This window comes from Quercus robur, chromosome 10, assembly GCF_932294415.1.
Source record: "Quercus robur chromosome 10, dhQueRobu3.1, whole genome shotgun sequence".
In the NCBI taxonomy this organism is placed as follows: domain Eukaryota; kingdom Viridiplantae; phylum Streptophyta; class Magnoliopsida; order Fagales; family Fagaceae; genus Quercus; species Quercus robur.
The window spans coordinates 18,466,139-18,524,327 of record NC_065543.1 but is presented as its reverse complement, the minus strand read 5'-3'; the positions used below and the strand labels follow the sequence as shown (position 1 = coordinate 18,524,327).

General features: G+C 33.9%; 3 protein-coding genes across 3 annotated transcripts; 2 read left to right on the top strand and 1 right to left on the bottom strand.

The window, feature by feature from the left end:
- Positions 1-3,586: 3,586 nt before the first annotated feature.
- On the top strand, positions 3,587-19,712 carry LOC126702235 (beta-galactosidase 10). The gene is made up of 19 exons (XM_050400896.1): positions 3,587-3,941; positions 4,528-4,623; positions 4,735-4,847; positions 5,211-5,277; positions 5,442-5,534; positions 7,460-7,603; positions 9,608-9,696; positions 9,895-10,000; positions 10,208-10,295; positions 10,415-10,533; positions 11,311-11,475; positions 12,044-12,252; positions 13,398-13,507; positions 14,385-14,494; positions 15,057-15,164; positions 17,557-17,667; positions 17,846-18,057; positions 18,728-19,055; positions 19,416-19,712. Exons 1-19 carry the CDS (start codon positions 3,768-3,770, stop codon positions 19,524-19,526), a joined length of 2,553 nt encoding a protein of 850 aa, XP_050256853.1. The 5' UTR covers positions 3,587-3,767; the 3' UTR covers positions 19,527-19,712.
- A 2,639-nt stretch (positions 19,713-22,351) lies between these two features.
- On the top strand, positions 22,352-24,835 carry LOC126703151 (pentatricopeptide repeat-containing protein At1g06143-like). Its single transcript, XM_050402079.1, has one exon. The coding sequence runs from the start codon at positions 22,972-22,974 to the stop codon at positions 24,709-24,711; it is 1,740 nt and encodes a 579-aa protein (XP_050258036.1). The 5' UTR covers positions 22,352-22,971; the 3' UTR covers positions 24,712-24,835.
- A 6,939-nt stretch (positions 24,836-31,774) lies between these two features.
- Positions 31,775-33,070, bottom strand: LOC126703918 (uncharacterized mitochondrial protein AtMg00810-like). Its single transcript, XM_050402971.1, has 2 exons — positions 32,902-33,070; positions 31,775-32,379 (listed from the first exon to the last, which is right to left on the bottom strand). Exons 1-2 carry the CDS (start codon positions 33,068-33,070, stop codon positions 31,775-31,777), a joined length of 774 nt encoding a protein of 257 aa, XP_050258928.1.
- Between the last annotated feature and the right edge of the window lie 25,119 nt (positions 33,071-58,189).

Genomic DNA, 58,189 nt, shown 5'->3' with positions numbered 1-58,189 from the left:
TATATAAAATCAAATTATTTTATTTAATATATAAAATACAAAAATCAAGTGATCTAGTACCTATTATAGTATGGTATTATCACCGACTAGAGATTTGCGGGACCCAACAATTTAGACAAATTGGGAATCATTGTCCGACTTATGTCGGTAGACTCGGTCCCCATGTTTCCGCGTTACACTGTTCTAGTTTCTATAACACTATTTTTATTGAACAAAATTAAATTTACTATATAAATATAAGTAAGTGAATCTTTTCCTATATTTTGGTCTAATTGTTTAATCAAATTGATTAATCAGCTCAAACTGATTTCACGTGATTGGCAGTCTTTTTCAAAATCTGAGCTCTATCTTCACCTGATTTATGTTTTGGTCAACTGTTCTTCACTGATTGAGTAGAAATTTTATGATGATTACTTGATTACCCAACATTGACCATGCTTCATAATATACACATTGACCAATGATGGCTTTTGAAAGGCAAATCAAGCTTGTAATTGAAAAGCACAACATCTTGGGTCTTCTTCTCCTGTGCCATATGAAATCTTTGGCTTCTTTTGTTTAGGTTCTTTTATAAATTATGTATATATTATATTGAGAATGACATATTAACAAATAATTCAAAATAAAAAAAATCCAGAATAGAGTCAAGAGTTTGAAAATTAATATAGCTTGAAAATTATTTTTTACTTTTGACTAAAATTTGACGCAAGTATTAAACATTTGAAAAAAAAAAGTTGTCAAGATTTTTGTACCTCAAATGATATTTTATAGTATTTTTAAATATCTAGTGATCAAAGCTCCCTCCCATTTATTTATTTATTTAAGTTTGAAAGTTATTATCAGGTAAGTTGGAGGGTTGAAAGCAAGGAAGAAATATCCTGTCATATTATTGCAAACAGCTATCATACAGTCATATGGCTTGACTCTTGAGTGCAATGGCAGGAACTGGTCCCTATCACCTTTGGCTTTTCAAATCATAAAAAAAGTACAGAAGTTTCCAACCTAATTAATTAGTAATTACAACCAAAAAAAGTTCATGAAGGAAAGAAAAAGAAAATTCAAGCCTGGATATTCACCTTGTGTCCTAGACAAACAAACAAACCTGGATCATCATTAATTTTTTTGTTCTTATTGCAAAATGTAGTGTTTTAGGCTTTTAGCACTGCTTAGCAATTGGCCAAGTTTTGGCACATAGGCAACTTTGTAAATGGTCCTTTGGCAAGAAATGGTATAAATAGAAACAAAACAAAATGCAAATCGCCTATCAAAGCTGCATCATTTTCTCTTAGTAGTATTACTTTACCTTCAATACGCATTCAAGAGTATTGTAATACCATCCCATCTCTTCTTATGAATAAATTCCACTCATCAAACTTAAATAAGTTGTATGGACCATTAAGATTTGCTTTGTTTTTTTGTTTTTTTTTTAAGTTTCCCGAATCCAACGTCCAAACTAGTTTAGAAAAGATGAGATTGATTCTAAGTGTTTTATTTATTTATTTATTGAAATTAGATTTTAGCAAAAATGTATTTAATGTAAGCAATATGCTGATGCAAGATGTAATTTATTTTGAATGCACAAATTACTTCTAGTAACTTAGAAAAGGGTAGCTTTATAAATAAACAATGATTAAATACTTAGCATCATTTTTATCCAAAATGCCCAAGTTTAGTTAATAGCTCCTATTATTACCAAAATAAGATAAAATAAAAATTCTAGCTCATAAAAATAATAGGATTGTGTTAAAGTAGAGTTTGATACGATTAATTCTTAGGTATTCTCAGAATATGAAGAATGATGCTTCTTCCTCTCACATTCATGGTGGAGTCCACTCATTAAATTCATGGTGGGGTCCACCATGAATGTGAGAAGAGGGAGCACCATTTATCCATGCTCTAGGAGTACCTAAGAATTTTTCATGCGATACTCATTAATCCTAAGAGGTAATACAATCAGTTGAGGATCCCATCTTCTGAAACAGAGGTCATTAGTATTTCCATCTTCAGTAAGTATAAAATTTACTTATAAAAAGCATTTTGTATGCACCACCCATTTTTTTTAGAACACATTTTTTTGTTTTATTTATTTATTTATTATTTTTGAGAAGTATGATAGAATTTCACAACTTATAACATTTTCTCCATAATGATTACTCTTTATAATTAAGCCAAGATACCAATCCAGTGGAATGAATCTTAAAATTAAAAATGCACTATGACATAATACATTTTTAAAAATGCACTATGAAAAATAATGTTTGGTATTATGCTAAAACTTGTATTGAAAAATAATTACATTGAATCTAATTGTGTTTGGTTATGTCATTGGAGAATGTATTTTTATATTAAATAATATTTTATTTATGAAAATATTATGCAATTAATAACTTAAAAATAAATATCTGTACCACAAATATAAAAAATAATGTTGTTCCGAAGTCCAAATATATGTCTAATATAAATATTGAAAAGAATGTGACATCCTAGAATATCTTTCTGATTCATTTGTCAACTAATATGATCTAATTTCCTCAAAAAAAAAAAAAAAAACTAATATGATCTAATAATAATGTTAATGTTTGATTGTAATGCATATCAAATGAAGAAATATGGCCAACAACCTTAGTTTAGTAATATTATCTACTCTCTTTTATATGGAGTATATAAAAGAATCACAAGTGTCTCTTGAAAACTCCAAAACGATAAATTCCATTATTTCTATTTTCTGATACAGTTATGACTTTATTATTATAAAATCTGTAGTTCCAATTTTTTTTTTTTTTTTTAAGAGTAGTGTTATATATGAAAGTCGTAATATTTTTTCACATCAGAAAAGTTAATAAGTTTTTATTAATTTTCTTCTATATCCTTACTAATATATTTTTTTTCTATTACTAACACTTTCCTACCTTAACAATTGTAAAATATTTTCTAAATATTATCATGGCTTTGGAGTTATTATTTAAAAACAAAACAATAAGTTTAGAGGCACAATAGAACAGTCAACAAATTTCATAACTATTTGTCGGTGATGGGTTTATATATATAAGAATTAAAAATAACCTCTCAACTTAGCAAGTTTGAAATTTGTTAAAATAACGATTTGTGTAGGTAGCATTCTTCAAAACAAAAACAAAAACGAAAAAATGGTCAATAATCTAACATTACAGCTTATTCCTCTTACTTTACCACAACTCTTTTACGTGAATGATTGTGAACAGTGAAGAAAAAATAATAGATTCATGTAAAGGTAACAGACAATAACATTAGGTAGTCGTGAGAAATGATAAGATAATTATGAGAAAGAATTTAGTAAAAGAAAATATAAGGATTATAACTATTATCACAACTTTAATTATAATTTACCCACATGGCAAGTTGTGAACTGTAGAGTAAAAGTAGTGGATATGCATCTACATCTTCACTATTTACAGCCCGCAATATTAATAAATTTCAGCAAAATTGTGACAAGGATTGTGATTCTAGCGTTTACTCTTTAGTTGAAGTTGGTGTTAATAAAATAACTAATAATTGGTTGGACAGAGTGTTAGGCAATTATCTGTCTAGGAGTACCTCTGATGACCTCAACAGCACACAACATTGCCCCCAAGCCATAAATAAACATGCCGTGTCTGTTCTGTTTCTTCCCTCCCCCAATGGCCAATGGCGAATAGACACTGTAGCTTCTAGTCACTTACATTGATAAGCTTCACCTTAAAAGATTAAGGAAGGAAGGAACTCACAACTCACAACTACTCCACTGCAAAATGAAGCTGTCCTATTGCTTCATTGTGATCCACTCAATATTCTTGTTCTTGTGCTTCACATTCACACTCTCATTGGCTGAAAATGTCACCTATGACTCTCACTCTCTCATCATCAAAGGCCAGCACAAGCTCCTCATCTCCGCTGCCATTCACTACCCTCGCAGCGTTCCCGCGGTTAGTGGGTTGTTGTTGTTTTTTTCTTTCTACATTGTTTATTCATTTTTGTATAATGGGTAATGCTCCGTTTGTCTGCTCAGAAACCATGGGAAAATATAGGATTTGTGTGTGTATAGATTATAAGTTAGTGTTTGTGAACAAAAGGAACTCAGTTTTAATCCAAACAAAGTGTAGAATGACTCGTCTGAGAAGGAGTTAATCTTTCACATTTCCAGAGCAACCAAACGTGATGATTGTTCTTTCTCCGTAATGCTCTGATTTTACAGTTTCTTGGTTTTCATGAATCATATTTGCTTATTTGTTTGATTTTTTATGTATTCTTCTTTGGTTACTGATAATTTTTGGAAAGAGAATCTGTGTTTGCTTGTTTAATTTATTATTCTCTCCATATGGTTTCAATAGAACCTATGTGGTTTTTAATTTTTTGCTGTATTGATTCTCTCTTTGAAATGGCATTCTGGATTGCAAATTGTTTGGCTATCTGATTGTTTTCTATGGTTTTTTTTTGGGATTTCCTTTTTTTTGGGGGGTGGGTTTTTGTGATGGAGATTGATTCTATTTGTATTAATCTGGTATATGGTAGATGTGGCCGGGTTTGGTTCAAACAGCGAAGGAGGGAGGGGCCGATGTGATTGAAACGTATGTATTTTGGAATGGTCATGAACTTTCTCCAAACAATGTGAGTAGGATAAAAGATGTGTAGTAATTAATAACAGATGCATTCTCTGTATTTATCTAATTATGTTAACATTGGTTTGTCTCTTCTTCTATTTGAATTGGGAAATCCTAGTATTATTTTGGGGGGCGATACGATCTGGTCAAGTTTGTGAAGATTGTTCAGCAGGCGGGTTTATATTTGATTCTTCGAATTGGTCCATTTGTTGCAGCAGAATGGAACTTTGGGTACGTTATTCTCATTGTTGAATGTAATATTGTTTCCTCATTGCAATACTACTTTGGATATGCAAGAATGTCTTGGCCCAAATGATATACATTAAGTTCTAGATTTTATTGATTCTCTTTCAGTTCACATGTAATTTCATATTCATGTAATTTTTTAGGGGAACTTTGTATAAATGAGGTTCCTCTATTTTTTATAAAGCTTCACTTATAAATAATGAAATATTTGTCTGCAGAAAAATGAAATCATTTTAAATAGGCTGTCAATGTTTAAAACTATGGAGAGTTGCACTTATTAATGTTCACACACTCTTTCAAACTTCAATTATTGCTTGGAAATTCCTAAATTACAGTTCCATGATACAGTGGCATACCTGTTTGGCTGCATTATGTGCCAGGCACTGTTTTCCGGACAGACAACGAGCCTTTTAAGGTATAATAATTTGGACTCTCAAAGACTAATGGCTTAAACTCTAAGAACATTTTAAAAGTATCATTCAATAAGATTATATTTTAAGTTCTTGCAATGCGAATGTTTAACATATGAAATGATATTCATTCCCTTTCTAACTGATTTGGCTACTTTGTGGGGTTTAGTATTACATGCAGAAGTTCACAACATTCATAGTGAACCTAATGAAACAAGAGAAGCTTTTTGCATCACAAGGAGGTCCCATCATTTTGGCCCAGGCAAGTCTGACTTATAATCTGAAAGTAGCAAGTAGCTTGATAAGAGTGCTGAATTTTTGAACTTTGCCTTATCCTCTCTCAAAACTCATGTCAATATTTAGTTAGAATGTTGAAAGTTCTGGACCTTGTGGCTCTTGAGCCTCAACTATTTCAAATTATTATTCTTTGAGGCTACACTGGATTTTGTGCTATGTTAAATTTGCAAGTAGTTGTACAAAGCTCACAATTCTATCTTGGTTGTAGCACAAGAAGATGATGCTTGCTTCACCGCTAGTGGTGGTATTAGTAGGCACACTACTTCCTATGAACTCTAGTTGTTTGGAGTTATCAATATCAACTTTTAGTAATCACAAGATTTTAAGAAGTTTTATAAGGGATGATTATTTATTTATTTATTTATATACATATTTCAATAGGATCACATAAATGACATAACAGAGCAATATGTATCATTTTTTTTTCATTCATGGATACTCATTTATTTTGTATCCTGCCATATGTCGGCAAGTTGGCATATCTGTATCAGATACTTATTAGATATAGTACAGCATCTCTTTAAAGCATCCATGCTTCCTAACCTGAAACTGTATGAAACATTAATTTCCCTGGCCATCATTAGTTGGTCTAAGACTTGGACAATCAAGGTCTTAAAGAACTTTGATCATGAAATTAGATAGAATAGGAAATATTTTAAGAGCGTACTAAACCTGAATGTATGATTTCATAATCTAGTAATTTTTGTGGGCTTGAAATATGATTTAGGGAAAGTTTTTCCAGTTGTTTGATTAGTTCTTCTCACTCATTTGTTCATCGTATTGTGTGATTGATCTAAGACTTGGACAGTCAAGATCTAGAACTTCGATTTTGAAATTAGATAGAATGGGAAATATTTTAAGAGCGTACTAAACCTGCATGTATGATTTCATAATCTAATTATTTTTGTGGGCTTGAAATATGATTTAGGGAAAGTTTTTCCAGTTGTTTGATTAGTTCTTCTCACTCATTTGTTCATATTATTGTGTGATTGAAACTGACTATCACATTCATTGTATAAAAAAGTTAGTCTTTTGTTTGCATATTCATAGATTGGGATGCTTATTTTACTTGAATATAATATAAGTTTACTTACTAAAAGGATATTGATGTTTGAGAGCAAACACTTATCTTGTCTCTTAAAAGTTGAAGGCATACATGAGAAATTTCTTTTTAGAGAAAGATTACCATATTTCTATTTGAATTTCAAATTACTATTTCTATGAGAAAAATCCAAAACTCTGTGTTAATTACTATGTCTTTCCTTTATCTATTATATTATACCATTTTATCTTACTCGGTTAGACTCTTCAACTGTGTTATCTCCTTTGAGCTAGGCATGGCTAGGATAGTAGTAAGTTTATACTCCTCTATGACATAGGAAAAATCACAACAATTTCATTTACAAAATTAGGAACAAGAAAAATAAAAGTTTGAAAATCTATGAGTTAGCATCGAGCGAAAGAAAATTGCCAGTTTTCAGCACCTAGGGTTTGCTATAGTTAGCACCAAACTGTTGGGGCAATTTCAATAGAAATTTCATTCATCTAAGTAATCCTCTTCAACAGGAGTACAATACTTTGCATATATAATAACTAACATAGACACCCTAATTCCAACAAAAGAAATCCCAGTTATTGAATTACAAATGTTAGCTTGACTCTAATAAAAAAAGTACTAATAACCTAATTAACTACTAGGACCTAAAATAAAATACTATTGGCCAATAAAAAGTTATAATTGGCTCCAAAATCAAATAAGATTAAATTAAAATAAAATTCTCATTGCGGTTGCATCACTTTACTTTGATGTGCTTTTCCTTCTTGTCTTATTTTTTTTTCTTTACATATATTGAGATTGCAGTAATCATTTCTTTTTTTCTTTTCTTGCAGATTGAAAATGAATATGGATACTATGAAAGCGGTTATGGAGATGCGGGGAAGCGATATGCCATGTGGGCTGCTAGCATGGCTGTTTCTCAAAATATAGGTGTCCCTTGGATTATGTGCCAGCAATTTGATGCTCCTGATACTGTGGTAAGAGCGTATTTTCTAACTGAAGTAGAACTTATGTGCATTTACTAAATGTCTTTAATGCAATGCAGATCTTAATATCAAGAAATATAGTTATTTGGGACATGTAATCATGTGCCTGCACATGTGTAAATGAGTGGTATTAATCATTTTTATTGTCCTTAGTATGAGTTACTTTGATTTGGTACATTTGGTTTACGACATGTTTTACCTTGTGTACTTTAGTTTGCTTTAATGGAATATATTCTTATATTAGATTAATATAAGAATGAACATTGTTTTTACATTGTGATTTATACTTTTGTGTGTTATAATCTTTCATTTAAGATTTGAAGTACATTTGTTTCTCAAACTATTCACACTGAACATATTTTTGTCCTTGTAGTTTCTATTTCTTTAACTCCCGGCAAAAACAATTAATAACCATTTTTCTCACAATAAATACTCCATAATGTCAACTGTTTAGATTTGATGACTGCCTCATTTCTTATCCTCTTCTTTTCATTCACTGATCCCATCCTCTACTATTATATGTTGTGTGAGTGTGTATCATGTAACTCTTGTTAGGTTTTTAGTGTTCATTCCATGACATGTAATAAATTTCAATTTATTGGTGTATAATTCATTCATTGTAAAAGTGAATTGATTCTGAGTCAGAAGCTGCTCAGAGATGACAAAATTTTGATATGCTCAAAATGAAATGTTGATAATCTTTTGTCCAGCATATCATTTTCACCATAATGAATTTCACTTGTTTTATTGGGAACTAGACATCAGAGGCTGCAAAATGGATGCAAATTTGACCTTATTTGGATTTGAAACGAGTGAGATTTCGCCAGTTAAGTTGATACAAGAATGTGGAATTTGAGAATTTTGACTACCATTTGATCAACTCTCAATCAATCGAAATTAGGATTTTGACAGCCATTCAATTGACTCTTGATCAATCAAAAATCTGTGTCTCGGTTTTGCTTACATGTTTTAATTGAAGTTGGAGTATTGCTTTTAACCCTACTTGCAAAAACTATAAACGGACTTATAAAGCACAACTTTCATAAGGTTTGTGGAAGCAGAAATAGAGTACCACTCAGAGAGAAACTCAGAGACCCCATCTCTGTAAACTTGCAAGTACAGAAAGCCGTAATGTTATCAGGTGTGTATCCATATGTTGCGATACAAAGATCTTGAAACCACAACCTAGCGAAGTTCACTGCGGTCTCAAATCTTTCAGGTGGTGCCTTGGAGTTGGTCAGATATTCTGGTTGTGAACACAGATGGGTTGTTCGTGAACAGATTTATGTAGAAGTTCAGATGTTCCAAAGCTGTTGAGGGTTGCAACAGTGAGTTCATCTACTGGGATTGTAGAGTTTTAGGTAACAAAAGTTTTGTTCTAGATCGTAAACTCCTTTTATAGTGTATTTCCTTTTTTGGGGTGTGTCACCCTCATAGTTGTTTTTCCTTTTGGAGAAGTTCTCCATCAGTTTTCCACTTTGTCACCATATCGTGTGTCTCATGCTTTTATTGCTTTTATTTTGCTTTATGATTTGGTGAATTGCTGTTTTGTGGTTCTTAATCTCGATATTGTTGATCACATAATTGGTTTGATTCGAAATTAATTGATGAATTCGCTGCATAATCAATTTGGAATCTAAACCGTTCTTTCATCTCTCTCTCTCTCTCTCTGTTTCTGTGTGTGTGTATGAGTTTGTGACACACGTGTCCATACAAACACATTTCGTCTGTGTTACACGTGTCTTCTTGCTGATATGTTTAACGAATTGTTATATCATACATTCAGTTCATTCTTGCTATAGTAATTATTCAACTTTGAAAAGTTACAGGAACACTCTATGCTTACAAATATTTGTCTAGCATGGTAATTCTATGATTTTTCATATACTCAACATCGGGCTGTCCTTTCCCTTCTTTCATAAAATAGATCTGTAACATTAGGACAAATGAGAATATTAACATTCAACACAAAAATGGCCTTTTTTTCTTTTGCAGATTGATACTTGTAACTCCTTCTACTGTGATCAATTCAAACCTCTTTCTCCCAAGAAGCCCAAAATTTGGACTGAAAATTGGCCTGGCTGGTAATTTTTCATTTCACCTTTTATCTCTGCATTCTTCTCCTCTTTTGAAGTTTGCATTGGAAAGTTTACTTCACTTATCTTATCAGTTGACTTTTATCCTCAAAGTCACTCAAAGGACAATTGAATGCTCCCAGTCTAGCTTTTGTGAATCATCTTTTATGTCTTTAATTAGTTGGAGCGAGTCTTTTGCCTTTTCAGGTTTAAAACATTTGGAGAGGGAGATCCTCATAGGCCACCGGAAGATGTTGCCTATTCTGTTGCCCGTTTTTTCCAGAAAGGTGGCAGCGTCCAAAATTACTACATGGTATGTTCATTACTTATCAATTCATCATGATTTGTTTTCTACATTTAGTGTGATGTTGTTATTGATTAAGTGTTTTATTTGGTGATTCACTCCTAGTACCATGTTAAAACTCCAAATTATTAATTTTATAATAATTGATATTATGATATCATCATCATCATCATCATCATCATAATCTAATTATAATTATTGCTATTTTCTTGCTAGTATCATGGTGGAACAAATTTTGGTCGCACTGCGGGTGGACCATTCATCACCACAAGTTATGACTATGATGCACCAATTGATGAATATGGTATGCAATTGACATTTCTTGTTCTTAACCTTTATATCTCTAATATGAAAATATTGGCAATTCACTATAAAAAATATGCAGAGTAATATTAATTTGAAGGTTTTTTGTATGGCCTATAGGATTGCCTCGGTTTCCAAAATGGGGACACCTTAAAGATCTTCACAGAGCTATAAAGCTTTGTGAGCATGCATTGCTCAATAGTGAGCCAATTCATATATCACTAGGTCCTTCCCAAGAGGTAATTTCCTCATTTTAGCCTTTGACATTTAATCAGTGCTATATAGTTAAATGATTAATTTTACTAGTTTCTTGGCAAATCAAAAGTTTTACATTGAGTTCATATAATTCATCTTGCTGACTTCAGACTTGCAAGAATACACGTACGAATTGGAAATAGTATATTTTGTTAACTGAAGCATGCCTCAATTTTTGTGGTGTTGATGTATGATGTGCTTGTTATCCATTGTTGGCCTACCTTCTATTGTCTTTGCTGTTGGAAGTAATGGTTCACCTACATGATATTGATCAAATCCTGGGAAATCTCATTTGTTTGAGTTTTTTTGTTTTTTGTTTTGTTTTTTTTTTTTTTTTGGGTGTGTGTGTCATAAATTTGTTTTCTTGTTGATTTTTGTTTTAAGCAAATGCAATATTAACTAACATGAGTATTCTGGGCTTGAGCATGTTTGGGAACAGGTCAATATACTGTATTGTAGCCATGAGGTCGTATCCAGCATAAAACCATTTATTTTATGATTTGGGTATAAACTTCATATGTATTTGGATACTGAGCTAAAGATAACCTATCCTGGATCATGTTGTCTGCAAAACTAGGAGACTGCATAGGTATTGAGGGGAGGAATTCTTTTCACCTTTTAGTATTTATATATTGCTTCTCACTTTCTATAATGATTTTAAATTTTCATTAATATATTCTGTTGTCTACAATTTAGGATTGGAATATGCCTTTATTCTGTTCAGCAATTGCACCCATTTACTGAATAACCTAAATTTTTAGGCGGATGTCTACACTGACTCTTCAGGAGCATGTGCTGCATTCATTTCTAATGGGGATGATAAAAATGACAAGACAATAGAATTTCGGAATGTGTCATATCACCTGCCAGCATGGTCAGTTAGCATTCTGCCTGACTGCAAGAATGTAGTATTTAACACAGCAAAGGTAACTAGTCATATTTTCTTTCCATGCCTGTATTCTGCTAAATATCTTATTTTTCAAACCAATTTGAGATCCTGGAGAAAGATAAAATCAATATGATCACAAGGTCACAATTAAATGCCTGGAAGTGCATCAAAATGCAATAGTAATGATTTTGTGTACTGTTAAGCATCTTCTAGTAGCAGCAAAATGCATTTAAAATCATAGGCTTGTTTGTTCCCCATGTATCTTACTTTTTGCCCAGTGTTTTAATTGCATCTGAGTAACAAGTACACTGACAAGGGTTCTACCTTGTGAAAAGTGCACTAAGACACAGCTGTCAATGACCAAATGTTTTCTGACACTCGTAGATATAGTTGTTTTGGACATGGTAGAGATGCTGAAAGAAAGGTCTTTTGTAACTTAAGTATATGTCACAAATTTCTTAATTGTTATCAATTGTGTTAACGGCTAATATGGAAATAAACTGCCAACACAGCGGTGATGAAATGGATTCTTTAGAACTCCTTAATTGTGTACAGATTTCTTGCACTTAATTAGACTTTGCACTTAAACATGAAATCTTCAACAGGTTAGAGCTCAAACCACCATAGTGGAAATGGTACCAGAGGATCTGCAACCACCACCAGCATCACCAACTATAGGCGTTAAAACTCTTAAGTGGGAAGTATTTGTGGAGAAGCCTGGGATTTGGGGAGAAGCTGACTTCATTAAAAATGTCTTTGTAGATCACATCAATACCACAAAAGATACTACTGACTACCTTTGGTATACAACAAGGTTCGTCTTGCTATTTAGAAGATAATGTTATATTTTCTCTCAAGTCAAAATGCAGTTTTTGTCACTTGAAGATACTGATAGATAGCCTTTAATAGTTGTATGTGACAGAATGGATAAGTGATGAAGAAATGTGTGCATACTTAATGTTATATCTCTTACATTAGGAAAGTAGAAGGCTAATAAGTAATCATCCTTTCTAAAAAAGACTCATCTCCCATCTCCATGATTACTAATTGAAAGTGCAAGCACAGCCCCTCACTTGCACCATCTGGGTCCTAAAACAAAAACAGAAAGAGAAACAAACAATTAAACAGAAATTGAATTGCATGAACAAGGTTCTGATGTTATGTTAGGAAGCATGTGTCAAGAGCTTAAACTATAACGAATCAGGCCAATTCAAGCACGCACTAAAATTTTATTATTAATTGGCTTTTGTCTGTCCATATCTATGAGGGTGGAGAGAGAGTTTCCAAACTGGGTTTCTATATAGATGTTGGTAACTCCTGCACTTATTTTTTGTTGTCTTTTTTACTTTCTTACAAATTCTCTTATTGCTACATGTTGTACAAAATTGTTGAAATCAGATCTCTCTCTCTCTCTCTCTCTCTCAAGATTGTACAAAAGGCTCCCTGTTTTTGTGGGATCTGGGAGAGGAGGTTGGTAGGGAGCCTTTTCCCCAATTCTCTTTCTATACATATTTATAGCTTTATTACATATGCATGCATATATGTTGATATGTATGTTGTATGGATCCTATTATCAATTTAAAATATGCTGCACTGGAGATAGAGAGAGAAGGAAAAAAAAAAAAAAACTTTCTTCTCAAAATAAACAAGAGCCAACTCTTGAACACAACAATTTCTGGGTTTCCATGTTCACTGTGTGTTAGGGTACCTGTCTGTTTTGTGAATCTGATTGGATTTTCACAACAGAGCCTTTCATGTGTTCCTGTGCTTTCTTTATGAATTTGGGAAAAAATGTTGGTGGTTTGTTTTATGGGATTTCTGGAAGTTAGTGGATCTGTTCTATTTGTTTTATGCATTATGAGCCCACGACCATGCAGAGTTTAATTAATTTGCAAATTATATTTGAGACAGAGGTGGATTTAAGGGTAGATTTTGAATCATACTATATTTCAATGACAGTATATTTGTCAACGAAAATGAAGAGTTCTTAAAGAACGGAAGCAATCCAGTTCTTCATATTGAATCAATGGGTCATGCTCTACATGCTTTTGTGAATCAGGAACTTGAAGGTATCTGTTTCTCCCAACAATTTATGTTAGTTGCATATGTAAATCCTATATATCAATAGTTATATATTGTTTTTAAAGACATGTAGTTTGCAATTTCCATTTTGTCACATTACTTCCTTTTGCTATCCTTATGTGTAGTGCTATTTTAATATGATCAGTTTGCTTGGTGCATAAATATATTGAATTATTGTTATAGACTTTTATATTTTGTGTTGACCTTTGGAAAAAAAAAAAAAAAAAAAAAACTGTGACTGTATCTTTAAATATTTATATAGATCAATATATAAATATATATATATATATACACTGCCTTTTTTTCTTTTCTTTTTTTCATTTCATAGATACACTGAATGGCTGGGTTGAATGGTGTTGAGTATTGACTTCTATTGGCCGTAAAGCAATTTTTTCTACTGTACAAGTTCCTAGTTCGGGTGAAATATGCTTGCTTCTTACTTAAATTGTTGAGTGTATGAATAAATTACTGGACTATATTGGTGCATTTGAATTTAATTTCACCCTTTCAAAGTGCATTGGATCATTAGAAACAGCAAAAGACAGCTCTTTTTTGTTTATATCTATCATGCTTTTAGGTACAAAGCTGCTCATTTTTAAATGTAGGTGAAATACTACTGGCATCAAGTTTGCTGTCTTTGCTATTGCTCTTGTGTCACTCACTGCTTATCTACTAGATTTTTTTGTCTATATGTCCCCTGCTTATGATTGAATTCATTCTGATGGTTTTTATGCCAGCATCATGTATGCATGTGTTCTTCTGAGTATATTGGAAATTTGTGAGTGATCTGGATAACTTTGCAATAGTAGCTTCTTAAAATACTCTTGCAAGTAGTCTTAGTTATATTTGTACCTGATCTTTCAGGTAGCGCATCTGGAAATGGCACACATTCACCATTCAAATTTAAGAAACCTATTTCTCTAAAGGCTGGGAAGAATGAAATTGCTCTATTAAGCATGACTCTTGGTCTAGCAGTGAGATACTCTTCCTTTATAAGTGCTAATTTTTTCTGACTGTAAGACACTAAATTCATTTATACCAATGGAAAATCAACCATTTGTTGATGTTAATCTCCATTCTGGCTATAGGGTTTGCCTTCCATTGACAATATGAGCACCAATCTGTAGATTTCTATCTAATTATATACTTCATTCTTTCAAGAATTGGGAAAAACTTGATCCTATGTACCCCATGTCCCTGATAATGATGTCATCATAGTTTAATGTATCATCAAACCTTGATCCAACCTTAAAACCTTGAACCTCTCCGTTTGCGAGTTCCTCAAACAGTCTGGTTTTTAAAAGTATTGGTAGTAACTTCAGAAATTTGTCTTCCTGATAGATACCTAGAGGGTTCCATGCCATATTATTGCAGCAAGTGATCTGCAATTGTTTCAAAGCAATATATCATTTCAGTCATAGGTTTAATCTGACACTCATCAGTCAAGATAGAATATAGCAAGAATTTTCTTTGAACTCTCTAAGTTTTGGTTGCCTGTATTGCCGTGAACCCTTATTTCTCTCTCTCTTTCTATAGACTGCAGGAGCATTTTATGAATGGAGAGGAGCAGGACCAACAAGTGTCAAGATTGAGGGGTTCAATAATGGGACAATCGACATGTCTTCATATGCTTGGACCTACAAGGTACTTCACTTTCCTAATCAGTTTCTCAAACTGTTTGGACGTTTTTAAATGTTTTAGTTGTAATAAACTTTAATGAAAGCTTGTCAATTCTGACATAATATAGCTGTTAAATTACCGATTGTCCTAAAAGTTTAAGCTATTAGAAAATGATGAGTTTAATTACTTAAACATAATTCTAACACTCTCCCTCACTTGTGGGCCTAAACTTCCCTTTAGTAAGTGGGGGACCAATAAGTGAGAATCTAACATTTTAAATGGGAGGTAGAGTGAAGACAGAGATCGAATTCAGGATCTCCTGCTCTAATATCATGTTAAATTACCGATTGTCCCAAAAGTTTAAGCTATTAGGAAATGGTGAGTTTAATCACTTAAACATAATTCTAACACTCCCCCTCACTTGTGGACTTAAACTTCCCTTTAGTAAGTGGGGACCAACAAGTGGGAATTTAACATTTTAAAGGAGGTAGAGTGAAGACAGAGATCGAATTCAAGATCTCCTGCTCTGATACCATGTTAAATTACCGATTGTCCCAAAAGTTTAAGCTATTAGGAAATAGTGAGTTTAATCACTTAACTATAATTCTAACAATATCAATATAGATTGAACTAGTTCCTGATTTTTATATACCCCGAGAAGCTTATCACTCTTTAGCTTTCGCAATAAATATGATAGGAATGCCATGACAAAGCTATTTTAAATGTAGATTCATCAATGTAAAACTTTATACAGTCCCTGGGGAGCTCTTAACCTGTAGGTTTCAATGAGCTCATATTTAGGGAGGAGAAAAGCAGTTGCTACCTCATTTCATGAGCTTGGAGACCAACCATAATCTCATATGTAAAAAAATAACTTGTGATTATCCAGTGATAGGGGCTATGAAGTTAAGGCATGGAGGTGGTCTGTTAGAAACCCACCCTCCTCTAGTTCAAGAATCGACCTTCACTTAGCAATGGTGGATAAAACTAGTTTTTAATTTAAATGGAAAGGATCTTCTGGAATTTAGTCAAAGTAACATTCTAAGAAGAAGAAACAAGTTCCAGTGGCTAGTCCACTTGCAATAGGACTGCTACAGTATTTATTGAAAAATATACAGTTTCCTAGATAATATCTTGAGCAAAACTTAAATTTGAATTTCTAGCTGCCATCCAATCCAGTGAGTGCCCAAAGATCTAGTCCTTAGATAGGGGTTTGTTACCTCAGACCCAAAATGGGACATTTTATACTTTCATAAAACTCCATTCTAGTTTCCACTATTTGGAAAAGAGAACTGCCATTTGTCATTAAAAAAGAAAGTCACTTGGCTTCTTGAAATGCCATTCAATAGTTGATCGAAACATCATTTGACAAATAAAGCATCTTTTTGTATAGCAAGGAATCTAATGAAAAGCATTCACTTGACATAACAGCCTACAGCAAGGAGTCTCTTCTTCTTTTGGAATGTCATTTTCCCTCCTCGTACTTCTTGCACCTCAAAGATCTATGCCTTGCAGATCTCAATTTCCAATGCTTCTACTTTTGAGGACAAAAGTAACAGCCAAAGGCTGTAAGTGAAGGGGCCATTATGTATATGAAGTGTTAACATGTTACTTTAACAATAAAAAGAAATCTAATTGCCATGACTGTGAATTGGATGAGCCACTTGAGCTTCCAACAACAACAATAAAGCCTTAGTCCCAAAATTTGGGGTTGGCTGTGAATCCTTGATAGATTAGATTGGGCTTTCCACATGCTAGAATCTTGTTTTGGTTCATTCTTAAACATAATAGAGACAATCTAGTAGTTAATTTCAAGCTCTCCAGTTAAATCCACCTGTGATCATTTTGTCTTCTTTAATTGCAATAACTTTTATGGCCATAGAAGAGCATAGTGCTACACATCCTCATTTTGGAGTCAATCGACAAAGGATATGTCATGATTGACGGGTAAATCCAGATTTTTATCCTTCTCAAAAAATACATTGAAGTATAGTTTTTTTAATTATGTTGTATATCAATATATATCTGACAAATGCTCAAAGTCAAACCTCCTTTTACTATTCCAAAATTGTCCATACTGACCTGGTTATACTGACACAAAAATCAAGCCAACCACGTAGCTTGTTTAAAACAATGAGCTGTTTTGAATTGCTAGCCTCACAAACTCTTTACAGAGTTCAATATTAACCATTTCTCCCCCAGCTAAACTGAGCTCAAACGCTTAAGTGCTCACATCAGCTTGGCTCATTTTCACCAATCTAACTTAACTACTTGTGAGTGAAGCAGCACGTCCTGAAATTTCAGCAGGGGTGCAAAATCAGATAAGATAGGCTTAATCTTGAAAGTCTTGTTCTTAGAATTCAGGCTTAAAGGTTTCTTAAACGCTAACCCAATTTCTCTTTCCTGCTTTTCTCAGATTGGATTACAAGGAGAACACCTTGGATTATACAAGGCTGATGGTTTGGATAATGTGACTTGGTTATCAACCTCAAAACCACCAAAGAAACAGCCTTTAACGTGGTACAAGGTAAACACTTGGAGAATTATTTTCGTCTGTGCCTCTGGAAAGACATGGCTGTTGTCTCATCTGGGTTACAGTTTTTTTTTTTTTTTTTTTTGGGGGTTGGGGGGGGGGGGGGGGGGGTGGAGGGGGAAAAGATCAGCATGAGAACATTTTTAAGCTCTGGAAATACACCTTTGTGCAGGTTGTGGTAGACCCTCCACTGGGAAATGAGCCTGTTGGGCTGGATATGATACATATGGGGAAAGGTCTTGCTTGGTTGAATGGAGAAGAAATTGGAAGATATTGGCCTATAAAAAGCTCTATACATGAGGAGTGTGTTAAAGAATGTGATTACAGAGGCAAATTTCTGCCAAACAAGTGCCGTACTGGATGTGGAGAACCAACACAAAGATGGTAAGGGAAAAATTATTGACTGTAAATTAGAATCCCCAAATGCTTTTTTTTTTTTTTTCCTTTTTTGGTTATAATTGCAGCATAACCACAACCACATAGATTTTTGTAATAGAAGATGATTGACCAGCCAGCATAGTTCACAGAGAAATGCTCATACTGCATTGACAATAATGCATTAGAATATATGGGTAAAATTACTTATTTTCCTTTATTTTAATGAAATTTAGATCATTAGGACATCTAGTTTTCACGAATCAAGTAAATCCATACTCCAAAACAAATATAAAAATAGAAGAGAAAGGTTTTTACTTAATTCTGGAGCAATTAGCATGCAGTTGCATTTTTGAAGGTCCTTCCCACGTGTCTTTAGTGATATCCAACTTCTTAAGAACTTTTTACCTGTCATGGATACCTATGTTGCTTTGCCTCTCTATAAAATCTTTTTTGAATACTTTGATTTTTCAGTATGACCACTTACAATATGTTCCTTGAGGTTTTTCATGAGAAAAAACATGTTGTTCATCTTCAGAGTGTGCTTTTTGTTCATCAGTTTCTTGATACTATCTTCTACAGTTAGTAGATCTTTATATTCATCAAACTGTGTCGATATTATATATTTCTTGAAGGCGAAGATGGGCCAGATGGCATTCTTACTTTCTGTTTGGTGCAGGTACCATGTTCCACGCTCTTGGTTCAAGCCATCAGGAAATGTTTTGGTGATCTTTGAGGAGAAAGGTGGAGATCCAACAAAAATCAAATTCTCAAGACGGAAAATCTCAGGTGTATGTGCTCTTGTTGCTGAGGATTACCCTTCTGTTGAATCTTGGCTTGAAAGTGCAAATGACAACAAAACGAAAACATCTGCTTATTTGAAATGCCCTGAGAATACTCGTATATCTACTATAAAGTTTGCCAGCTTTGGAACTCCTACTGGAACATGTGGATCCTACAGCAACGGAGACTGTCATGATCCTAATTCCACTTCTGTGGTTGAAAAGGTGAGGATTTATATATTGCCTCATATTTCTATTACACTAGTTTTGTTGATGTGTCACATATAGTTCTCCTTGTTTCTTTCCTTTCTGTTACTTTATTTTAATTCCTAATGCTTCAGATCATTTGAAATGTCATCCTTCATGTGGCCATTAAATTTCAACTAAACTCAAATCATCATACTTTTTTAATACGCTAAAATACGTCGTTTTGAGTACAAGCAATCCACGTCAGACCTTTTGGCATAAAGCACCAATTCAGCAAAGTAAACACATCAGTTTGTCATACATAAAATGAACACATTCACATCTAATACTGTAATCTCTTTCTTCCTGATTTTTTAATATGCTTCAACGTTATTGCAGCTGTGCCTAAACAAAAATGAATGTGCCATAGAACTAAGTGGAGGAAATTTCAGTGAGGGTTTGTGTCCTACTGCAACTAAGAAACTTGCTGTGGAGGCAGTGTGCAGCTGAAACTACCAATTCCAGCATAGAGAAGATTCAATAGCACATGATATAGTTTTTTGCCTACTGCTGTTTCATCATTTTTATTAATCGAGGTAATTTATGTAAAACAGGCATTGTCCATTGTGCCCATTTTTGCCAATATAAGGCATTCAATATCAATACATATTCCAAGCAGGTAAAGATTGACTCTCACTCAGACTCAGCTCAATAGGATTTAGGGTTGAACTTGATCCACAATTTGAATTATGTGAAAACCTAGGGTGTGCTTTTGAAATGAATAGATAAGAACGTTCCACGTTATTATGCAAATGAAATTATTCTACCATCGCATCCGTTGTGGTGTCCTATGTAAGTAGTTCAAACCTACCTTACATTCCTTTACTATTTATCTATTTCTCAAAAAAAAAAAAAAAAAAAAAAAAAAAAACAAAACAAAAAATTCTGTCATCAACAAACTTCAAGCCAAATAATGGATAGATGATATATTATCATTGAGAGTAATGGATAGTTAGAAACACCAAATTACAAGTAGTGGATAAGAAAATATTCAAATCAAGAGGACATTGCTGGAAGTTTTGTGGGTATTAATGTTAAAATCTTGAAAAAATAATAGTCAAATTAATAGTACTCATAAAAAAAAATAATAACACAATCAATTAAAGATAACATAATTGATTGACGACTAAGTTTTATGAAGCGACCATCACAAGAGTGAATTCCCTTTATCTTGTCAAGAGCCTTGTGGTGTAGTTGTATTGCTTGGTCCTTATGAGGAGAACTCAAATCTGAATCCTCCATTCCTCACTCATTGTTAGTTTTTTACAATTAAAAAAAAAGGAACTCTATATTTCTCATCAACCAATAATTACATTATGTAATGTTACATGCAATTCTATTGTCTAAAAAAAATAAAAAAAAGTTACATGTAATTGATGTCTCGTAGTATGTGGCTCTTATACCACCTTTGTTCTTGACATCAAAACTCACCTTAAAAAGAGTCTTATAGTTAATTTGGCACTTTTTAATGTTTTTAATGAGGTGTTTAGGGTTCAAATTTTCCTCTTTCATTGTGACTATCTATCGAATTATCCATAAAATAAATTTTAATAACACAACCAATCCATCACAAGGAAAAAAAACATTAAGGCCTTGTTTGGTTTGTCACTCACTCATATCCCAACACTCATAACTCAAATCTCCTCATTCAAACTCATATCCCAATATCTCACAACTCTAAGGGTACATTTGGTATGCTGTAATAACTCTTGTAATGAAATAGTTATTCAAGTGTAATAGCAATTCGGTCATTTGGTTGCATTTTTATTACATGGATTAGTTATTACATTGAAATGACTATTCTTTAAATTGAAGAATAGATATTCCTCTTTAAAATGGATGTAATAGCTATTCCTTTTTAAAATGGATGTAATAGCTATTCCTTAGTGAATATAATAGGTTTTAAAATTAATATATTTCCAAAAATATAAAATTTCTTTATACATCATTTTTTACAAACTTTCCATATGTAATAACCAAACTTATGAATAGTAATAGTTATTCCATTACAATGTCTTTTATTCTTAATAATAAAGATTACTATTCCTAATGTAATCTACATTCAGTGTACTAAACGTATCCTAACTCAATAAAACCCATAACTCACTCTCACACTCGTTTGGCTAAAGATTTTCACAGCTATCTCAAATTCAAAAACTCACATTTCTGTCACTCACTGGGTCCCACACAACATTAATTGCACAACAAAAGCATTACAACGTGATGGGACGAGACACTGCTGTAGGACCTGTGTTTGCTGGAAATTTACAAAACTGTCACTGATAACTCAAAACTCTTAACTTGAAAACAGTCTCACCATGTTTCCAAAATTGCTCACCCATCACTCAAAATTATGAAATATTATCACTGAGGTAATGGTTTGAAAATTCATCCAAACAAGCATGCTACCCGTGGGCTCCACTGATTTTGGGTTATGAGTTAACAAAACTGGGATTTGTTAATTCAGTTTAGGGAAATCCAAACAAGGCCTAAACTTCTTAACTTTTCTTTCAAAGATGTTTCTTTTTACCATGTTAGAAGACAAGGAAATTGTGTAGCTCATAGGTTAGCTAGAAGGGCTATTTGTAGTCTTTTTCTTGTCTGGATGGAAGCTGCTTTTCAGGATATTTTTCATGTTTACAACTAAGCTTTTAGAATTTTTTTTCTAAATAACAATAAAATTAAAAAATTTAGTTAATTGTCACGTTTCAAAACAATGTTGAAAACTAGCATTTCGAGTGTCTAAAACTCGAGTTCCAAGATAAAAATCAAGTTTTTAAGTCTCGATTTGTAAGTGGATTACTTTAAAGTGGAAAAAAATTAAGCTGAAAATCGAGTTTTAAAGACTCGATTTCCATAAATTGAATAAAAACGCTGCTATAGGTCTATAAAACGTCACTATAGGGCTTAAAAACGCCACTATAGGACTCCATAAATTTGTACTTATGAAAAAAAAAATTTCCAGGAAAACGCTGCTATAGGGCTTTAAAACGTCACTGAAAGGCTTAAAAACGCCACTATACGTGAAATTTTTTTCGTATGAAACTCGAGTCTTAAAGACTCGAGATCCATGTGGCATTTTCACACTCACAAGGCGAGTCTTTTGGACTCGAGTTCTAATATGGATCTCGAGTTTCTAAAACTTGAGATGCTACTTTCCTTTATTGTTTCAAACATTGCCTAACTAACTATATACAATTCTTTTGCATTGCTGTTTTGCACATTACCTCTAAGCTTTTATGTTTGATTAATGGATAATAGTAATACCCTCACTTTCTAGGGGCCTCTTCTCAAAAACCAAAAAGAAAAACAAAAAACCCTCCCCTGTAAAATGACATGAATACCCTCATAAACAAAAAGAAAGTTCCAATCAATCTCTCTGTTTGTGCTGTCACTCTCTAGACTCTACGACGGCTTTCTTCATTCCGCCGTCAAGCGAAGGCGGTCCGCGGTCCTCTACTCTGTACGGATGACTCGCCAAACACCACGTGCCCCCCTTCAGTCATAGGTTTTTCTTGTTTGTCTGAATGTGAAATTTTTGTTTATCAATATTGCCTGGTTGGTTCTTTTGACAGATTATACCAAAAAATTCCTGAAGGGACAGGGAACTTGTCAGAGTTATGTGTTTGTTTGGTATTCTTAATCGATTTCAGTAGCAACAGTCGAAAGCGGATAAAGCAGAAGCAGATTTACTAAAAGAAGCTACGGATGCATCTCAAGTTTCTTTGAGGTCTAAAGTTGAGAAGATGTAAGATGATTCTACGCTCAGCAAATACAGTTCTGATGAGGAAGATTTCACTGATGGAAAGTGAAAGTTAGAGCTTGCTTGGCTCACAAAAGCCCTTGAACCACTTTTCAACCCAAAAAAAAAAAAAAATCAACTAGAGCATTGTCTATGAAGTACATGAAATCCATTACTAACTTTAACCACTTTTCAGTTCCAAAACCACTCCAACACATACTCACTCGGAAACAATCTATACTTGATCAGATAAAGACATGTTCCAACCTAAAGAACCTGGGATCTGTGTTTGCCTCTATGATCAAAACCAATGCAAACCAGGATTGTTTTTTAGTGAACCAATTTATTAGCGCTTGCTCCAACCTTTTGCAAATAGATTACGCAACTTTAGCATTTACCCACATGGAAAGTCCCAATGTTTTTGTCTACAATGCAATGATAAGGGGCTTTGCTCATTGTTTTCACCCAACTCAAGCTTTGGAATGTTACATACATATGTTGAGAGCTGAAGTTATGCCAACAAGTTATACATTTTCATCGTTGATTAAGGCTTGTGCTCCGCTTTCAGCTTTGGGTTTTGGTGAAGCTGTACACTGTCACATTTGGAGAAATGGGTTTGATTCACATTTGTTTGTTCAAACTGCTTTGATTGATCTCTATTCGAATTTTGGCAAAATTGGTAGATCAAGAAGGGTGTTTGATGAAATGCCTGACAGAGATGTTTATGCATGGACTACGATAGTTTCTGCTTATGTCCGTACTGGGGATTTGAGTTCTGCGAAGGACTTGTTTGAGGAGATGCCTGAGAGGAATACTGCTACATGGAACACTATGATTGATGGATATGCAAGAGTGGGGAATTTCGATTCTGCGGAGTTGTTATTCAATCAGATGTCTGTAAGGGATATAATCTCATGGACAACCATGATCACTTGCTATTCTCAACACCAGAAATTTAGAGAAGCATTAGCAATATTTAACGAAATGACGAGTAATGGGATCCATCCCGATGAAGTGACCATGGCAACTGTTATATCAGCTTGTGCCCATCTTGGAGCTCTTGATTTAGGAAAGGAAATTCATCTTTATATATTGCAGAATGGATTTGATGTTGATGTTTATATTGGGTCTGCGCTTATTGATATGTATGCCAAGTGTGGGAGCTTAGATAGGTCACTTTCAGTGTTCTTCAAGTTGTGGGAGAAAAACTTGTTTTGTTGGAATTCAGTTATAGACGGGCTTGCAGTTCATGGGTATGCAGATGAAGCGCTAAAGATGTTTAGGGGAATGGAGAGGGAGAAGATCAAACCTAATGGAATTACTTTTATTAGTGTTCTAAGTGCCTGCACTCATGCAGGACTTGTTGAAGAAGGCCGAAGGATGTTTTTGAGCATGACAGATGATTACTCAATCCTTCCTGAAGTTGGACACTATGGATGTATGGTTGATCTATTGAGCAAAGCAGGCTTGCTTGAAGATGCACTAGAGTTGATAAGAAGCATGAAAGTTGAACCAAACAACATTATATGGGGGGCCTTGTTAGGTGGGTGCAAGCTCCACAGAAACTTGGAGATTGCTCAAGTTGCTGTTAAGGAACTGATGGCTTTGGAGCCAAACAACAGTGGCCATTACAATCTTCTGGTTAACATGTATGCTGAAGTGAATAGATGGGGTGAGGTTGGAAAAATCCGGGCAGCCATGAAGAATATAGGAGTGGAAAAGACATGTCCTGGATCCAGTTGGATTGAAATGGAAAGGAAGATTCATCAGTTTGCAGCATCTGATAAATCTCACCCAGCTTCTAGTGAAATTTACCTATTGCTGGCTGAATTAGATGGGCAACTGAAGCTAGCTGGCTGTGTACCTGAACTAATTTGGAGTGATTTAGCGTGAGCTGCCTACACCTTTTGGGGCATATGTAACATATTATTCTTTGGGGTTCTTTACATAGTCATCCCCGCTCAATTTGTTGGTAAGAATTGACCATAATCATTGGAAAATATAAAAAGAAGCCGAATGGTTTCTTTGCCAACATATAAATAAAAGCAAAGAGAAAAAGATTTAATTACCAACCAGGAAATTTTCTAGAATGTTGGTATGGATGCGATATTGCAACATGAGAATGCACGGGTGCGATATTGCAACATGAGATAGAATCTAGAATGCACAGGTATGGGTGCGATATTGCAACATGAGAAAATTTTGAAAATTCATAGCATGACATGGCAGATAGGACGCTGTTGCGACACAAATACGACACTAGTACGACACCCCAAATAAAGTGTCCGTGCTTCCTCTTAGAATGTTAATTGTAGGCGACCAAGGCTGCTTTGTAACAAGTGAGGTATTGGAAAACAATACGGGGTGATACTGCTAACAGAAATGCAAAGTAATTTTATTTCCCGCTCATTAGTCATGTTTTAAAGTGGAACTCTAAATTTGGGAAAACATAAAATGTTACCAGAAATGCAAAGTCATTTTGTTTTCTACTCAATAGTCATGTTTTAAGGTGGAATTCTAAATTGGGAAAACATTTTCTTGAATTTTAGATTTTTTCCTGTTTGTCTAAATGAGAAATTTTTGTTTATCAATATTGCGTGGTTGGTTCTTTTGACAAATTATACCAAAAAATTCCTGAAGGGACAGGGAACTTGTCGGAGTTATGTGTATGGTATTCTTAATCGATTTCGGTGGCAACTAGGGGTGGCAAATGGGCGGGTTGGGTCATAAATGAGTTGGGTGTATAATTACCCATTTATCCATTCATGACCTATTTATATATAAATTAATTATCCATTACCAATCCGACCCATTTAATTAGTAACCCACCCATTTAACCTAATATGACCCAAATACTTCTAAAACTACTTAAATACCCTCTTGACCTCCAAAATACCATTAAATAGCTAAAATGATGCAAATACCCCTAATCTTCCAAAATTACCAATATACCCTTGTACATCCAAAATTATCCCCAAAATTTCTAAAATTAGCAAAATTCCCATGAAACCTTTAAAATGACCAAAATACCTCAAAAATCTCTAAAATGACCAAAATACTCCTGAAACCCAAAAAATAACCAAAATACCCCAAAAACTCAGAAAATGACCAAAATACCCTCGAAACCTAAAAATTATCAAAATACCCTCCAAAACCTAAAAAATGACCAAAATTCCTCCAAAACCTAAAAATGACCAAAATACCCCTAAAACCTAAAAAATGACCAAAATACCCACAAAACCCAAAAATGACCAAAATACCCCCAAAATCCAAAAAATGACCAAAATACCCCCAAAACTCAAAAAATGACCAAAATACCCCTTGAAACCTAAAAATTACCAAAATACCCCTGAAACCCAAAAAATTACCAAAATACCCCTAAAACCTAAAAATTACCAAAATACCCCCGAAACCCAAAAAATAGTTATGTTGGTAGAGAATCTAGTAGATTGGGTTAAAATGGAGGCAAATGGAGTATAGCTCATGCAGGGCCGGCTGAATGGTGGAGCAAGAAATGTGGTCGCCTAAGGCCCTAAGTAAAAAAAAAGGCCCCCAAATTTTAACCAATAGGGTTATTTATAATCAATAAATAATTTTTTTTTTTTTACCAAATGAAAAGCAAATAAAAAAATAGAGAAAAATGCAACGTCCACAATATTTTTCACAACACTTTTACAACTAATGCTAAGTAGCAGGTTGTTACAGCCTATTGTTAATGGCAAAAAAATAATTGTAGTGATATTTTCAAATAGAAAACAAAAAGCAGTTTAAAATCTAGTATTTGTTGTAAAAAATATTGTGAATGTTGCACTTCTAAAAAAAAAAAAAGAATAATAATAAGAGTTTAGTTAGCAAACTTTTACTAGTTTTCATCTAAGTCTACTACTAACACCACTGTTTTACTTACCACTATCAATCTACCACATCAACAAGTATGAAAAATTTTGCCAAATTTTTTCTATCTATAAAATTTCTAAAAAAAGAAAAAATTCTACGTAGTTCATGTTAATTAGTAGTAATTTTGCATCTAAAACAAGATGATCAATTTTCGCCTTAGGCCCCCAAATGCATCAAGCCGCCCCTGAGCTCATGCTTTAGCCAAGTCAGTTAATTTTGTTGATAGTTATGTTGGTTGTAATAACTCTTTCCTCTAGGATTCTGTTTAGGGTGTTTGGAGAGGAAAGACTATTTCTAAATTAGTTTAATGAAAGTTTGGATAGATAGATAGATAGATAGATAGATAGATAGATAGGGTGCAGAAGTGAATAAGCTTAAAGTAAATAACAGTATATACTTTAACATTAAGATTACAATAAAAGCTTAAAGTAAATATGCTTAAAATAAACACTTACAAGAAGTAATAGTAAATACAAAGTTTTCTTGAGCAGGAATTGGGAAAATGTTACAAGCTTAGGACATTTAAGAGGTAGGCTAGAAACTAAGAGGAAATTTAAAGCTAGTAAAAATTAAGTTCTACTTGCAACTTGAAAGGGACAACCTTTTTATAGCAAAAGAAAGCGCTACTTAAACAGTAAATAGTGAATAATAAAATTGTCTTTTTTACTATTCACAGTAAATTTTCAATAGATTGACTTAAGCAATGATGTCAACAAATTTGTTGGTTTGTGGCGTTAGTAGTGTGAATTATCCCTCGTGGGAAGTAGAGATGGTAATTGTTACTTGACCCACGAGTACCCAACCCAATCCAACCCGATAAGTAATATGGTCGAGTTTGGGTTTTTAAAATAAAACCCGAAGCAAGTACGGGTTTTGGCAATACCCGCCCCAAACCCAGACCTAAACCTGACCCACTTAAAACTAAAATTACCAAAAAAACCTAATATATATAAACTTATAAACCCTAATATTCTCTCATTTCACTCAACCAACCCTAACTACCCCTTCACACACACACACACACACACACACACTCTCTCTCTCTCTCTCTCTCACACACACACATGCACTGTCGCCAGCCACCCTCTCTCAAACGCTCCCCTCACGACTTCACTCAGCCTCACGGACCCACGGCCTCATTCAGCCTCACATCCAAACATGAGATAGAGTTGGAAGAAGATGAGACAGAGCTAGAACGTGAGATAGAGTAGTGTGGTGGTGGTGGGTTTTTTTTTTCTCCTACTTTGTCTCATGTTCTAGCTTTGTCTCATCTTCTTCCAACTCTGTCTCACATTTGTCTCTCTAGCTTCTTTTCTTCCAATCCAACCACAAGAACCAGGCAGCTGTTAAACAAACCCACACCCACAGTAGAAGAACGAGACAGTGGCGTGCCTACAACCTCAAATTGGCGGTGCTTCTTCTCTTCAAATCCAACTTGGCTACGCCACTCTCTAGCTCCTTCTCTTCCAATCTAACCTCAAATCAGTGGCGCACCCACATCCAATCCAATTCGGCGGTGCTTTATCTCTTCCAATACAAACTCGGCGGCGCTTCTTCTCTTCCATTCTAGATCGACAGCGCCACCTACAATATTTTGCTTATAGTTGAGACTTTGTTTTTGCCTTCTCTTTATCACACTGTACAATATCCTGTGGAGCACCTCGAAAAGTTCTAAAGAAGTTGGAGCATGCACTAATAAATTGGTTCACTAAAAAACAATCTTGGTTTGCATTGGTTTTGATCATAGAGACAAACACAGATCCCAGGTTCTTTAGGTTGGAACATGTCTTTAACTGATCAAGTATAGATTGTTTCCAAGTGAGTATGTGTTGGAGTGGTTTTGGAACTGAAAAGTGGTTAAAGTTAGTAATGGATTTCATGTACTTCACAGACATTGCCCTAGTTGATTTTTTGTTGTTGAAAAGTAATACTATTCAGATTCTGCATACATAACTTGATCTTTTTGTTTAAAATAACTCTCTACAGGAAACTCTAATGAAGAATGCAAAAAACAACAATCAGGTGCCATTGTGATTTGTTTCTCTTTATGCTCTAGCCTTTAATTGATTATTCCTCTTCTACTCAGCTCTGTTTCACTCTATGGTCAAAAGTTGGAACATCTAATGTGAATTTGAGTGGTTTTGGGGGTTAATTGCTTGTTGTCCAAATTTGTTGAGTTTGAAGAAAATCAAAATATGGTTTATATTTCTTGCGTCTAGAAAATTTATTTTCTATACCTTGATAATTCATGATACACAATAAGATTGGATAACTCATGATTGAATTTGAAAAATATTCTAATAGGATATCTCTGCAGTTTGTGTGGTATCTTAGACCCTTTAAGAGCATTCACATCAAGATTCTTAAATATTTTAGGGAATAGCATCTATAAAACCAACTTTATAGCATTTAACACATGATTTTACAATACTCCCAACATCATAACTTCTATTTCTTTTACCACTTCATTTAAATATTTTTTTTCTTTACTATTATTCTTCCTCACTCTCCCTCTGTCTTTCTCTCTTTCTCAACCCAACAGTCCTAAGCATCGCCAGCCACCACCCATACCACAACCAACACAAACTGACCACCCATGCCACAACCAACAAAAATCCATCATCGCCTCCACCAGCCACATCCACCCACCACCACAAACCACAATGAAAAAAAGAAAAAAAGACAAAAAAAAAAAAAGAAAAGAAAAGAAAAAACAACAACAACAAAAAACCACCACTGCCCTCACCAACCACATCCAGTTGCCACCGTGACTCACAACCCAAATTAGACCACCAAGATCACAAATTTTGACGGAGCTCCAAAATCTCATCCAATCCAATTCAAACCCAAATTTCAGAATCACAGCCCTAAATTTTAGATCAAATCAATGCCTCTAATCAACTCAATACACCAACCTTAACATGCAAAGCTTCATCAATCCACCAAAATTTCTACTCGTTGGTAGGAAGCTATTTACAAGATTTCCTTGTTGCCCAAGAGCCAGTACCAACAATCCCAGTGTCATCACTGAACCAACAATGGCGCCCACCTGAAGCCCAGATTTTTAAAGCTAATTTTGATGCTACTATGATTAAGTCTTGCAATTTGGCAAGTTTAGCAGTTATTATCTGGGACTGGCGTGGGGAGGCTATTGGAGCGTGAACCGGGACAGTCCCTATGGCTCAGTTCATGGTGTAGCTTTAGGCTTTAGCTTGTCTTAGGGCTGTGCAATTTTCCTTGGAGATAGGACTAACAGAGGTGATTTTTGATGGAGATTTTGTCTTGGTGATCCAGGCGATTTCCCAAAGAGGTCCTGACTTTTCTGCATATGGAGATATGAGTCCGTTTAGATTGAATTTATTTTTGCTGAAACTGAAAACTGAAAACACTGTAGTAAAATAATTTTTAAATATGTGAATAGTGCTGTGGGACTTATTTTTAATATTTTTTAATAAAATAGTTGTGGGTCCCATGTGAACAGTGTTGTTACAGTGCGTGAATAGTGTATATACTGTTCATGATCAGTGGATTTTGTCTCTAAAAGCGGAAACAAGTGCAGGAAAAAAAAAAAAAAAAAAAAACGTGAAACATGAGAAACGGAGACTCTCAATCCGAATGGGTACATTATTGAGGACATTCGTTCTCAAGCTGCTGCATTATAGTTCTCAGATTTTTGTCATGTATCTCGTACCTATAATATTGTCGCTGATGCATTAGCTAAAAAAGTAAAGAGTTGTATGGGGCTTCGGGTTTGGCTGGAAGTTCTTCCTGATGGCATTGCCCCTTTAGTTTGCATTGATGTTCATTGAATAGTCTTTTTATTGAATAAATGTCCAGGCTCTTGGAAGTCTAGTTTCTTTTTTTTTTTTTTTTAAAGTCTTTATGTCAAGGTCTTTGTGTAATTTTTAATTTGTATTTGAGTAACTCAGTTACTAACAAGTTCTTATAATAAACTCAAGGAAGGACTATTATTTGTGGAAAAGTTTAAATGGATACTATTTTCTTAAATTAAAATGATATTGGTATAATTATGAGTTTTGTAATTCAATTGGACCTCATGATATTTTCAATGGAAACATCCAGAGTTCAATTTACTCTTTCTCTATTGTTGTAACTATCGAATTATCAAGCGGGTTCTAGTTACTTTAACTAGTAAAGTCTCTGATGGTTGAATAATAGATCTTGGGTTTAATCCCTACTTACATCAAAAACTGATTGAATTCTTAATTTGATGATAAAAAGCTATCATTAGGAGCGGATGACATAGGTTAAAACTCTTTAAAAAAAAACTATGGAATTATCAAATATCAAAATATTTTAAAAAATGATATTTGTGTAATTTAGTGAATATTATATGGGCTTTAAAATATTTTAGGTTCAAACAATCACAAAATCTTACGATATGCACTAAGGTGTTCATGATTGACTAGTGAATAGTGGTGAGATGGTTATTTTTGCCTTTCTCAAAAGGTTCAAGTCCGACAGTCAAAGACATGTGACTTCAAGATCAAGACAAAGTGATCAAAGAATATAAACATCTTCCCACACAACATGCACTTCAAAGCTTCAACTAGTAAAGTGCAGTAAATAAGCTCATCCAAGCTAAACAAGGTACAAAGACAAGTTATGTGAAAATAAATTGACCAACCTTGTTTTCAAAAACCAAGAAGATAATACAAAAACATAATTTGCTTCCTTTTTCCCTCTTTTTTTTTTATTTTTATAAAAAGAAAACAAAAACAACCTTGAATGAAATGCATAAATGTTATGCAATGCAAATCCTAGAAACAAAGAAAACAAAAACCAAAGAACAATGGTCACAAATAGTAGAACAATGAAGCACAAGGACCAAGAAAGCCAAGGAATGTTCAACAGGGATATACCCAAGAGACACAATCTTTCTTTCAACAAGATCCCTAATGAAGTGATATCTAATCTCTATGTGCTTAGTCTTAGAGTGTTAAACAAGGTTCTTAGAGATATCAATAGCACTAGAATTATCACAATAAACAACCATGGTATCTTGTGATATCCCATAATCATTCAAAAGCTTTTTCATTCAAAGAAGCTGTGAGCAACAATTTCCAGCAACAATATATTCTACCTCTACAGTAGACAAAGACACATAATTTTGCTTTTTACTCATCCAAGCAACAAGATTGGCTCCTACATAAAAACATCCACTAGTGGTGCTTTTTCTATCATCAGCATTACCAGCCCAATCAGAATCAGAAAAACCAGCAAAAGACAGATTAGACTCTTTGCTATAAAATAATCCATAATCACAAGTTCTACCAACATACTTTATGATTCTTTTAACAAGATTTAAATGTGAAACCTTAGGATTAGATTGAAATCTAGAACAAACACCAACACTAAAGGTAATATCAGGTCGACTAGTAGTCAAATACAAAAGACATCCAATCATGCTTCTACATAATGTAACATTAACAGATTCACCTGATGGATCATTTGCTGATTTCGCATTTGCAGCCATTGGTGTTCTAGCATGGGTAACCTTATCCAGTCCAAATCTCTTGATTAGATTTTTTGCATACTTTGCTTGGTTGATGTAGATACTTGAGTCTGTTTGCTTCACTTGCAATCTCAAGAAATAAGTTAGTTCACCAACCATACTCATTTCAAACATTGCCTTCATTTCCTCTGCAAAAGAGTGAGAAAGAGAATCATTAGTAGCACTCTTGAAATCCATTTGATACAACTTGAAATTTAGATGGCTTGCTATGGCCAGAAGTATCCTAATGGATTCTAGTCTTGCTATCGGTGCAAAGGTCTCATCAAAATCAATCCCTTCCACTTGTGTGTACCCTTGAGCAACAAGTCTTGATTTATTTCTAATAACTGTACCATGTTCATCTGACTTGTTTTTAAAAATCCACTTAGTTCCAATCACATTTACTCCCTTAGGTCTAGGAACTAATTCCCACACATCATTCCAAAAAAATTGGTGAAGTTCTTCATGCATGGAATTAACCCAATCAGAATCTTGAAGTGCTTCATCCACCTTTTTCGGTTCAAATTGGGATTGATAGCATGAGTGAGTAATCATATTCAAGGCTTTTGATCTCAATCTCATGTTTTCATTAAGACTACCCAATATATTTGTGGCAGGGTGATTTAACTTAACTCTAGAAGATGGACCTTTGACTAGAGATGTGGAGGTACCTTTCTGTTCCGATGGAGGAATAAGCTCACTTTGTTCTTGTTGAGTTTCATGAACCGGTGTGGATGGTTCTGAACTTGATGGTACTAAAACTGCATCATTCAACAACAGCAGCTCGTCCTCACTATGCTTCCCCACATAATCAGCAGGAAGTGAATCGTCAACTTCCATATTCCTCTCTTGAACTGGAGAACTGTTTTCTGAGAGACTTTCAGAACTTAATTCATCATTGGCTTCTTTCCTCTCCAGAGTTCATAGGGAGTTTGCTTGGAATCAGGTTTGAAATACATTCGGTTGAGTGTATGACAAGCAGTGTTAACTGCCTCTCTCTAGAAGGATTTGTGCATCTTTTTATTGTGTATAATGACACGTGCCATCTCCAGAACAACCCTATTCTTCTGTTCCACTATTCCATTCTGTTGTGGTGTCTTAGGTGAAGAGAACTCTTGATGCATGCCTTGATCATTGTAGAAGGTAGCCAGCTTCGTATTTTCAAATTCTCTTCAATTATCACTTTGATTCTGGCTATCACAGTACCTTTCTCAACTTGCAATTTCTTGCACAAATGGATCATCTTCTCAGGAGCCTCGGCTTTATCTCTCAAAAGCACAACCCATGTATATCTAGTAAAATCATCTACAACAACTAGAATATACTTCTTTCCATCCAAACTCTAAACTCTGGCAGGACCCATGAGATCAATGTGCAACAACTCAAGAGGTTTGGAAGTTTGAACCTCAATTACAGACGGATGCTTGGACTTCACTTGTTTACCCATCTAACATGGTCCACATATGCACTTTTCTATCTACTCAAACTTGGGCAAACCAATAACTGCATCACACTTGGAAATCTTCTCTAGTTACTTATGACTTGCGTGTTCCAACTGTTGATGCCATAAGTCAACTTGATTGATCTTTGCACTAAAACACTTGTTGGTTATACTTGGTGTTATATCATAACAGTTGTTTGCTGTCCTTACACGAACACACATACAATCACCTCCTCCATCAAGTATCTCACACTCATACTTAGTGAAGAGAACATTCAGACCATTATTACAAATCTGACTGATGCTGAGTAAATTAGCCTTCAACCCATCTACATACTAGACATCTTCAAAAACCGATAACCTTGGAATGTCCATAGTTCCAATGCCTCTGATCACAAATTTGCTTCCATGTCCAAACGTGACTGTCCCAATCTTTCCTTGAAAGTGTGTCTTGAACAAAGCTTTATTTCCTATCATGTGCCTGGAACAACCACTATCCAAATACCAAAGACAAGAATCACGTGCCTTTAAGGCGGTTAAAGCAGTATAACACACATAATTATCATCACATGTAATTATACCAAGATGCTCAAGGAAAGATTTAACAAAACCAACAAGTGACAGAAACAACAAGTAGACAAGATGGAATATAAGCAAAAAGATCTTCCAAGTATCCATGATAACAAGGGTCAAGGATCAGCTCTTAGATCAAAAGATCTACAACAAGAGAGCAACCTGCTCTGATACCACTTGTTTGTTTTTAGACCCCTTAAAACATAACCAGATTAACCTAGTTATTTAGCCAAGTGATTACTTAGTCAAATTATCATATCTAGGTTAACACAAATATATCATATCAATGTAAAGTGCAAAAAATAAAGAACACAAAGATATGATGCCCCAAGAAACCAAACTGGTAAAAACTTGGGGAGGATTTAACCTAGCTATCTTCAAGGTATACCTGAATCCACTATGAAAGAATTAAAGTTTACACAATAGCGACTTAGACCACTAACATCCTATTGCTAACTCGAGTAGGAAACTTACTACCACGACCATGTGACAACTTCGAGTCCACGGACTACTTCTTTCTTGGATTCACAGCAAGTACAAGCACCCCCGCTTATATTTCTTTAAGCTTCTTGAATGCAGCAACTGAATGATCACCAAGTTCTTGACATAATCTTGAATCTTGGAAATCCTAAGTATGTGTGAAGGCAAACACCTCTAGATCTCACAAAAGATTCACACACACAGCATAAGGAGCAACCTTAAAAACGTGGCTAGAGTTTCCCTTTTATACCTAGGGCAAAACATAAAACCCTACACGTCATATGGGCTTAGGGCTAAGTTAGAAATTTCGCTGAAAAAAAAATCTGCACGACTTTTCATTGATCATGTCTAATTCTCGATCGATCAAGCCAGACAAAATTGCACACTCAAATCTGCAGTAACTCAATTCCAACTTTACATAAAAGGCCTATTCTTTGAGCCAGTCTAAAACAAGACTAAACTTGTTTTGATCATGGTTTGCCAACATACAAAATGAAGTTCTAATACATTAGTTCCTAATTACTTAGAACTTAACAATTATGAAAGTGAAATGAGTAGTGACCATAGAATTTCATGTGTTTAGGGAAGATAATTATAATTTCCCACGAGTTTTGTAAATAAATAAGTAGTCATGGGTTCACATGAGTATGTAACAAGCTCTAAAATGATTGCAATTATGGGTTTAGGTAATTTCATCATTAACATGTGGTATTTTCCAAGTATCAACAATCTTGGGTTTTTTTACTAAATAGTGCCAATATAAATTGGGCTTCTAATATTGTCAATGAGAATTGGGGTTTTTCAATATTGCCAATGAAAATTGGGCTTTTCTTCAATATTGCCAATGAGAATTGGGATTTTAATATTGCCAATGAGAATTTGGCTTTTCAATATTGCTAATGAGAATTGGGTTTTTAATATTGCCAATAAAAATTGAGCTTTTAATAAATAATTTGCCTTGGATTTGAATCATGGTCTTTGATCATGGGATTTGAACCCTTTAGTAAAATAATTTGGGTATGGGTTTGAACTATAGGCCTCACAAAATATTGGGTCTTATAATATTTTATATTTGTGGCCCAGTTTAGTGGTGGTATGGAGAATAGTTGTGGGTTAGCATGATAATAGGGTAAAACAATATTTAGAGAGGCACAATAATTTATTTGTGATGTTTAAGCATAGATAGGTGATATAGTAGTGAGATAATCATTACTTTAATTTTGTTGATTTCATAATATTGTACAACAAAAATATTTCACGTCTTACAAATTTGCAAATTATTATTCTAATATAAATTTTATAATTAAGTACATGTTTAAATTTTATTCTAGATTTAAACCTCCATTAAAGTATTCTCATATTATATTTTCTTTAAAAGATAGAATATATAATTTTATACACAAACACAACTATAAGAAATGTTATTATATTAATAAATGTCATGATTATTGAATTTAATATTTGGACAAAACATAAAGCAGAGAATCGATCTTACAATACTTTATTGAATATTTCATTGGTTGAATATATATATATATATACATATATTAATATAAAAGACGATTCTCCTCTTTGGACAGGATTTTTATGTGATTTAGAAATACTCCTAAACCTTACTTTTAACAGGGAAAAAACTTGAGAACAACTTTGTAAAAATTAAAAATATATTTTCAACTCCACTTAAAATGCCTACAAAATAGGACACTCTCTTACTAATCCATGTCTTCAAAAAAAAATTTATTCAATTTTTTAGGAAAAGGAAAATTATGACACTAGACCAAAAATAAAAAATTATAATAAATAAAGCCTCATCGCACGCGCAATGCGCGTGTGATGAGGCTAGTGTGTGTGTGTATATATCTTGAAATCCTCTATTAAAATCTTGTCATGTCGTATTTTCTTGAAATGGTGGAATAGATATTGCCATATACAAATTCATGTCTTATAATTTTGCACATTAATATTCTAGTATAAATTTTATAATTAAGTACATGTTGAACTTTTATTCTGTATTTAAACCTAAATTAAAATATTCTCATATTATAGGGATAATAATTGCAACCCAGCTCTCCTCATTTGTAGGAGCTCTCTCTCTCATTACTACGAGATATTTCTCCCTTAGGGTTTCTTAAAGGTTTGCCTTTTCTTTTCTTAATCCGGCTACCATGGCAGACGATGTTACGAGTATATTGGAGAAGATGAAGTTAACTTCGGAGGAGGAAGAGGTCATCGAGATTCCAGAGGAAGGGCGCAAAAAAGGGATGGAGAGTTGTGCACTTAATCTGATTGGGAAGTTCCTTACTTGTCGGCCGTTCAATAGGAAGGCAGCCATAACTACGCTGAAAAGGGCATAGGGTTTGGAGGAAGGTTTTTAGATGATAGAAGTGGGAATAAATCTTTTTCAACTCAAGTTTCAAACTGAGTTTGAGATGGATCGGGTGTTTAAGGGAGGGCCGTGGTCCTTTCATAATCAGGTTTTGTTGTTGACTCGTTGGAAAGCGGGGATGACGGCAGATAATGTTAGGTTTGATTCGGTTGCTCTTTGGGTGCAAATCTAGGGCACCCCATTTGATTTGGTATCACCTAAAATTGCAGAAATAGTGGGAAGTAGATTAGGTTCAGTGGTTGAGGTTGAGAAAAAACAGAAGGTTGAGGGACAGAGTTACTTTATGAGAGTCAAGGTTGCTATTCCAATAGCAAAGCCAATCCAGCGAGGGGCTTTCTTGGCTGGTTCTGATGGTAAGAGTCACTGGGTCACGTTCAAATATGAGTGCCTCCCTTTGTTTTGTCATTTTTGTGGTTTACTCGGCCATGACTTAAGGCATTGTGCTCTCTATCTCGTAGCAACCAAGAACGACGGGGAGGTTATTTGTCAATATGGGGACTGGCTTAAAGCCATGGGGAGTTGGACTAGATCACCTCCTCGTAGGACGTATGACAAGGAAGAGTCTAGAGTGGAGGTGGACCGGTGAAAGGAAAGGTCTGGGCAGGTCAGTCCGGATGTAGTCACTGGAGATAGCAGAGAGACAGTCCATCGTCAGGTACAAGTTTCGGTGGCTGCTTCCATGCAAACGGCGGCTGAAGCAGGTAACAAAAACCCTAGGGTAGATGATGAAGTTGAAGCCGAGAATTCAGGACCAGTTACGGATTCCATGCAAGCTAATACCATGTTGGATGCAAACTGAGCTGACGTGGAGAAGCATAAATCTGGGGCAGTAATTTCAAACCCGGATATTCAGCTAATATATAATAGCATGCCTAATTTGAATACGTGGACTGAGAAGGAAGTTAAAAGTGCTACTAGGAATGAGGTGCAAGTAGTGTCCAAGTCAGAGGAGTTTCTTGAGCATGTGCCACACAACAATCAGCTATCTATGGATGGAGTTGGGCAGTCTAATTTTAAGCCCAAATCTACATGGACCCGGTTTAATAGAATGGAGTTTGGGCTTGGTGGATTAGCCCGTGCAATCACACTCCCAACATTTGGGAAGAGAGACATGAGAGATGATGTTGGTGAGCAGGTTGATGAGAATGAACACAAGAGAGGGAAGGTAGTCAATGAGGGTGGAGTTTTAGAAGATTTATCGGCGGGGGTGGACAGTCACCCTTGCCGGAAGCAATGAGGCTGTTATGCTGGAACTGCCAAGGGCTTGGGAACCTTTGGACAGGTCATAGACTTCGCAAGATTGTGAGGGAACAAGCTCCCACAGTCTGTTTTCTGATGGAGACTAGACTGGATAGAGATGGTTTTGAAAGTTTATATGGTAATTTGTCGTATCAGAATAAAGTTATTGTCAAGCATCCTGATTCAGGCGGAGGATTGGCATTTTTGTGGAAAAATTCTATCACATTAGAGGTCATTAACTACGCTGTAAACCATGCTTTGGCTGTAGTTACATAGGAAGATGGCTTTACATGGTTTTTGACTTGTTTCTATGGATGGCCGGAGGCTCAACAAAAGGAAGAGTCTTGGAGATTGTTGGAATATTTGAAGAAATTTGTGGAAGGACCTTGGCTGGTTGTAGGGGATTTTAACGCTTTTTTACATTCCTTTGAGAAGAAAAGTAAAAGACCACCACAATATTCACAGGTTAATGCATTTAGGGCTGCTTTGGAATCTTGTCAGCTTCAGGATTTGGGTTATAAAGGATATCCTTTTACATGGAATAATAGGAGATCGGGTGAGGCAAATACTAAAATCAGATTGGATAAAGCTATGGCCAATAAAGACTGGATTGGGAAATTTCAAATGAGCAAAGTACTGCACCTTTCAACTCATGCCTCGAATCACTTACCAATTCTTTTGCAGGTCAATCTTTTGTCCCACAAAGAAGGGAGAGAGGATTTAAATTTGAGGAGTCTTGGCTACTCATGGAGGACTGTGAGGCTATAGTAAAGGAGGCCTGGGATAGTGAGTTGGTTGTTGAGCAGGGATTGGCTTCAACTTTGAAGAAGATACAAGTTTGTGGTTCAGAATTAATGAAGTGGGGCTCGGTCATAACAACTCCGGATGAAGAGGCAATCAAACAGATTTAGAAGAGGTTGGACAGGTTAAATGAAGAGGAGATGACCTTTGATAGCGAGGCCGAATATCTAGAGTTGAACAAAAAGATGGATGAGCTTCTCCAAAAACAGGAAATTTATTGGGCCTAAAGGTCTAGAATTTCATGGTTACAGCATGGTGATAAAAATACTAAGTTCTTTCACTCCAAGGCTTCACAAAGGAGGAGAAAGAATCATATCCGGGGTATCAAAAATAGCCAAGGGCAAGGGGTAGAAGAATTAAAGGAGGTGGTGGCAGCAGCCTCTGATTATTTTGAAAACCTATTTCAGGTAGGAGCATGTGACCGGATGGAGGAGGGCTTGGATGCTGTTCCACAGATGGTGATTGAAGAAATGCAGGAGACTTTGTTTGGGGAGTTTACTGCAAGAGAAGTGAGGGTGGCCTTATTTCAGATGGGACCTACAAAAGCTCCTAGACCTGATGGTATGAATGCACTTTTCTTTCAAAAATTCTGGCACATAGTGGGTGATGATGTTGTTATGGCTGTTTTGGATTTTTTAAATAATGGTCACATGTTACCTGAGATAAATCACACAAACATAGTTCTTATTCCGAAAGTGAAAAATCCTGAAAAAAATGTATGATTTTAGATCTACAAGTTTATGTAATGTGATTTATAAGATTATGTCAAAAGTTTTGGCAAACAGATTGAAACAGGTGCTTCCATTTATAGTCTCGCCCACCCAGAGTGCCTTTGTACTGGGGATATTGATTACAGATAATGTCTTGGTGGCATATGAAACACTACATACAATGCATGCTAGGAAGAAGGGGAAGAAAGGGTCTTTGGCATTAAAATTGGATGCTAGCAAAGCCTATGATCGTGTGGAGTGGCAGTTTCTTAAAGGGATTATGGAAAAGATGGGTTTCCCGGCATTGTGGATAGAGAGGGTGATGAGTTGTGTCGCTACTCCAACTTTTTCTATTCTGGTGAAGGGTAAACCTTATGGTATGATACATCCATCAAGAGGAATACGACAGGGTGATCCATTATCACCATATTTGTTTCTCTTATGTGCAGAAGGCTTTACGGCTCTGTTGGCAAAAGCAGAATTTGAAGGGAGGATTAAAGGGGTTTCCATATGTAGAAGGGCACCCAGAATTACCAACTTACTATTTGCTGATGATTCTCTATTGTTTTGTTAAGCTATATAGAATGAAGGGCAAGTTGTATTGGAAATTCTTCAAACATATGCATAGGCTTCAAGGCAATGTGTGAATTTGGAGAAATCTTCAGTTTATTTTAGCAGTAATACCACAAGAAGTCAAAGGCAATAGATGCTACGGATTCTGGGGGTGAAGGAGGTGGAGAGATTTGAATCTTATCTAGGGCTGCCAACATTGATTGGAAGGGCTAAGTATCATACTTTTTCTTATTTAAAAGATCGAATTTGGAAGAAGCTGCAAGGTTGGAAAGGTTTGGTGTTATCAAGAGCCGGTAAGGAAATTTTGATAAAGGCAGTGGCCCAATCTATCCCCACTTACACAATGAGTGTGTTTCAGCTTCTTATGAAACTCTGTGATGAACTGAATAGCATGTGTGCCAGATTCTGGTGGGGTCAAGTAGGTGATGAAAGGAAAATCCACTGGAAGAGGTGGGATAAGCTGTCAATTCCAAAGAAGGAGGGTGGTATGGGTTTTCGGGACTTGAGAGATTTTAATTTAGCCATGTTGGCTAAACAGGGTTGGCGATTGATCCAAGGGAATGACTCTTTGCTATACAGGTGTTTCAAAGCAAGATATTTCCCTCGGTCATCATTTCTAGAGGCCAAAGAATCGCTTGGTTGTTCCTATGTGTGGAGAAGTATATTGGCTGCCTTGCCTATTCTTAGATTGGGTTCTTGTTGGAAGGTTGGTAATGGGTCTTCCATAAGTGTTGTAGGGGATAGGTGGCTTCCTAACCATCCCACAAATAAAATTATGTACCCAAGACATGAGCTGGTTGAAGATTTAGCAATATCAGATTTGATTGATCCGGAGTTACATATATGGAGAAGAGACATGATTTTGGGAATGTTTCATAGAGAAGATGCTAAAGCTATTTGTAGAATCCCCTTCAGTCAAAGATCTATTCCAGATTCAATTTATTGTCTGCACAACAGGAGCGGTAATTTTTCTGTTAAGTCTGCATATAGGCTTGCTAGACAGCTTCAACTTCATGGAGATAGGGCCGAGACTTCAAGTGGCTGTGCTGGGAAAATAATTTGGCTGGTATTGTGGAAGCTTAAAAATTCCAAATAAAGTCAAAATATTTGGATGGAGAGCTTGCCATGATATTTTACCAACATCCTACAATCTGTCACGCCGGAGAATAAAAAATGAAGATAATTGTCAACTGTGTACCAGAGAGGTGGAGACAACAACTCATGCTTTGTGGGAATGTGTTGCGGTGCAAGACGTATGGGCTGGTAGCATTTCGAAATTGCAGAAAGGACCCTCTGTTTTTCGAGATACACTTCAACTAATGGAGTTTCTAGTGGACAGGTTAACGGTTGAAGAGCTGGAGCTGTTCTGGGTGCAGGTGTGGCTTATTTGGAACCAGCAAAACTGTGTTGTGCATGGAGGTAAATTAAAGGATCCTAAATTCCTTAATAAGCGAGCAGAGGACTTTATTCTGGAATTTCAGGAAGCCCAGGTGCAGTTGACAGTGGCTCGGACTAAGCAAATTATTTCTGATCAGTGGCAACCTCCACTGCCGAATGTCTACAAGCTAAACTTTGATGCTGCTGTGTTTTTGGGGCTGAACAGAACAGGTATAGGTACTATTATTCGAAATGACAAGGGGGAGGTTATGGCTGCAACGTCTGCTGTCGGACCAAGTGCAGAAAACAGTGAAGAACCTAAGTTGATGGCCTGTAGAAGATCCTTGGAGTTTGCCGTTGATGCTGGGTTTTCAAGTTTGATAACTGAGGGTGATAATGCTAATGTCATTCAAGCCATTTCTTCATCTCTCCCTAACAATTCTTTTCTTGGCTGCATGGTGGATGATATTCGCCATTTGATACATGGGTTATATTGGGCTAGGACTAATCAGATTAGGAGGGGAGGGAATACAGTGGCACATGTTCTTGCCCAATTTGCTAGAAATTTAGATGAGGATTTAGTTTGGATTGAGGATTCTCCTCCACCCGCTTTCGCGGCTTTGTTTCATGGTGTTTCATTATTATAATTGAATGAAAGTTTCCTTTTCAAAAAAAAAAAAAAAATTCTCATATTATATTTTCTTTAAAAGATGGAATAGATAATTTTATATACATACACAACTATAAGAAATATTATTATACTAATAAATGTCAAAATTATTAAATTTAATAATTGGACAAATTAAAGATAACGGAGAGAACCCGATCTTACAATACTTTATGGCACATTTCATTAGTTGAAAAAATCTGATCAAACAAAATTTATTATTGCCATATATTCACGTAACGTCTCTATATATTTAACTGTATAGTTGTTCACCACCAAACTGCACCTTGTCTCACTTCTCTTTCTTTGCAAAATTCAACAAGAAACCTAAATCATGAGAACTCCCTCTACCTATATCCTTTGTTTGTTTGTTCTCTGCCTTACTGTTGGTACGCACTTCATACAAAACTTCATGCTCTTCGGCTTTGTTAGTTTATATAAGTCAGATATTTCCTGTTATTTAAAGATCCACCATTATAATCTTTACCTTTATTAATTTTATAGGACCATCGTATCTCCTTACGATTTTTCATCTTTTGTTCCTCCGATAGTTGTGGCTATAAGAAAACTATAGCATCTTATAAATATTTAAGAGTATTATTTTAATCAAGGAAAAAATTTTATTTAAGTTTTTTTTTTCATATATATTTTTTAATTTGCTATCTTTTTTTATCCCAACCATCATTTTGCTATCATTTTTTTCATATATATCTTTTAATTTGCTATCATTTTTGTTTGATTATAAGAATTATATTCTAATTAAATTATATTCAATCATGATTATAGGTAGCAAGCCCATGGTGGTGGATGCTAAAATGTGCCTAGTGGACCGGTTTCCCTTTAGTTCTACATCGGATTGCTTGCCGAGAGACTGCAACGCAGACTGTATAACAAAGCACCCCGGATCTACTGGACTATGTGATTCTTCAATATATTGCAACTGTTACAAGCCTTGCTAATCCGTTTCTATAAAATAAACAGAAATTATGATAGGAATGGTAATTTTATTACTGAGAATAAAAGATTTTAGAATTTGTGCCCTAAAATCCTATTGTTTGACATTATCTATTGAATAATAATTTTTATTTTATTTTTGACACTATTGTGGCATGAATATTTGGACATTATTTTATAGTTCATGAGATGCATAGTATGTGATTTAGGAATAGGGATATGATGTGTGTGACGAAGATCAAAATACAAGTTCTTTATAAACTTAAAAAAAAAAAAAAAAAAAAAAACCCTAATTCACAATCCCATCTTTATAAATTAAAATGTATTGGACATTGATCCAATTATTGAATATAATATATGGACAAAACTTTTTTTTTTTTTTTTTTTTTTTTTTTTGGTTTTGGAGAAACCACTATCAATGGAAAGTATTATTAAGTACTAAAACGAAGGTCAAAATTGTAACCATCAATCGTGTCTGGAGGAACAGACTCCATCCAAACATCCAATGGACTTGTTACGGCTCGTCTAGCTAGTCTATGAACCACACAATTACCTAGCCTCTTAATATGGCAAAAAAATACATGACTAAAAAAAGAAAAAAGAAAAGTAATGTCTTGTAAGATATGCCCAAACTCAGATTGAGTCATATTGCCTCAATTGATTGAGTTAATAATGACTTCTAAATCACCATCAACTATCAATCTTCGAAAACCCAACTCCTTTGCAAACCAAAGAGCTCGACACGCTGCTAGCACTTCCACCATCTCTACTGAAGTAGGTAGTGGAATCTGTTGTGTTAAAGCTGCTATAACCAATCCGTCATCATTACAGATTATAATACCAAGGCCAACCTTGTTTTCTTCTGCAAAGAGTGCTCCATCAAAGTTAACTTTAAGTAGACCTGACAATGTAGGATGCCATCTGACTGACCTCGCTGTGCATAGGATCTTGGTGTGGATTGGACACAGTTGTTGGTACTCCTGAAGACCTTCACAACCCATAGAACTGATCTTTGCCAATGGGACCGTGTCTTCCTCTAGTCGGAGTTTGTTTCTACGCATCCAGATCAGTGAAGTCGTCCATGCAAACAGAGGAAAGCGGGACCTGTCCTGTTGTGCCCACTTTTATTTGGACAAAACATAAATGAGAGAATCTAATCTTATTATTATTTATGGCACATTTCACTAGTTGAAAAAATCCAATCAAACATAATCTATTCTTGCCATATATTCATGTAATGTCTCTATATATTTAAAAGTATTGTCATTCACTACCCAACTACCCCTCGTCTCACTTCTCTTTCATTGGCAAGATTCAACAAGAGACCTAAATTGTGAGAACTCTCTCAAGAAAGTCAATACCGTACCAATACCAGTCGTACCGGGGAAATATACCATGCTGGCTATTAAATCGGTATCGGTACTCCTTCAAAACGTATCAGAAAAAATACTGGGTTGTATCGGCCTGTATCGGACAATATTGGCATTTCGGCTTATACAATAAAAAAAGTTCTTAAAAAATATTTTATTTAATCTAGTATATTGGTTAATGTAATTAAGCTAATACGTAGGCTTATAAAATATGTGGATTTTAATTTTACGTTGATAAACATAAAAATTCATAAATTCATACTTACACAAATAATACAAATATATATTTATATATAGAAATATATAAATAGCAATAATCCCGAAATGGTACACCGGTATCAATTGGTACTGAAATATTTCGTTTCTCTGGCCAAACCGAAACATTCTCTAATACGAAATTGACTCCATTTTTCTACATATATCCTTTATTTGCTTAATCTCTTCATTACTATTGGTACGCTCTGCATTCAAAACTTCATGCTCTTCTGCTTTGTTAGTTTACATATAAGATAGATATTTTCTGTTATTTAAAAATCGACCATCATATCTCTTTACCTTTTTAATTTTATAGGACCATCATATCTCCTTACAATTTCTCACCTTTTGTTCCTATGTATAGTTGTGGCAATAAGAAAATTATATCATCTTATAAATATTAGAGAGTATAATTTTAATCAAGGCAAAACACCTGTTTGCTACGAACATATTGTCTCTATTTTTTATTTGGTCCTCAAGTTTCATAACATTCATTGTTTTTTTTTAATTTGCTATCATTTTTCTTATCCCAACCATCATATCACTTACAGAAAAGTCTGTTTTTAAACTAACAATGCAGTTGATTAGCCATTTAGGCATTTCCTGTAGGTGGAATGGCGGTGGGGGCCAAAGTAATAGCAAACTTAAAAAAACCAAAATGATAGCAAAATTAAAAATATAACGATCTAAATAAACCTGTCAAATCTTGAAAACCAATTTTAAAATAGGGTTAAATAAAATATAGTAACTAGAAAGGTGTTCTTTTTTTTTTTTGCCTTTCAGTGTATGGCTTTTAAAAGTTGTTGATTTTAAAGAATGAACTAAATAAGGATAACCCTTTCTTTTCTCATAATATTACGTTCAATATGTGCACATTGCAATCAATCCAAAATCTTTGAAACACTTTTAATTTTTTACTAAGAGTATCGTAAGTTTAATATTATTCTTCTTTGTACATAATAAGAGATCTAATTACCAATTTATGGATATGCAGCCTTTATGGAACTAGAAATATGTGATAGGCCAAAAACATATTGACCCCTTGTGATTAAATTAATTGATTAATTAGCCAAGTTTATTAATTAATCAAATTAACATGCAAAGCGATTGGTAGCACAAACAAATTACCGATTAAACTAAGTGCAGCGGAAATTAAATTGACATGGTGATTTGTTTATGAATGGGGAAAACCAACAAGGCAAAAACCCCACCGAGTGATTTTAAAGTCACCACTCCCGAAATTCCACTATTATCACAACAAGCGGTTACAAGTAATGGAATCCCATTACCTTATACTAACCTACAGTTGAACCCTTACCCCAATACCCAATTGGACTTGTTCTATAGTGACAATTTCGCCTTTTGATGCACGGCTCCCAAGTACATGACTAACCAGTTGCGAGAAGAGAAAAACACAAACATGAATGCAATCACGCATGCAACTCAACCAATGATCCTAACACCATGTTAACCTCTCAAAATCATCTCTCAATAGCAATTTTAAGCACAGGGATCCCAAAAACACACACACACACACTAAACAGGTCTAACCAATTTTATATTTCAAAAATAAGTTAAGACAGTTTAGTAAGTATATATTAACACATGTAAAACCTTGTGATGACCAAATCACATTGTACCTGCACATGTATCAAGAGTAGCAAAGAATATTGCGTGTTGTATGTGAAAAATATCGCAAGATTGCATAAGTGTATACATGTTATGACGATTTGAGATATGAGAAAATCACCTTTACTCACACACAATCATAACTGTTTGATGGGGACTATCACCTTTGAGGTACATCTTATAACTCCCACATCTCCTAGAATACACAGTTGCAATCATATTTAAAAGCATTTTGATCTTTTTGCTTTTATTTTTCTTTGCATATTTTTCTTTTTAAGCAAATCATGAATGGGCATATAAGAGATAGAAAAGAAATACCCAATTATGTTAAGCTTTTGACATTCCAATTTTGCTATGCTGAAGCACACAAATGTCATTGACATTGCACTTTTGCTATGCCTAAGCATACAGATGTCAAAAAGAGTGATACAAGTGTTAACTACAAGAGATAACTTAATCTTACCCATCACAAAGAAGAGCCACAAAGCTCACTTACTTAGTTGTGCATGGAGATGCTCATCTAAGCTACAAAAGATACAAAGTTTAGAAAACTTTGTTTCAATGGCCATCCAAGGTACACAAGTACCAATGTACACAAATACACACTGTTTTTGTATTTTTATGATTTCTCAAATTTCTTTTTTATGAAAAAAAAAAAAAAAACAAAAAAACAAAACTGAAAACAAACAAAAACATGTTAAACAAAACAAAGTATAAAAACTAGACTGACTCAAAAAAGAAAAAAAAAAAAAAAAAAAGAAGCAAAATGCATAAGATACGCAAAAACAAAAACTCAAAGAGAGAGAAGAAAGTAATAGAATCACTTGGAGCCCTTTTCTTTCCACACTTTCACTTGATAGGCCCAAAATGTATTGGTCCCTTGTGATTCAATTAATTACTTAATTAGCCATGTTTATTAATTAATCAAATTAACATGCAAAGCGCGTGGTAGCACAAACAAATCACCAATTAAACTAAGTGCAGTGGAAATTAAATTGACACAGTGATTTGTTTACGAATAAGAAAAACCAACACGGCAAAAACCCTCTCGGGTGATTTTAAGGTCACCACTCCCGAAATTCCACTATTATCACAACAAGCGGTTACAAGTAAAGGAATTCCAGTACCTTATACCAACCTACAGTTGAACCCTTACCCCAATACTCAATTGGACTTGTTCTGTAGTAACAATTTCTCCCTTTGTTGTATGGCTCCCAAGTACGTGACTAACCAATTACGCGGATCCCAGTACGTGACTTCAATCACCAACCAAAGAAGGTTGTTGGCTGCAAAGTTCTTCAGATCATCCACACGATGAAGATCAAGAAGATTCTTGGTCACAAAACCCTACGGTGCACAAACATAGCGACTTCTTTCGAAGAGATGAACTAGGGAAAAACTTTGTCTCAGGTCACAATTTGCTTGAACAGACTTTTCTCAAAGCTTGTGCAACTTGTGAACTCTTTGATGGCCCTTAAAATAATCCTTTTATATGTCAAGGGTTACAAGAAAAGGAGTCCCAAAGAAACATTTGCGGATTCCAAAAAAACAGATAAGAATTTATGATTCTTTCTTAAACCTCGATACATAAAAGGTGTCGAGCAGCTGTTGACCACACGGGCTAAACAGCTTCTTAAACCTCGACACATGCTAGTTGTCGAGCTTTAATGAACTTGCACTTCTTAGCTTGTTTCTTGGATAGACTTCATGACTTCAACACTTGATCTTGAAACACAGTTTCTTGAAGTATTAAAAACACCTAGATCTACCCAATTACAAGTAAAGTGTGTTTTGTTAAAGGATTAGCCAATTACATAAAATAATGACATATGTTCCTAACAAGTGAATCACATATGTCCTAACAATATGGTATATTAAAAAGCACAACCACAAAAAAGGAAACCCCTAAAATCTTTTTCAGGAGTTGATAAAAATTAAATACTTAACATGAACAATAAAAATTTGCATCTCTCTCTCTCTCTCTCATACACACACACATAGAGAATACCCAACCATTTTTATTCACAGTAGTATATATATGTGTGTATTTGTTATAAGTGGAAGACGGGGATTCAAAATCTAGTTCTCCTTATAAGGAACACCATATAATATCAACGGGTTACAAACCTCTTGACATTTATCTAAAGTTGTTAAGATGATGTGATAACAAACCAACCATGGTGAGATTGTTTGATTATAAGAATTATATTCTAATTAAATTATATTCAATCATGATTATTGGCAGTGATGAGTCAAAAATTTATGATCGTCATTAAGATGATACCGTCATTAACTAAGAGACAATGTCAGGCAATTATTACGCTCATTGATGACAACACGTAACAGACGGAGCAATGGTCACAGAATGAGCTGTGAACTTTAGAGAAAGATTTTGTAACGCACTAGCCGTTGAACATAAATATAGCAATTCATTGCCCATTGATTAGGCACTCAACTATAAAAGAGAAGGTAACAGAAGTTAAAGGTTGTTGATGCTCATTTTTGGCCCAATAGCAGGTCGAAGCCCAACGATATGGGCGGAGAAAAGTTAGTGAATGGCAAGAAAAATTGCACACTCAAATTTGCAGTAACTCGATTCCAACTTTACATAAAAGGCCTATTCTTTGAGCCAGTCTAAAACAAGACCAAACCTGTTTTGATCATGGTTTGCCAACATAGAAAATGAAATTCTAATACTTTAGTTCCTAATTACTTAGAACTTAACAATTATGAAAGTGAAATGAGTAGTGACCATAGAATTTCATGTGTTTAGGGAAGATAATTATAATTTCCCACGAGTTTTGTAAATAAATAAGTAGTCATGGGTTCACATGAGTATGTAACAAGCTCTAAAATGATTGCAATTATGGGTTTAGGTAATTTCATCATTAACATGTGGTATTTTCCAAGTATCAACAATCTTGGGTTTTTTACTAAATAGTGCCAATATAAATTGGGCTTTTAATATTGTCAATGAGAATTAGGTTTTTTCAATATTGCCAATGAAAATTGGGCTTTTCTTCAATATTGCCAATGAGTATTGGGATTTTAATATTGCCAATGAGAATTTGGCTTTTCAATATTGCTAATGAGAATTGGGTTTTTAATATTGCCAATAAAAAATTGAACTTTTAATAAATAATTTGCCTTGGAATTGAATCATGGTCTATCATCATGGGATTTGAACCCTTTAGTAAAATAATTTGGGTATGGGTTTGAACTATAGGCCTCACAAAATATTGGGTCTTATAATATTTTATATTTGTGGCCCGGTTTAGTGGTGGCATGGAGAATAGTTGTGGGTTAGCATGATAATAGGATAAAACAATATTTAGAGAGGCACAATAATTTATTTGTGATGTTTAAGCACAGATAGGTGATATAGTAGTGAGAAAATCATTACCTTAATTTTGTTGATTTCATAACATTGTACAACAAAAATATTTCACGTCTTACAAATTTGCACATTATTATTCTAATATAAATTTTATAATTAAGTACATGTTTAAATTTTATTCTAGATTTAAACCTCCATTAAAATATTCTCATATTATATTTTCTTTAAAAGATAGAATATTAATTTTATACACAAACACAACTATAAGAAACGTTATTATATTAATAAATGTCATAATTATTAAATTTAATATTTGGACAAAACATAAAGCAGAGAATTCGATCTTACAATACTTTATTGAATATTTCATTAGTTGAATATATATATATATATATATATATATATATTAGTATAAAAGATGATTCTCCTCTTTGGACTAGACTTTTATGTGATTCAGAAATACTCCTAAACCTTACTTTTAACAAGGAAAAAACTTGTGAACAACCTTGTAAAAACTAAAAATATATCTTCAACTCCACTTAAAATGCCTACAAAATAGGACTCTCTCTTACTAATCCATGTCTTCAAAAAAAATTTATTCAATTTTTTAGAAAAAGGAAAATTATGACACGACAAAAAAATAAAAAATAAATAAATAAAGCCTCATCGCACGCACAATGCGTGTGTGACAAGGCTAGTGTGTGCGTGCATATATCTTGAAATCCTCTATTAAAATCGTGTCACGTCATATTTTCTTGAAATGGTGGAACAGATATTGCCATATACAAATTCATGTCTTATAATTGGACGCAGTTGCTGGTACTCCTGATGACCTTCACAAGCCATAGAATTGATCTTTGCCAATGGGACCGTGTCTTCCTCTAGTCGGAGTTTGTTTCTACACATCTAGATCAGTGAAGTCGTCCATGCAAACAGAGGAAAGCGATACCTGTCTTGTTGTGCCCACTTTTATTTGGACAAAACATAAATGAGAGAATCTAATCTTATTATTCTTAATGGCACATTTCACTAGTTGAAAAAATCCAATCAAACATAATTTATTCTTGCCATATATTCATGTAATGTCTGTATATATTTAAACGTATTGTTATTCACTACCCAACTACCCCTCGTCTCACTTCTCTTTCATTGGCAAGATTCAACAAGAGACCTAAATTGAGAGAACTCTCTGAAGAAAGTCAATACCGTACCAATACCAATCGTACCGGGGAAATATACCATGCTGGCTATTAAACCGGTATCGGTACTCCTTCAAAACGTACCGAAAAAAATACTGGGTTGTATCGGCCTGTATCGAACAATATTGGCGTTTCGGCTGATACAATAAAAAAAATTCTTAAAAAATATTTTCTTTAATCTAATATATTGGTTAGTGTAATTAAGCTAATACGTAGGCTTATAAAATATGTGGATTTCAATTTTATTTTGATAAACATAAAAATTCATAAATTCATACTTACACAAATAATACAAATATATATTTACGTATAGAAATATATAAATAGCAATAATCCCGAAACGGTACACCGGCATCAACTGGTACCGAAATATTTCGTTTCTCTGGCCAAACCGAAAAAATCTTCAATACGAAATTGACTCCGATTTTCTACATATATCCTTTATTTGCTTATTCTCTTCATTACTATTGGTATGCTCTTCATTCAAAACTTCATGCTCTTCTGCTTTGTTAGTTTACATATAAGTTAGATATTTTCTATTATTTAAAAATCGACCATCATATCTCTTTACCATTTTAATTTTATAGGACCATCATATCTCCTTACAATTTCTCACATTTTGTTCCTGTGTGTAATTGTGGCAATAAGAAAATTATATCATCTTATAAATATTAGAGAGTATAATTTTAATCAAGGCAAAGCACCTGTTTGCTACTAACATATTGTCTCTATTTTTTATTTGTTATTCAAGTTTCATAACATTCATTTTTTTCTTTTTTTTTTAAAAAAAAAAATTGCTATCATTTTTCTTATCCCAACCATCATATCACTTATGGCACGTTTGGTAGACTGTAATAGGCACTGTAATGTAATACTTATTCCTATGATTTAGCTATTTAATAGTTTGGTTATGTTTTTATTAAAGGGAATAGTCATTCCTTATGAAAAGCTATTCTTTAAAATGACGAATAACTATTTCTCTCTAAAAGGGTTGTAATAGTTATTCCTTAGTAGATGTAATAATCTCTAACATTAATATATTTCCAAATAAATAAACTTTCCATATCCACCTAACAATTATGGAAATAAAAAATCATAAAAAAATAACACATCTCTCTAAAATTTAAAATATATTATTTTCCAGGAAATATAATTGTATGAATGCGATTTTTCCTAAAATAGATCATAAGTTTTATTCTAATATTACAATTCACAACCAAACCAATGAATAGGTTTAGTTATTCAATTACAACACATTTTATTCTTGGTAATAAAGATTACCATTCCTGTTGTCATCCACATTCAATGTACCAAACGTACCCTTACAGAAAAGTCTGTTTTTAGAAAAAGGAAAATTACGACACTAGAACAAAAAATAAATAAATAAATAAATCCTCATCGCACCCGCAATGCACGTGTGATGAGGCTAGTGTGTGTGTATATATCTTGAAATCCTCTATTAAAATCTTATCACTTCATATTTCTTGAAATGGTGGAATAGATATTGCCATATACAGATTCATGTCTTAAAATTTTGCACATTATTATTCTAGTATAAATTTTATAATTAAGTACATGTTGAAATTTTATTCTATATTTAAACCTATATTAAAATATTCTCATATTATATTTTCTTTAAAAGATGGAATAGATAATTTTATATACATACACAACTATAAGAAATATTATTATACTAATAAATGTGAAAATTATTAAATTTAATATTTGGACAAATTAAACATAACGGAGAAAATCCGATCTTACAATACTTTATGGCACATTTCATTAGTTGAAAAAATCTGATCAAACAAAATTTATTCTTGCCATATATTCACGTAACGTCTCTATATATTTAACTGTATAGTTGTTCAACACCAAACTGCACCTTGTCTCACTTCTCTTTCTTTGCAAAATTCAACAAGAAACCTAAATCATGAGAACTCTCTCTGCCTATATCCTTTGTCTGTTTGTTTTCTGCCTTACTGTTGGTACGCACTTAATACAAAACTTCATGCCCTTCGGCTTTATTAGTTTATATAAGTCAGATATTTCTTGTTATTTAAAGATCCACCATTATACTCTTTACCTTTATTAATTTTATAGGACCATCGTATCTCCTTACGATTTCTCATCTTTTTTTCCTCTGATAGTTGTGGCTCTAAGAAAACTATAGCATCTTATAAATATTTAAGAGTAGTATTTTAATCAAGGAAAAAAACTTATTTAAGTTTTTTTTTTTTTCATACATATTTTTTAATTTGCTATCTTTTTTTATCCCAACCATCATTTTGCTATCATTTTTTTCATATATTTCTTTTAATTTGCTATAATTTTTGTTTGATTATAAGAATTATATTCTAATTAAATTATATTCAATCATGATTATAGGTAGCAAGCCCATGGTGGTGGACGCTAAAATGTGCCAAGTGGACCGGTTTCCCTTTAGTTCTACATCGGATTGCTTGACGAGAGACTGCAACGCAGACTGTAAAACAAAGCACCCCGGATCTACTGGACTATGCGAGTCTACAATATATTGCAGCTGTTACAAGCCTTGCTAATCCGTTTCTATAATATAAAAAGAAATTATGACAGGAATGGTAATTTTATTACTGAGAATAAATGATTTTAGGATTTGTGCCCTAAAATCCAATTGTTTGACATTATCTATTGAATAATAATATTTATTTTATTTTTGACACTATTTGGACATTATTTTATATTTCATGAGATGCATAGTATGTTATTTAGGAATAGGGAAATGATGTGTGTGACGAAGATCAAAATACAAGTTCTTTATAAACTTAAAAAAAAAAAAAAAAAAAAAACCCCTAATTCACAATCTGACATTTCCTCAGTAAACACATTTTTTTTTTCCTTTTGCAAAAGGTCCCTAGTAAAGACTAGTCGTAAAAAGTTCAACCATTGATTCAAAATCCAATCTTTATAAATTAAAATGCATTGGACCTTGATCCAACTATTGAATATAATATACGGACAAAACTCCTTTATTTTTTTTCTGGAGAAACCCCTATCAGTGGGGAGTATTATTAAGTACTAAAACGAAGTTTAAAATTGTTACCATTAATTGTGTCTGGAGGAAAAGAATCCATTCAAATATCCAATGGACTTGTTACGGCTCGTCTAGCTAGTCTATGAGCCAAACAATTACCTAGCCTCTTAATATGGCAGAAAAATACATGACTAAAAAAAGAACAAAGAATAGTAATGTCTTGTAAGATATGCCCATACTCAGATTGAGTCATATTGCCACAATTGATTGAGTTAATAATGACTTTTGAATCACCTTCAACTATCAATCTTCGAAAACCCAACTCCGTTGCTAACCAAAGAGCTCGGCATGCTGCTAGCAATTCCACCATCTCTGTTGAAGCAGGTAGTGCAATCTGTTGTGTTAAAGCAGCCATAACCAATTCGTTATCATTACGGATTATAATGCCAAGGCCAGCCTTGTTTTCTTCTGCAAAGAGTGCTCCATCAAAGTTAACTTTAAGTAGACCTGACAATGCAGGATGCCATCTGACTGACCTCGCTGTGCAATGGATCTTGGTGTGGATTGGACGCAGTTGTTGGTACTCCTGAAGACCTTCACAAGCCATAGAACTGATCTTTGCCAATGGGACTGTGTCTTCCTCTAGTCGGAGTTTGCTTCTACACATCCAGATCAATGAAGTCGTCCATGCAAACAGAGGAAAGCGATACCTGTCTTGTTGTGCCCACTTTTATTTGGACAAAACATAAATGAGAGAATCTAATCTTATTATTCTTTATGGCACATTTCACTAGTTGAAAAATTCCAATCAAACATAATTTATTCTTGCCATATATTCATGTAATGTCTGTATATATTTAAACGTATTGTTATTCACTACCCAACTACCCCTCGTCTCACTTCTCTTTCATTGGCAAGATTCAACAAGAGACCTAAATTGAGAGAACTCTCTGAAGAAAGTCAATACCGTACCAATACCAATCGTACCGGGGAAATATACCATGCTGGCTATTAAACCGGTATCGGTACTCCTTCAAAACGTACTGAAAAAAATACTGGGTTGTATCGGCCTGTATCGGACAATATTGGCGTTTCGGCTGATACAATAAAAAAATTTCTTAAAAAATATTTTCTTTAATCTAATATATTGGTTAGTGTAATTAAGCTAATATGTAGGCTTATAAAATATGTGGATTTCAATTTTATTTTGATAAACATAAAAATTCATAAATTCATACTTACACAAATAATACAAATATATGTTTACGTATAGAAATATATAAATAGCAATAATCCCGAAACGGTACACCGGCATCAACTGGTACCGAAATATTTCGTTTCTCTGGCCAAACCGAAAAAATCTTCAATACGAAATTGACTCCGATTTTCTACATATATCCTTTATTTGCTTATTCTCTTCATTACTATTGGTATGCTCTTCATTCAAAACTTCATGCTCTTCTGCTTTGTTAGTTTACATATAAGTTAGATATTTTCTGTTATTTAAAAATTGACCATCATATCTCTTTACCTTTTTGATTTTATAGGACCATCATATCTCCTTACAATTTCTCACATTTTGTTCCTGTGTGTAATTGTGGCAATAAGAAAATTATATCATCTTATAAATATTAGAGAGTATAATTTTAATCAAGGCAAAGCACCTGTTTGCTACTAACATATTGTCTCTATTTTTTATTTGTTATTCAAGTTTCATAACATTCATTTTTTTCTTTTTCTTTTTTTTTAAAAAAAAATTGCTATCATTTTTCTTATCCCAACCATCATATCACTTATGGCACGTTTGGTAGACTGTAGTAGGCACTGTAATGTAATACTTATTCCTATGGTTTAGCTATTCAATAGTTTGGTTATGTTTTTATTACAGGGAATAGTCATTCCTTATGAAAAGCTATTCTTTAAAATGAGGAATAACTATTTCTCTCTAAAAGGGTTGTAATAGTTATTCCTTAGTAGATGTAATAATCTCAAACATTAATATATTTCCAAATAAATAAACTTTCCATATCCACCTAACAATTATGGAAATAAAAAATCATAAAAAAATAACACATCTCTCGAAAATTTAAAATATATTATTTTCCAGGAAATATAATTGTATGAATGAGGTTTTTCCTAAGATAGATCATAAGTTTTATTCTAATATTACAACTCACAACCAAACCAATGAATAGGTTTAGTTATTCCATTACAACACATTTTATTCTTGGTAAGAAAGATTACCATTCCTGTTGTCATCCACACTCAATGTACCAAACGTACTCTTACAGAAAAGTCTGCTTTTAGAAAAAGGAAAATTATGACACTAGAACAAAAAATAAATAAATAAATAAAGCCTCATCGCACCCGCAATGCACGTGTGATGAGGCTAGTGTGTGTGTATATATCTTGAAATCCTCTATTAAAATCTTATCACTTCATATTTCTTGAAATGGTGGAATAGATATTGCCATATGCAGATTCATGTCTTAAAATTTTGCACATTATTATTCTAGTATAAATTTTATAATTAAGTACATGTTGAAATTTTATTCTATACTTAAACCTATATTAAAATATTCTCATATTATATTTTCTTTAAAAGATGGAATAGATAATTTTATATACATACACAACTATAAGAAATATTATTATACTAATAAATGTGAAAATTATTAAATTTAATATTTGGACAAATTAAACATAACGGAGAAAATCCGATCTTACAATACTTTATGGCACATTTCATTAGTTGAAAAAATCTGATCAAACAAAATTTATTCTTGCCATATATTCACGTAACGTCTCTATATATTTAACTGTATAGTTTTTCAACACCAAACTGCACCTTGTCTCACTTCTCTTTCTTTGCAAAATTCAACAAGAAACCTAAATCATGAGAACTCTCTCTGCCTATATCCTTTGTCTGTTTGTTTTCTGTCTTACTGTTGGTACGCACTTCATACAAAACTTCATGCCCTTCGGCTTTGTTAGTTTATATAAGTCAGATATTTCTTGTTATTTAAAGATCCACCATTATACTCTTTACCTTTATTAATTTTATAGGACCATCGTATCTCCTTATGATTTCTCATCTTTTTTTCCTCTGATAGTTGTGGCTATAAGAAAACTATAGCATCTTATAAATATTTAAGAGTAGTATTTTAATCAAGGAAAAAAACTTATTTAAGTTTTTTTTTTTTTTTTTCATATATATTTTTTAATTTGCTATCTTTTTTTATCCCAACCATCATTTTGCTATCATTTTTTTCATATATTTCTTTTAATTTGCTATCATTTTTGTTTGATTATAAGAATTATATTCTAATTAAATTATATTCAATCATGATTATAGGTAGCAAGCCCATGGTGGTGGACGCTAAAATGTGCCAAGTGGACCGGTTTCCCTTTAGTTCTACATCGGATTGCTTGACGAGAGACTGCAACGCAGACTGTAAAACAAAGCACCCCGGATCTACTGGACTATGCGAGTCTACAATATATTGCAGCTGTTACAAGCCTTGCTAATCCGTTTCTATAATATAAAAAGAAATTATGACAGGAATGGTAATTTTATTACTGAGAATAAATGATTTTAGGATTTGTGCCCTAAAATCCTATTGTTTGACATTATCTATTGAATAATAATATTTATTTTATTTTTGACACTATTTGGACATTATTTTATATTTCATGAGATGCATAGTATGTGATTTAGGAATAGGGAAATGATGTGTGTGACGAAGATCAAAATACAAGTTCTTTATAAACTTTTTTTAAAAAAAAAAAAAAAAAAAAAAAACCCCTAATTCACAATCTGACATTTCCTCAGTAAACACATTTTTTTTCTCTTTTGCAAAAGGTCCCTAGTAAAGACTAGTCGTAAAAAGTTCAACCATTGATTCAAAATCCAATCTTTATAAATTAAAATGCATTGGACCTTGATCCAACTATT

Bases quoted from the DNA above. Each gene is read 5' to 3' on its own strand.
- LOC126702235 (XM_050400896.1), top strand. From the start codon at position 3,768: ATGAAGCTGTCCTATTGCTTCATTGTGATCCACTCAATATTCTTGTTC. The intron at 4,848-5,210 runs GTACGTTATTCT...TCCATGATACAG, and splicing joins GCAGCAGAATGGAACTTTGG to TGGCATACCTGTTTGGCTGC. The intron at 7,604-9,607 runs GTAAGAGCGTAT...TTTCTTTTGCAG, and splicing joins TTGATGCTCCTGATACTGTG to ATTGATACTTGTAACTCCTT.
- LOC126703151 (XM_050402079.1), top strand. From the start codon at position 22,972: ATGAAGTACATGAAATCCATTACTAACTTTAACCACTTTTCAGTTCCA.
- LOC126703918 (XM_050402971.1), bottom strand. From the start codon at position 33,070: ATGGAAGTTGACGATTCACTTCCTGCTGATTATGTGGGGAAGCATAGT. The intron at 32,380-32,901 runs GTACCTCCACAT...ACTCTTTTGCAG, and splicing joins TCCTCCATCGGAACAGAAAG to AGGAAATGAAGGCAATGTTT.